This window comes from Cyprinus carpio, chromosome B3 (assembly GCF_018340385.1).
Source record: "Cyprinus carpio isolate SPL01 chromosome B3, ASM1834038v1, whole genome shotgun sequence".
NCBI lineage: Eukaryota > Metazoa > Chordata > Actinopteri > Cypriniformes > Cyprinidae > Cyprinus > Cyprinus carpio.
In genome coordinates this window covers 39,740,422-39,812,510 of record NC_056599.1, presented here as the reverse complement: position 1 = coordinate 39,812,510, position 72,089 = coordinate 39,740,422, and the positions used below count along the sequence as shown (strand labels likewise).

Below are 72,089 nucleotides of genomic sequence, written 5' to 3'. Positions count from 1 at the left end.
TGGAGAGAAGTTTGTTTTACCATTACCTGGCAGGGCTGAACGAGCAGGCGAACTCGTGAAATGAAGTTCACAACGCAGGTTCGGGAGGAGCCTAATCAACCAGTCCTGCCAATCATCGTTTTCAACTGTATATAAGCAGCAGTTATTGTTCCATCCAAGCGACTATTCTTCGGTATCCCTCCACCACCCCTTCTCCTCCTTTAAATCTCTTTTATCCACACTGTATCATAATGGGGGGTTTCTTACTCAGAGCTCAAGCTGAGCCTCGGGTTTCGAGCCTCCTTCACAGACAGCAAGCCAAGTTCGTTTTACCATTACCTGGCAGGGCTGAATGAGCAGGCAAACTCGTGAACGCTAAATAAAGTGATCGGGTTGATGTGCCCGTTTATATGTCACAAGCTTCAAATCAGATTAGATTTTTTTTTGACATGCGCACACTGCACAAATAGTTAAAGTGAAAGTGACGTAGATAATAAAGATTTTCTCACTGTTTGCACATACAGGGACATCTCAATAAATTAGAAAGTCGTGGAAAAGTTAATTTATTTTAGTAATTCAACTCAAATTGTGAAACTTGTGTATTAAATAAATTCAATGCACACAGACTGAAGTAGTTTAAGCCTTTGGATCTTATAATTGTGATGATTTGGGCTGACAATTAACAAAAACCCACCAATTCACTATCTCAGCAAATTAGAATATGGTGACATGCCAATCAGCTAATCAACTCAAAACCACTGCAAAAGGTTTCCTAAGCCTTCAAAATGGTCTCTCAGTTTGGTTCACTAGGCTACACAATCATGGGGAAGGCCGCTGATCTGACAGTTGTCCAGAAGACAATCATTGACACCCTTCACAAGGAGGGTAAGCCGCAAACATTCATTGCCAAAGAAGCTGGCTGTTCACAGAGTGCTGTATCCAAGCATGTTAACAGAAAGTTGAGTGGAAGGAAAAAGTGTGGAAGAAAAAGATGCACAACCACAGATCCGCAGCCTTATGAGGATTGTCAAGCAAAATCGATTCAAGAATTTGAGTGAACTTCACAAGGAATGGACTGAGGCTGGGGTCAAGGCATCAAGAGCCACCACACACAGACGTGTCAAGGAATTTGGCTACAGTTGTCGTATTCCTCTTGTTAAGCCACTCCTGAACCACAGGCAAAGTTGTAGTATTCTTATTTTTGATAAGGAGAAGAAGAACTGGACTGTTGCCCAGTGGCCCAAAGTCCTCTTTTCAGATGAGAGCAAGTTTTGTATTTCATTTGGAAACCAAGGTCCTAGAGTCTGGAGGAAGGGAGGAGAAGCTCACAGTCCAAGTTGCTTGAAGTCCAGTGTTAAGTTTCCACAGTCTGATGATTTGGGGTGCAATGTCATCTGCTGGTGTTGGTCCACTGTGTTTTTTTTGAAAACAAAAGTCACTGCACCCGTTTAACTAGGAATTTTAGAGCACTTCATGCTTCCTTCTCCTGACCAGCTTTTTGAAGATGCTGATTTCATTTTCCATAGTATCAGAAAAATGCTTGCAGGAATCTCATTTTTCATGTTATCTTCTTCAGATTTGAAATAGAAACTCATGAGACATGTGACTTTCAACCCATTACTTTTCTAGGTTGCTCCAGGACTGATTTAATGTATTTTTATGTCAAATAAAAAAAAATTAAGTGTGGTACAATTTTATTCAAGCCACTTCAGTGTCTATAACTTTTAATCTTTTTGAGCATTATCAACTCTGGATGATGAAAAGTAAAGCCCAAAGGGTCTTTTTTTCTAAAGACACCAAAATAATGTGTGTAACCCCTGGATGTCCTACTGCTTCAGCCCAGATTCTAAAGTGTTCATGGATGGAAAATTTTAAATTCCAGGAGATGGCATCATCGAACGTGATGGGGAACAGCATCATGGGTGTTTTTAAATGTTAGCAGATGGAGAGTTTTCACATGAAAATGATTTCAAATGAAATCGCTACAGGAGTCCTTGATTCACCCCCCGGAGCCATGTGACAGTTGTTAGTTAAAGGTGATTTCGAATGAGTCCTCTATGTTATTTCATGTTACTTGAGGATTTGTTTTTTGAGTGGTCTGAGTATATAAGGGAAGTGACAAAACACTACTTGGCGATTCTGTGGTCAGATCAGCCCGTAGTGTGGAGTGTATTTACTATGCTATGTATCTTCCTGAAGTCGGGTATACTATTATTTATTCAAAAATGTAATTGTGTTAAACGCATTGTGCCCACAGAACACACTGTATAGTTGTTTGTGCTACTACATGTGCACATAGGCTATAAGTTTATTTTCTAAAACACGACTGCTTTACTGTAAGTGTTCTTTGAGGTACTTAGGTAAAAGGTTGTTGATGCTATGCATTTTAGACTGTGTGTCTTGTGCTAAATTAGGATAACTGTTACATGTTTGACTGTTAAATTAGTTTGTTTCCTGTGTGGATCGCTTGGCCGTTCCCCATATGGCCACAGTGTATATTGACAGGAGTAGGTTGCCACGCGGCTACAATGTGATTCACAATTGCATTATCTTTTCTAAACTGGCTTCTAATTGTTTCATTATGTAATTGGCATGACTTTTACCTGACTAATAATACAATGTTAGATTAGTTTTTTTTCTGATCTCTCCTGAAATCATTGTGACTAGTAAATTGTGAGGAGGCTTTTGTTACCGCAGATTTACGGCCAGGACAGTTCAAACTGAAGGCTTGTGGATGATAGGAGCAGTAAGCATGTCATCGGAGACCTTCTGATATCTGTCTATCGCTGATGTTAGCAAGTTGTACGGTAAAAGACTAAATAAACCACACTTTTGCCATAAGCAAGCAGTAGGCGGCAGGCAAAACATGTATTAGTATACCTACACCCTCTGACTAGCATCTAGACTGGTGAGTTTGTGATCGTTAGATCCACGTAAGGCCAATGTGAAATTTAAAAGCGACATTAGGATCCCAGTGAATGGATAATTGAAAGTATACTGAGTCCGGAATAATCAAATATCTAAATTGATACATAATCTACCTTTGTGATCCATTTTTAAATTTAGAAACATTGTCTACGTTTAATAATCACATGAAATTGGAGTCAGATTGAACACAGAGATAGACTAAAGTTTAAACTAAATCCTAATAAATTCAGAAGCGCAAGTAAAAGACTGAATACACATTAAACCTTCGACCAGGCCGCTGGATTCCGCTTTTTGGGCCGGCGGGTGGACCCTTACAAGCATAATGACGTATGACACATGGAAAGAGCTGTTCTTCCTGGTGAATAAAGTGTCATAAATGAGTGTTTAATCATCATAAAACTCCCCTTTCACTCTGCGTCTGTGAAGTGGAGAAGTGAAGCGTCCCACCAGTCATTGTTTTTTACTTTACTTGAACTTGTTTATGGTTGTCTTTTGGGTGGAGGAATGGTTTTGGGTGCAGGAAAGGGGTACTTTTACTGTTTTATAAAGTAAGCAGTATTGTCGTAACATTTTTTGTTCTTGAAGTAGATGAATATCACGTGTGCTTTTTAAAACAGTATGCGACAACAGCGGGAAACTGCATATTCATGCAGTGTCCGCATGTCAAAAGATTAAATCCGATCAGAAGCTTGTAACATATAAACGCGCATATCAACCTGATCCCTTTGTTCAGCGTTCATGTAAACACTACGTTCGGATTCGTCAATCTGAATTAATTCATTCCGATGGAAGCAGAAAGTGTCCATGTAAACATACCTATTGTTTCCACAAAAATATTAAGCAGCGAAACACTTTCAATTGTTTGTGTTAAATACTTGTTTTTTTTTTATTTATTTTTTGCTTATTTGCTCAAAGACGATTCGCTCAATTATATATTTTTCCAAACCCCTCCTTTGTGTGATGCTAATCAGCGGTGATTGGTCTGATTGGCCAATTTCATTTTCATTTCATCATGCCTGTAATGCCTGATAAAGTAGCATTTGTGAGCAGTGCTGCTTTGTGTACAGTGTTACCTGGGAAACCGCTATTTTTACAGCTTCAAAAGTGGCACCTAGTTGCAAAGAATGAATTAGCATTTTCATTCAGACCAATGCTAAAATCATGTTTTCCCAGGTTTGCGGGTGCAACAAGTGGGCGGATAATATGCTAACATTTCATGTTTATGTCATGATTATGATTCTTTGTTACACACTGCATGAAAGGTAATTTTAAAAAATCCACAATAGGGGCACATTAAGCAGCAAATCAGTATATTACAATGACTTCTGAAGGATTATGTGACACTAAAACAACTGAAATTAAATTTTTTGTATTTTTTTTTATCAATATTTATCTGCTGATACACTGCATTAAGATGATTTCTTACGAAATGATGTCATAAATATTATCATCGTCATTATCAGGATACTTGCAGTAATTTGTCTTGATTTAGCCCAATCATTACAGGACCTGGTTATCTACATACAATTGCTTTCTTCAATTAGATCATATTTGCTTAGATTAGTTCATATATGTTGTGATATGCTGGCAAACGAGTGGCCTGTTTCATAAAAATAGTTTAGCTAGTCTGATTTATTCTGAATCAAATCAACTGACAATAAGGCAGACTAACTGAAATAAACCTGGCTTATTTGGTAAACTGTAAAAGTAATGTGAACTTGAACGTGAAAATAAGTGTATTTAACTTACAATGTTTTGTTAAACCAATTACAAGTCCAGTTCTTTTAACTTAAAATGTTTTGTAAAATCAATTAATTTGCAGTTATTACACATACTATATTTAAGTTCAATGTACATAAATTTCCAAGTTAAATCTATATCAGTTATTTTATTTTTCCAATTTATTAAGATAGGAAATTTAAGAAAAAAGCAAACACAAAAGAAAATTCATGCAATTTTCTGTTTTATTTTAAATCGCTTCCAAATGTTAATTTGATAACACAACAAAACATAAATTTTTCATAACCTAAACACTTTTCCCTATAAAACATGAAAAAAGAAATTGTTTAACAAATTAACTGTAATTCTCAGAATCACAACAAACAGCATCAAAACAAATTTTCCGGGGGGTTTTTTTTCACACTCTGAGTTCACATCAGGGACATGCACAGACATTTTGAGGGGCAGGGGCTCAAGTGGAAAAAAGGGCACTTCTCATATTTATTAAAAAAAAATTCTAAACAGACCGTTAAATATATTAGGGGTGTGCAATGTTTTATTTATTATATATATTATATATATATATATATATATATATATATATATATATATATATATATATATATATATACAGGTGCTTTTTCAATAAATTAGAATGTTGTGTAAAAGTTAATTTATTTCAGTAATTCAACTCAAATTGTGAAACTCATGTATTAAATAAATTCAGTGCACACAGACTGAAGTAGTTTTATTTTGTTTTTTTTTTATTAAATTTAACAAAAATTCACTATTTCAATATATTAGAATATTATGATATGATGATATGCTAATCAACTCAAAACCCCTGCAAAGGTTTCCTGAGCCTTCAAAATGGTCTCTGACAATCATTGACACCCTTCACAAGGAGCGTAAGTCACAAAAATGTATTGCCAATAAGCTGACTGTTCACAGAGTGCTGTATCCAAACATGTTAACAGAAAGTTGAGTGGAACGAAAAAGTGTGGAAGAAAAAGATGCACAATCAACCGAGAGAACTGCAGCAAACTGTCAAGCAAACTGGATTCAAGAATTTTAATGAACTTCACAAGGGCTGGACTGAGGCTGGTGTCAAGATATCAAGAGCCACCACACACAGACATGTCAAGGAATTTGTTGAACCACAGACAACGTCAGAGGCATCTTACCTGGGCTAAGGAGAAGAAGAACTGGACTTTTACCATTGATCCAAAGTCTTCTTTTCAGATGAGAGCAAGTTTTGTATTTCATTTGGAAACCAAGGTTCTAGAGTCTGGAGGAAGGGTGGAGAAGCTCATAGCCCAAGTTGCTTTAAGTCCAGTGTTAAGTTTCCACAGTATGATGATTTGGGGTGCAATGTCATCTGCTGGTGTTGGTCCATTGTGTTTTTTGAAAAGTCACTGCACCCGTTTACCAAGAAATCTTGGAGCACTTCATGCTTCCTTCTGCTGACCAGCTTTTTGAAGATGCTGATTTCATTTTCCAGCTGGATTGGCACCTGCCCACACTGCTAAAAGCACCAAAAGTTGGTTAAGTGACCATGGTGTTGGTGTGCTTGACTGGCCAGCAAACTCACCAGACCTGAACCCCAGAGAGAATCTATGGGGTATTGTCAAGAGGAAAATGAGAAACAAGAGACCCAAAAAAAGCAGATGAGCTGAAGGCCACTGTCAGAGAAACCTGGGCTTCCATACCACCTCAGCAGTGCCCCAAACTGATCACCTCCATGCCACGCTGAATTGAGGCATTAATTAAAGCAAAAGGAGCCCCTACCAAGTATTGAGTACATGTACAGTAAATGAGCATACTTTCCAGAAGGCCAACAATTCACTAAATGTTTTTTTTTTGTATTGGTTTTATGAAGTATTCTAATTTGTTGAGGTTTTTATTAAATGTGAGCCAAAATCATCACAATTAAAAGAACAAAAGACTTAAACTACTTCAGTCTGTGTGCACTGAATTTATTTAATACACGAGTTTCACAATTTGAGTTGAATTACTGAAATAAATGAACTTTTCCTCGACATTCTAATTTATTGAGAAGCACCTGTGTGTGTGTGTGTGTGTTTGTGTGTGTGTGTATATATATATATATATATATATATATATATAGATTTATTTTTTTTGTGTGTGTGTGTGTGTGTGTAATGATAATTAGACAATATTTTGTTGCATGTGTTATTGTGCTGTTATCTTAAGGACTACCGTGGACAGCTGACTCCTGAAGTTTTTGATATTCTGCATATTCAGTGTGGTGATCAGTTCACAGTAGTTATTAATCTTTTCCAATAAGTTTAAATTGATTTTTACCTTTTATGAGCATTTTTACCTTTATAAAGACCTTTTTTTTTCTAAACGTGTGCATCATATTTTCAGTCAAATTCTTAAATTGAATCAGTCAATTAGAATAATAAGTTATTTGGACTGTTAACAAGCAAATGAAATCAGTATTGACAAAATTAATCTGCAATGCAGAGAAAACACAGAAGCTGCATTAGAAGGAGCATTTAGATGCAGTACATGAATGTATTTAACTTGCAGTTACAAATGCATTAATACTGCTTTGATATTTAAAACATAAAACGTTAAATACTGATATTTGATATTATTTTCAAAAATGAAAAGATACTTTAAATGTGAAATTAAAACTGCCAGTAGGTGGCAGCAAGTCACTGTTAATAAGTGAGTCATTGTGACTGAACCGAATCATTTAAATGGTTGATTCATTCAGGAACAAAACAGTGGTGATTATATAAATATTATATAAATATATACGTTTCTGCCCCCATATCTTGAATTTTGTGATCATTGTAAGTGCATTTTAATAAACTGAATCATGCAGTGAAATAACGTGCACTGGTATAATCTACTAGACTTCCTATTGCCTTAGCTAAACTTTAACTAACTTACATGGTAGCTCTCATGAGTCATGGATAGGATAATTAGCTGTAAATTGGAGGCACAGGTGGTCTGTTGTTGTGTCACAACTCACCTCCACACCAAGACAAACACAACTGGAAAAGGAGGGAGGGCTTCACTTCTGTGGCTCTCTGCATGTCTGTGACATGATGTGCAGCTGATCAGTGTGTGCTACACTGCTGTGCTGTGGAGACTCAGAGGGAGAAAGGCATGGAGTCTCAGCATTTCCTGACCCGACCTGACATTTAGATTTTTTATTTATTTGACAGGGATAGCTGTGTGCAAACAGAAACACACACATGCACACATATATACATATATTCATTTATTTAAAAAAAATCCTCAGAAAAAAGGACACTTTCTCTCGAGGAAGAAAAAGGGCAGGTGCTCAGGCCCCCTTTGATGTCTATGTGTGCACATGCCTGAATAGGACATAATTTAAGGAGGAAATCCTTGATTGCACTTTTACATGAAATTAAAAATAAGGTACACTATAAAAAAATATTAGCTGGATGCCAGTAAGTTACTGTAATTTTTTACAGTATTATTACAGCATTAAAGTAATGTCTTTTCTGTATTTAATTTACAGTAATATTACCATATTTTAATTTACAATATCAGTAATGTAGTTTATTTCCATTTAGTTCAAACATTTTTTACCTGTAAAAAACAATCCAATTGTGGTACTGCACTGTAAACCATGGTTTGGTCATTGCACGATCATTGATCCAAAATACAGCAAAAGCAGTAATATTGTGATATACTTTTACTATTTAAAATAACTGCTATTTGAATATGTAATTTATTCCTGTGATCAAAGCTACATTTCCAGTACCACCACTCCAGGCTTTAGTGTCACATGATCCTTCGGAAATCATTCTAATATGCAGATAAACATTTTTCAGGATTCTTTGATGAACAGAAAGATCCAAAGATCAGCATTTATCTGAAATAAAAAGCTTTTGTTACATTATACACTATACCATTTTAAAGTTACACACACACACACGCACGCACACACACACACACACACACACACACACACACACACACACATATATATATATATATATATATATATTGCAAGCTCTCATACTTGATCTCGTGTTTTCTCATGGTTTATTGTTGAGCTGTTGAATTGTTCTGTTAAAATAATCAGTTCCAAGGCTTTGACACTTTTTTTTAGCTTTAAGTGACAATTTACAGATGATCTGAAGACATCAGCATAATAAATGAGGTGAAAACAGGAACTATTGACATGAAATAAAGAGTCTTTTCAGCAGCTCTGTTAATATTGATGAGTCTCAGACCATCAACACTCATTCAACAAGACATTCAGATCCTCAGCAGATCATCTCTCTTTATTCTCAGTGTTTGCTGATAGAAACGAATTGTTTAAGTCGAGATGTGTGATAAAAGCCAATTTCTCACAATATTTCTAAAACATAAATAATACAAAAACAAACACTAAAGTAAATAACTGCCGCAAAGCACCATTATATGAATATGTAATATAAATAGGTTAATTTTCTAATAGCTATTCATTGCAATTAAGTAATTAGATCATTAACATGTTAAATTGTTGTACAGAAACAAACAATGACCATAAAACATCTTCAAAAAAGAACAGTACAAAGCAATGTTTAAATGATTTCAGTGTGACATTTGATTAATATTTATCTATATTAACATTTATGTATGGATCTCTCACGTGGCTCATTATAGACTCAATATAATCTTAGCAGTCTCTGTTTCAGTATATTTAAAAAAAAAAAAAAAATTAAATAAAAAAATAACGGATTTGATTTGCCAAAGATGTCAAAAGTGTAGAAATAAAATGGCAGCAGCAATTCAGCAACAGTTCTCACTACAAACATAGAAACAATCACACGAATTTATAAAAGCCCACAAAATCGTCTGAATTAATTCTTCATATTTTCCTCACAGACTGCTGCTGCACTAAATGTTAATTTCAGTAGAAAGACGCCAGAAAAGACGCAAGTTGCGATTAACCCGATTAGAACAGAAATTAGCATATAAGATTTCGCTTAAACAAACTGTAGAAAGTGTGTTTGATAGTTGTGTAAATATGTGAAAGGAGATGCACTTTTTTCCAGGGGTTTCAGAACAGCGTAATAGAAACTGTGTCATCGGGTGGGCGTGGCCTATTTGAGACTCTGCATAGGTCACCGATCATGCGCAGTTGGGGAAAAGCCATTTACTTCAAATACTGATCACAGGGGTTTCAGGGTGTTCAAAGGCTCAAAGCGTCTCCAATCATTTACAAGTATTCAGAGCAGATTTTACTGAAGATTACAGAGAGAACACGAGTGATCCAGAACCATTCAGAGTGAAGCATGGAGATACCGAGAAAGAGGTTGGTGTTAATTCTTCATTATTTACCTGTAGTTAATAAGGATGGGTGTTGTCAAATTTCTGTTAATGCTTTATTTATTATTTTTTAATTCTTCTGCTGTCTATATTTGGATGCATTTAGAATATATGCTTTCATATTAATTAATATAGACAGGGTGCGATTTGTGAAAAAAACAGAGGGGTAGATGCTTTTGAAAATTTTTATGAAATGTTTTTAATACGACGGAAATTGTATTTAGTGTGATCTCAGTTTAATAAAAACATTGTAAGCCTACGTTAGGCCTATTAATTGTAATGATTTAATGTCCACGGATATTCAAACAACAAATTACATAGAGAAAGCGAGCAAAGATCACAACGGAGCTTTTTGAAACTCCGAGTCAGTTAAACCATTGCGTCGCAAAATGATTCACTGTTTCGAAGCGCTCCAATCGGATCGCGTATCGCGAATCATTTGATTCAGATCGGGACTTCAAAGCGTGTATCGCGAATCATTTTTATATAGATATCTTATTGTATGAACGGGGGCAAAAAAGGATAAAAATGTGAACAATAGAAAGACAGACAGAACAGAAATGCATCGAATGCGTGAATTGCATTGTGAATGAACATTTTAAAATGATGTGCTCTTTGTGTTGACGCTGTTACTCTTAATAGTAATGTTTACAAAGAGACTGTATATTTAAAAAGCTATAGTCTCTTAAAGTATAGAATTAGGAGGACATCTGCTACACAAATACTTAAAATGCACATTATTTTAGTAATTCCTGCAGGTTCTGCGCGTTATTTTAGCGTGAGCGCGAATCTCTCCACTCGCAGGAGACGTGCATGCTCAGATACACGCCGCTTGCACCCAGTAAAACATGTCTCTCCTCTCGCTCAAACTGTGTCCTTTCGCGCTACACTGCGCTACAATAATGCACTCTCGACATTTATCATTAAAATAACGCCACACACAGTCAGTTTTGGAATGTTAAATAGTTGAGAAAGAGAAGAAAATGTTGTGTAACAGTATATGGGTCCATGGTTAAACTCTTAAAGGGACCGCAGTCCAATATTCCTGCTGCTGTCTGTCATGCTGATCAAAGAACAAAAGACAAAGAAAATCACTTTCTGTTCTTGACTGAATGCGTTTTGGGTCATTCCTGGTATGTGGTAACATTTTGGCTTCATAAGGTACATGTTTTTTGTTTTTTGCATTCTACCAAAATATTGACACGTTTAACTATTAGGAATACATATTGGTCAAGCTCGGGGACTCAAAAAATAATAATTATGGGTAGATTGTTCAGATACTGGCCATGAAAATAGTCCACCCTGTTAGGGACATATAATTAGGTATCACAACATCTTAATAATGTAAATGTTAAACAATAATGAGCTTTTTTGGATAGTATATGCCATCTTATTTTAATTAATGATGAATAGAATATGTCTTAATTATTAAGAACCGGTACTTTTTGTAAATTTTTGCCAATAGGGTGGTAAATAATACAAAGATTTTGCTCAAAAACACATATATGCTGTTAGTGCTCCTCACCTCACAAAATAAGCCAAAAGTATGCCATTTAACGTTGCTGTCAAATTATTATTTAAAATGACTTTTCTAACAGGGTGGAAAGGAGCATAACAGGGTGGAACGGAGTATAACAGGGTGGAATACCAGTTATAACAGGTTCTAATGGTGGACAAGCTTTCCGTCATTGTCCTGCATGGTTTCCCGTCTGTAATGTGTGGAACTGCACCCATGTAATATTGTTTCAAAACAATACCAAAAAAATAAATAATAATAACAGAATCCAGATTTCCTTTGGGGGAGGGACACAAAAAATAGCTATGTGGCTCCTTACCACAATCAATCATGATGTCAAAACAATTATCTGTTCAGATGGCGAGAGAAATAATTAAAAATTAGAGAGAACAGACGTAATACATTATTTTTATTTATTTATATTTGATTAAAAATAAAGATGTTATAATTAATTTGGATTAACTAGATTAACAAACAAAAACTATCACAAGAAGGAACAGTAATGGACAGTGATGGCATTTTTTGTGTTTTTTATTATGATGATAATTATGATGGAAAAAATGGATGCTGCGTTAATTGTATTAAATATTTTTATATTTCCACGCTCAGCCAAGTGGGTGGTCCTTTTTTGTTTTTTTTACCTCCAAGCTATATTTTCTCATGATTTATATGTATGATTAGAGGCATTTAAGCCTAGTCTATAACATAATTAAAACATATTTTGAGTTTTTTATCCTTTCATAGTTTATATTTCTTGTTGAAGTTGATTACTTTGCATTGAGGACATAATAAAATTGAATGCATATATAAGTGATAAAAAATATAAATGTACATTTTAGAGAATATACAATTTACATTTTAGAGAAAAATTTAGAGTAAATAAATCAAGACATAAGTCACTGTAAAACAGGAATGACCCTTTTATAACTTTAATGGTAAGCATTAATTTGTATTTAATTTTTACAATGAAGACTACAGAAATTAAATTTGATACAAATTAACATTTGATTACTTTAATTTCTGTAGTATTTCTTACCTGAATAAAAACTTATTTAACCTGCAAAACTTAGTTTCATAGCTCTCTTTGTTCTATTGCATTTATTTGTGCAATAGCTTTTTTTATGTTTTTATTTAATTGACTTTTTACTTGTGTTTTTTATGAAATAATAAAACTTTGCATTGAAGAAAAGTAAATTTTTGTTTGTATATGCTGTCAATTATAGTTCTTAGAAAAAAAAATTGGAATCAGCAAAAATTGGTATGGCAGAACAAAAAAATCAGAAATGGCCAAGAAAATTGCAATCGGTGCATCTCTACTTATTAGTAGAATTTGTATCATTATTATTTTATCAGTCCAGTTAAAATGTTCAGTTAACTTGTAAGTTGACTAATATGCATTCAACACATGGTTATCAAGTTTTAATTCTAATTGCTAAAGGTCTTTCATTAAATAATATTTGATTATCATATTATAATGCTTGACAGATTGTTGTTAAAAGTATACTTTCAGTTAATTAAAAGACTGTGCCATTTTACAAACATTTATTGTATATATATATATATACACACACACATATATATGTGATGCGATCTGGGAAAACCCGTCAGATGTCGCGCTGGGACGTTTTAAACAAAAACAGTTAACCTATCAAAATAAATCAGGTAACAATAAACATTTCCCGCCAGTCCGAACTACGGCATGCAAAGTTTTTATTTATTTATTTTAATATCGATAGATGGCAGAGCGCAAGAAAACAATGAATCTGCTCACTTAGATGATCATGCACGTCTCAGTCTGTTCAATCGTGATGGTGTCAGTGCACTTAAAGATGTTATAATGGACTATTTAACATTCAGAGATGAAGGATCGGATGATGATGTTACTAAAAAGGAGGAGTCTGATGACAGTCTGTTATATGCACAGGTGTTATGCAAACATACAAGTGGTGATCAAAAGTTCAGAGACTATGCCCACCGTGATAAACAATGGACAACTGTACAGTTCAGGGTAAAATTATTCTGCTTGTGTAATGATGCAGTATATCGCTCCTGACAGACAGCGATTGTTAAGTAGAAGTGAACGTGAAACCCATCTCACTTTAAACCCGTTTTTCTCAAAATTCCATTCAGGAAAATCATAGCAATCAGCCTACTTCAGATATGGACAAATTTTTTTGGAAAGGGCTTGAACTTAGCTTTCATATGAACCTAAAAAAGGTGTTACGTTCAAGCTATGGACAATGGTCAGCTTTCACATAGTATAAAAACATATTTATTGTTATGTTAGAGTTATGTAAAATGTTTACTAGCCAATGGCGATTCAATTGCCAAGGTGTCCATAGAGGGTTGATGCAAGCAAACAGTGCATTTCTATATTTGTTTACCTATTTGCACATTATGTTATATTTTATTGCTCTCTTTTATTTGTAGCGTATGAGCAGTTCATTCATTCATTGGTTCTGAATTAATGAATCATGGCTCGTTGAATCTAAAACAATGCACATTCCTTGGCTAAAACCCAAAGCTTTTAGCCCCTGAACTCATGCAGGTAAATCAAACTCTCTGCAAGCTGAATGGCCGGCCTGGTGCCAGCATGGCTGGGTTTAAATTCCTGACCAGGTCGTAAAACTTTATTACCCAACTGGGAGAAACAGAAAAAGCCCAGCTCGCTAGGAATTCTTGTGAGGAACAAGGAAAGTAAATGTATTCTAAATGTATTGACTGTATTTCCTTGTGCTTAGATGTCTTCCATATCAAATGGGAGTATCTGCAGTTTTATCGTGTGTTAATCAAACTTTAAATGTGTGTAATTCTGCATATGAATGTAACTTTGTTTCTCCTACCTTTACCTGTCATTCTTGGTATCTGTTTAACCGTCTTGCTTTGACCGAACCACTCATACATAGGAAATTACAGTAAAATGTATTATTCTGGAATTACCATCTTGCTGGAATTTAACTGCTGAATTGTGACAACACCATATCTCACTCGAGTGGGTGTCTCCCCAGAGACAAAGGAACTTTTTCCCGCTTCAGATCGGTGACGTTCATTGGTTGTTCGCACTAACAGAGGCGTGAACCCAGTCGCTCCATTAGAGACTGACACAGAGAATTCTCGTTGCACTTTGTTTCGTCGCACTTCGTCGGAGAGAATGTCTGTCGCGATGGCTCCTTAGGGAGCTTTCATCTCCGTTTTTCTTTTCTTTACTAAGTTTTATTCTCATATTCGCCTCTCCCTACACGAGGGAGACGAACTCTGAATCATTCCTTTGGTAACTCCACGTTCGTTAAACCTTTGAAACTTTGCGCGAATCAGCTCGCCCCGGAAGACATGAGAGAACACGCCCAGCTCCAAAAAAACGATACACGCACGCTCGTCTTTAGCTGGCACAAAGAGACCCACATGCAAGTATTATTTTCTATAGAGATTTAAACACTGCTTAAGGTTGTCTATTCCCTTTTTCAAGGTGATCTGATTCCTTGTTGTCTTTCAAAAGGTTACTGTATGTGATTTTGCCATACTGGGCGACAGTGGCGTAGCGCAAACTGCGTTGGCCCACCCGCAAGAGTGGAGGCGGGGCCCCTCACTGCATAATTAGATGGGGGATTCACCTTTTCATTCAAAATCGTGAATTAGTACTGTGGAATTTAATAGTATGTAATTATTTCGTATTTATTTATTAAGAACTTTTCACAAAAAAAAAATAGAATAAAAGAAACACCAACAATAAAACAGCAATTACATTAACTTGTTAAAATGCAAGGGAGCACATGACGTCAAAATATTTTTTCTATCTGCAGTATACAACAAAGATTCATGACGTTTAACATTCAATAAAGGTAATATATATTACCTTTAAAATCCTCCAAAACACCCCTTTCTCCTAGCATTTTTTTGCGCAAAGTCCTTGACAATGTCTGTTATGTCCATCTGACGCGCGTGCTGGCTTTCAATGCTGAGTATCGCAAGTTCAGAAAGTCTGTCCTGGCTCATTGTGCTTCTCATGCAGGTTTTTATTAGTTTTAGTTTAGAAAAAGATCTCTCGCCACTTGCCACTGTGACGGGGATGGTTAAAAAAAGCTTCAGAGCTGTAGCCACATCCGTGACACTTGGTAGAATATGGTCATAATCGCCAAACACGGTAGGCTGCAATTACTACCAAAATAAAAGTCCTATACGTTCACGTTATAAAAACGCTTTAATTATTTATTCGAGTCAATAAATAGCAGTGGCGGGCCCGTCCGCTACGCCACTGCTGGGCGATCACTCTGATCTCACCTATTTCTCTCTCACCTTCTCTCGCTCCCCTTTTCTCTCTCTCTCTCTCTCTCTCTCTCTCTCATCTGTTATCAGTTTTTGTCTTGTATTTGTTTTTACTGTTTGTATTGTTATACGCGCATTTACTCTGTGTGAATTGTAGTTTGATGTATTATTAGTTCAATTATTAAAAGCCAATATATATTCATGATTGCTTCTGTCTAAAATGCTCACATTACGAAGTCAATGAAATGTTTGGATTTTAGCTACAAAGCTTATTTGTTACTTTTCAGTAACCTAAATTTTATAAGGACGGGAGAATGGTTTCATGGCCAGAAACTATTTTTCCTGGAATTATAAGAAGTGATAACTTTATTGAAAGTTGATAAGTTAATCTTACGGCCGTTTGCTGGACAAACCACTGTTCGATTTGCATTAATTCCCAGTAAAAGATATCACGTTAATTGATATGAAGAATAGAATATTGACATATTAATGAGTAAATTACAGTGCCTTGTAATGAGTTATTGATATATACAATTGACCTATTTTTCATCTTTAATAATTTTAATGTAACTGTCTGTTGTGATGTATATATATATATATATATTTAATGTAACTGATATATATATATATATATATATATATATATTCTATATATATATATATATGTATATATATATATTAATCATATTTCTGATTAATTATTAAAATTCCCTATATATCATTTGAGCTAACGTTAATGTACTACCCAGTGCGGTTACATATTCCATGATTGAGTGCACATTCCATCGCGTCTGCCACAACATCGCTCACTGTTTACACTGAGCAGCAGATACACTTTTTGAACACAAAATATGGCACTATATTTTGCCTGTGAGAAACACATACTCAGCTGAATGTTATTGAAGCAGGCGATATAATTAAAATCATGGCACATTTCAGTATTTTGTTTACGTACCCCCTCCATCACTTCTCGAATCCGTTTGAAAACCCCTGATTTAGATGAAGCCACAAATAGATAATTAGATAATTGTGTAGTTGATCAAATGTATTAGTTCTCCCTATAGAAACATGAGATTTGTGCCTATAATATTTTAACATTAATAATTTGAATAGCAGTGTTACTCATTCATTGAAAGTGTCAAAGGCTCATAGTTTATGAAAATACATCAGTTACCAAAATTTTGTATCACACCTTTCTACTTGACATCAGGTCTCACTTCATTTCTCTTTTTACGAGTTACAAAAAAAATTAAAATTTTTACTTTTATTTCAGTTGACTGAAGAAAAGCAGGAGAATGAAGAATGAAGTGAAGTTGTGGAGAAAAATTACTTCTAAACTGGAGAAAAACCTTTGAGTTGCCCTCAAACAAACAGAAAGATTTAAAGAAAAAAAGAGCTAAGAAATCCTTCACCTGTACTCAGTGTGGAAAGAATTTCGCACACAAAAATGGTCTTGATGTTCACATGAGTGTTTATACACTGTGATGAGACTCAATCGGCCAGGAATCCTGAAAACGCATAATACACTCTGGAGAGATACCATTCATTTGCTATCAATGTGGTAAAATTAAAAAAAAAAAATTGTGCTCTAGTCCTTCAGAAGCACCAGAAAGTTCATACAAAGGAGAAGCCACATTCATGTGATCTGTGTGGAAAGAGTTTTGCACGTCAAAAAAAAAAAAAAAAATTCAGAAAATGCATTCTGGTGTAAGAGAGTACATGTGCTTTAAATGTGAAAAGACTTTTACTCCAGCAAACTGTTTAAAACAGCATGAGAGGATTCACTCTGAAGAAAAACCTTACATGTGTTTACACTGTGACAAGAGATTCAGTGATTCAGGAGACCTGAAAACACATGAGAGGATCTACACTGGAGAGAAACCATACTCATGTGATCAGTGCGGGAAGAGATTCACAATAAAAGAAAACCTTACAGTACATATGAGAGTTCATACTGGAGAGAAACCGTTCACTTGTGATCAATGTGGGAAGCATTTTACACAATCAGCAAACCTTAAGGATCACATGAACATACACACTGGAGAGAAACCGTATGCATGTGATCAATGCGGTAAAACATTTATGTGGGCTTCAATACTGAACAGACACTTGAAAGTTCATACAAAGGAGAAGCCACATTCATGTCATTTGTGTGGAAAGAGTTTTTCACGTCTACAATATTTGAAAGAACATCAAAAAATACATACTAGTGTGAGACGGTACGTGTGCTTTAAATGTGAAAAGCCTTTTACTTCAGCGACCTGTTTAAAACAGCATGAGAGGATACACTCTGAAGAAAAACCTTACATGTGTTCACACTGTGACGAGATTCAGTGATTCAGGAGACGTGAAAACACATGAGAAGATCTACACTGGAGAGAAACCATACTCATGTGATCAGTGCGGGAAGAGATTCACAATAAAAGGAAACCTTACAGTACACATGAGAGTTCATACTGGAGAGAAACCGTTCACTTGTGATCAATGTGGGAAGAGTTTCAAACAATCAGTAAACCTTAAGGATCATATGAACATCCACACTGGAGAGAAACCGTATCCATGTGATGAATGCGGTAAAACATTTATGTGGGCTTCAATACTGAACAGACACTTGAAAGTTCATACAAAGGAGAAGCCACATTCATGTCATTTGTGTGGAAAGAGTTTTTTACGTCTACAACATTTGAAAGAACATCAGAAAATACATACTGGTGTGAGAGAGTACATGTGCTTTGAGTGTGAAAAGACTTTTACTTCAGCAAACAGTTTAAAACAGCATGAGAGGATACACTCTGGAGAAAAACCTTACATGTGTTCACACTGTGACAAGAGATTCAGTGATTCAGGAGACCTGAAAAAACATGAGAGGATTCACACTGGAGAGAAACCTTATAAGTGTTCACACTGTGACAAGAGATTCAGTCTGTCATCAAGTCTGAAAACACACGAAAGGATTCACACTGGAGAGAAACCGTATCACTGCACTGCATGTGGGAAGTGTTTCAAACATTCATCTGCTCTACACAGACATAAAAAAAAACATTCACAGTAAGCAGATTATCAGATCCAGCACTTTCAGATCTGAAGTTTCGTCATTAAATGCGACACAATAATGCATCAAGCAATAAAATATAATCTGGATGAATCTGTCATTAGAAGTGACATGACAAAGAAACATTATCTAAAGTTTACTGAGTGAATAAAGTTCATCTTCATCTTCAAAACCAGCAGATTCAACTGTGAGATTCAGATCAACTCAAAGACCGAGTTCCTTCCCAAAGAACAATGTCAAAATGTTTTATATCATTGTGTTTTCTTATGAGTTTTATATTACGTTCAATTGTCTTATTATGCATGTGTCACTTTTAGTTTGCTGTTTCTTTTATGAAGAAAAGTAGAAGCTTTTTACAAACTGTTCTTGTTCAGGCAGCTGAAGAGGCTGTATCACTTTTAAGAGAGCATAGATTTTTTTTCCTTACCTTTTCTTCACTGTTGTTTTTAAAATTACTAGTTATTCTTCCACGCAGATGCAAGATATTTTAACATCTAGCTTTGCAACTGATCCTTATTTGCTTCTCTTGTAAGAAGGGAAGGGACCTGGTATTAAACAAGCCCTGGGGCTAAAATCTGATGTGTCTTGAGGACTTTATGGCTGCTGCGTGCATGTGTCTGTTATGTCCACATTACTGTAGTAATTCATTATTAGAAGTTTATACCACTGATCTATAAATGAAAACTGATTTGCTGACAACATCATAAAAGTGTAGCGTTTAGACCAATCAGACACAATTTTTTTTAGTTATATTTAACAAATACTCTGTAACCCCCCTCAATCAACAAACCAACTATGAGAGTCTATGGACCCTTCCCCCGAAATGCATCTAACGCCTCAGAAAGGCAGAACAGGCCTCTGGTTCCATGGCAACCAATGCTGATATTAGGGCTGTGCAATTAATTAAAAAAAAAACGGTTCGATTTCGATTTTGGCCTCCAACAATTATGAAAATACAATAATCGAGATGAAACGATTATTTCATCCCATTCCACCCCCTTTTGCAGCGCTGTGCTTTCGTTCCTCCATAAAAGCCAAATTTCCCATCCAAATCAGTAAAATCATGTAACATGACATTTGCAAAATGGGACGTGCTTGAATCATCGAAGTATATTTGTTCATGTTTTTAAAAGCGTGAAAGAGAACTTGCGCTGCTTCTCAGCAAGAGATATGCGCTCAGAGACGGAACAGAACACGGACATGTAAAGTCATCTTTTAGCTCAAGGTGCACACCTAATCGGTCAAATAGACACAAAAATGCGGCGCTTAGTGATTATTTATGTATACTTTCTTCGGTCATGTAATAAATGAACGTAAAGAGTTGAGAATGAAAATACATGTGTAGCAGTAAATTGGATCCGTGCGGCTCTTAAAGTGACAGCGGGCTATATTTTCCTGCTGAAACTGTGTGCTTATTAATCAAACTACAAAAGACAAATTCATAATCACACACTGTTCTTGAGTGAAGGACTTTTGTAGCTTTAAGAATAAAAAAAGTTTAGTTCTTACAGTGAAGACTGCTGTTTTATTTTACATTTGATTATTCATTTCTGTAGTAGGCTGTAAACTGCTTGAGACTTGCATAAGAAAAATGTAAAGCACAGTTTGTTTCATTTGTAACTTCTATTGTATTTGTCCTTTGCTTTTTTTATTGCTGACAGTTTAATTATTTTCAATAATTTTCAATAAATTTGAGGACTTTTTGTTTATTTGAAATTCCGCTGGTCTTTACAATGTAGATGTCATAGCAAACTTATTTACAGAAAATACATATTCAATATGTATCACTTTCTTTAAATAAATCACTTTTTTGGCAAATCACAATTCATTTGTGATTATGATTTTTGCAATATTCAAGTTGAAATGGATTCTTCTCTAATTAATTCATAGAAAAACCTTTCTGGGAATGAACACGCATCTCCTCCAGACATTGTATACACTATTACCGTTCTTGTATATTGTCTTCTGAATTGTATACTGTTTTGTGTGTGTGTTATGAAAGAACATTAGTTAATATAACCCCACCGATACCATGTTTGGTCTCTTTGAAAATTGGTTTGGTCTCTTTGAAAATAACAGTGTAAAATATATGTTGCTATGGTTCGGTGTCAGTGTTAGTGTTGTCACTTTCTGTTGCCAGCAGATGGCGCTATGTCTATAATCGAATACGGGCATGTAGGTGTGTTCAGGACAGGACTCTTATCAAATTTGTTAAATTTAGGGTCAGATTGGACACTGCATGCCAGCAGGTGGCACTGTGACTATAACTGAATTTGGTCATGGGTGTTTGTTCAGAACAGAACAACTATCACGTGTGAAGTTTGGGGCGGATCGTCATTGCTTGCCTGAGTTACAGCATCTTCCTGCTTCATGGCTAAACATTTAAATTTGTCAGGCCACCGGGACATGCCCCTTGATGAAAACTCAAGATCTTCGCAATTTAACGTCACAAAGGTCTTATGATGACCCTCACCAAATTTGAAGATGATCCAATCCGCTACTTGCACTACTACTTCCGCGTTCTTCTCAATAGGGCTCAGTGAGTTCCGGTTTAGCAATGGCTACGTTCTACACCCGCTGTCTCCAGGATCTCCCTAAGATTAACGTTACCGATGTGCATCGTATTTGCAAAAAATCAACCACAGCTCCATCCAGCAAGCTGGAGAAAGGCTTTAAATTATACGCAGCCTCGTGTATACACGGTTACGAAGGTAAGCAACATTTAATGTTAATTAGCTTTCAGTGATAACTGTTAGCTAACTATAAACAAACAAATGTTTTAATTGTTTTCATCGTATGTTTGTGTTATTGTTATCAGTATCAAATAAAGACAGGCTGTCAGGGGAAGTCAGCGTTAGAGCCTTGTGTTACAGGTCAATGAGGAAGAATGAGGCACCACACAATTTGATAGTATGCTAGAGGCATAGGGTTCACCGTTCTCCAAACCCAGTTCAGGTGTTCAAGTGTGTTCAAATATTCATGTGTTCATTTTCTTGAAGTATTACAAATAGGGTGACCATACGTGCCATTTTTCCTGGACGCGTCCTTGCCAGGATTTCTGTATTGCTTTGATTCAAAGTACCTCGAGAGCGTTTTGAAAACATAAGGAACCGATGTCATACACCGATCGGTCTGCACGCAAACAAAGCCAAAATCTAGATATTTTAGGCAATATAGAAATCCTGGCCAGGACACGTCCGGGAAAAATGTTTCTTATGGTCACCCTAATTACAAATAACAAGGAGGTTTTGCAGAAGAATCATAATGTTGTCAGTCTGAATTTAAAAATCTGTATTAAGATACCTGTATGGTTGCAGCATTAAGTATTACATAAACCCAGAGTAGCCATAGAGTAATCTGCTCCTGCAAAGCCACCTTGGTTATTGTTCTACTAAAATTAACATGCTACTAACTTGGACTTTATTGGTAAGAAATACAAGTTAATAATTATATATGTATTTTTTAGGTTGGACTCAGGGATGCTTCACCTGTGGTGCTCACACAAAGCAAGTGTTCATGTGTGGCAGGCACTGCTTTGTGCAATCACACGATTGCCTTACTCTTTCAAAGTGCTCATTTTTCTCAGCTTAATTTATCTGTTGTACCCCCTGTGCTTAGCTGCACTGAAAGAGAACAATCCTGGCATAAACCACGAACAATGGTAATTAAAATCAGAATTTTAGCCTTATTTATAAAACCGTATAATCAAAATATGTGACATTGTGAAATTTAGACTAAAATCTCAATGTAATTCTGAGATCAGGAGCATCAAATTTCAATTTCATCCATTTAATTCACCATGATTTCAATATTTGACATGATCTTATTCAGTTCATATTAAAGATGTCAAGGTTATATTTTAACAGAATGTGCTTTACATTATGTAGGATAATTTTATGTAGAAACTGTTTTTTTTTAAAGTGCATTCTATGTTTATAGTTTCAGCTTTGTTATTTCTCCTAATATTAATTTGTCTGTCAGGGTGTGAAACCAGGCCCCATCAATGCCATGGTCATCACAAAACCTGTATCAAATCGTACTGCACAAGGTGGAGTGAGGTAAGTTCAGCAAACCAATTTTTTTTTTATTTGTTAAGAGGATGCTGGGGATAAAGTTAGTTTTGTTGAAGGCATGATGTGTTGAAATGTAATTTGTTTAAGTGTTTTTATTCTTTTAAAAAATACAGAGTATAAAAAGTATAGAAATAGTAATTAGAGCTATGTAACAAATGTAACGTTAGCAACAACAATTTCCAAGCTAAACATTCCCATACAGAGTTTGGATATACAGATTGGTGGTGTGTATTTTATGTGATGTTTGCATGTTTAGTTTTGAGGAGGCATATGCAGAATTCAACCTTGAGGACAAGCCACTTGTTACCACCATGAACATGTCACCTGACAAGCCACTTGTAGAAAGTGCATTCGGGTTGGTCCAGGAAGGAAGCGTGTTGTCCTACCAGCAGCCTGTCTTAACATCACGGTACATCACACTACACGATGCCCCATCAACTCCACCTTTGCCTCTTGAAGGACATTATCTTGCTCCATCTAAATGTATATTTGTTTGCACTGAGGAGGAGCTTTTGCACCTTCAAAGTTTAAACACCTTAGATATGGCTCAGAAAATTGAAGAGGCAACACACAAACAAAGCTCTTGCTCTGACTGGTATCAACTTCGCAAACCGAGAGTAACAGCCTCCGGGTTTCGGGAGGTGTGCCATCTCAGAGGCCTGAGCTCTGCTGCGACCCTCGCAGAGCGCATCATCAGGGGAAGCCGACAAACAGCAGAAATGAGAAGAGGTGCTGAAATGGAGTCAGAGGTAACAGTGGAATACAGCAAATTGAAAAATGTTAACTACTCACCCTGTGGTTTAATCATCCATCCAAATGCTCCCTGGCTTGGTGCATCCCCTGATGGTGTAGTCTTTGATCCCACTGACAGTCCTCAATTTGGACTTGTTGAAATTAAATGTCCTAATGTCAAAAACATTTTTGACTGCAAATATATGCAAATGGACAATGGGTTTCTCACCCTAAAAAAGGGCCATGCATACTATTATCAAGTGCAGGGACATGTACTGTTTTGGGGAGTGCAGTAACGTGTGATTTTATGGTGTGTGCAGTGGTGTGTTTTTTTGTCCAGCGTATCTACAGTGACACTTCAGTGCACAAAGTTATTAGAGAGAAGGTGGATTAATTTTACTTTTACACATACATGCCTAAATACTTGTCAATGAAACAGTAACTGAAATTTTAAAGTCGTCAGAGAAATTACATAAATTTGTAAAACAGCACTCAAACATATGTTAATAAATGTTTATTTGTACAATGTCTGTTTCTTATGTTCAATTACATTTTCTTATTTGTACAATGTCAGTTTCATTTACAGTAAATTTCATTTATCTTGCTTGTTTTTTTTAAATAAACCGATTCAGAGTTAACATTAAAAATGACAATGAAACAGTAACAGTTAAAGCAGTGATCCTCAAATCTGGCTCGCGAGATCCACTTTCCTGCAGAGTTTTGCGGTAAACCTAATCAAACACACCTGCCTGTAATTTTCTAATGATCCTGAAAACATTGATTAGCAAGCTCAGGTTTGCGCTAAACTCTGCAGGAAAGTGGATCTAGCGAGCCAGATTTGAGGATCACTGAGTTAAAGTAAGCCATAAATGTGAAATAGCATACCAGTACTCAAAGTAAAAAGTCATATAAGAGTTGATCTCATTTGAGCCAAGTCTTCACTAATGCCTTGTTTTGATAATTTGACAACAGGCATGCAACTGTAAAAAGTTGATTAATGTTAACACTGTGGGAAAGTGTGATGACACCATCAAAAAGTTTTTGTTTGATCCTCCTGATGACTCGTTCCACGTTCACACGCAGTCTCGCTATTGCCTGTGTTTCTTTCACCTGATGTGCTGGCGTCTGCTTTAACCTGGAGAGAAATGGTGGGCAGTACACTTTGCAACTGACATAGTCACTAATCAGAAAGCCTTTATCAGCCATAACTGCCATGTCTTCTGTCAGTCTTTTTGTTATCCCACACTGTTTAAAGATCTCCCTGTCACTCATTGACCCAGCATAAAGCTGAGAGACAAATGTCACTGGTCCATGAGGAGCTATTCCAATGAGGCCTTTCATTGTGCAGTGAGATTTGTAATTTGAGTACATTTCACTTTGGAGTAGTGGTGAGGATGGTGTTTGACATTTGATCTCAGTGCAGTCAATGATGACCTGCGTGTCTGGGAAATCCGTGAACTCTTCAGGGAGGTTAGATTTCACATCAGCTGCTGAAAGCCACACACACACACTTCCCAGCAGTGTATAGAGGTAGTTTGTCCACGTCGAAATTATTCTGCTCACTGTGGAAGGATGCATATGAAATCGGTGTGCCAGGTCTCTCTCCTTTAAACCAACTGACAGGTAGATAAGGAAAAGAAAAAACTCATCGATTGGCTGCAGCAGCTGTCTCTGGAAAAGTAAAACATGCATGAAAGGTAAGTTTGTATAAAAACACATAGATAACACATTGTAAATACTGCCCTGTACTGTGTTCTGTAAATGTACAGCCACAGTTATCGTGTGCATGCAAGTATATAACCTACCTCTGATGGTGGCAGTGATATCTTCATGCTTTCTAGCAGCAGATTTCGATCTGGACACACGAATGATTTTGTGTACGGATGGCTCGATTAGCCACCAGAATGACATCAGGTGACGGTAGCTGGGAAACCTGTAAGCAGAAATCTTATACTGAATACATTTACAAATTGTTTACATGTTACATGCATCTAAATCTGAGTATATGTAATCACATCTATATGTTAGATTCTACCAATGTTTAGACTTACCTTGTGTAAAATCTGATGTCCTCATCTGAGCCGGTAAACCGCTCCAATCCGAAATCACGCTGAACGTGTAGCTCATGTAGCTGTTTTTTCAGCTCCTCCACTTCATTAGAGAGTTCTTCTACTTTAGCACATGCCAGGTCTAATGAAGAAGGCTCAGGAATGCTACAGTAATCATGATCCATCGTTACATCCATGGGTACGGGTTCAGCGGATACCACTTCGGCAGGCCTCTCTCTCCTCTCCCACACACTGGGCCACAATGCTTTAACTGTGTAATCATTCCAGGCAAAGAGCACTGGCACAGCGCCAGTTACTAACTTTCTCCGTGCCTCTGGTGTTTGCGGTTCACTAATCTGATCAATGCTAAAATGTTTACTGCAAACCTTAGAATTGCTGGTAGGACAAAAATCGTCTCGGCGTATGTTCACAAGCCACCGTTTTCTAAGGTCGACATCTGCAGGAAAACTGTGAAAACTTAAAGTTCCGTTGAACTTTGCTGAAGATGTACACAGCGGAACACAACAGTGTACGCTGTATACCTTCTGCTGTCTCTGAAATCTATAAACACACTTTTTTCTGAACATTTTTTCCAAACTCCAAAACAATGGCCGACAACCGGAACTCAGCGAGCCCTATTACTTCAAAGCGGAAGTACGTCACGAGTCTACGTGCAAGTAGTCCATTAAAAGTGTAGGAGGAGTTCCTGAAAGTATGAAGCATGGAAATGGCAAAAACTGCACAAACCAAACCAAGAGACTTTTTTGTATGCAATGGTGTGTTGCAAGTGTGTACTATTTTTCATGGATGTTTCATGAAATTTTACAGGTGGTGCTTTTGAGCCATTTTGCAACAGCCACTTCTGAAACCTATATCAGATGTACATATTCGGCAGTTCTGATGTGTGCGCAAAGTTTTTTGTGAGTTTTGGAGCATGTTTAGGCCCTCAAAATGTGATTCACTTTGGAGAAGAAGAACAATAAGAAACGGAGCAATTCCAAGAGGGTTCTTGCACCACGGTACTCGGGCCCAAATTACTATGATCTCAGACAAAGGGTCATAAAATCCCCACTGTTTCCAACCTCCCAATTAGAATTTTATCCTTTCTCATTGGACAAGCCCACCCTGAGAGGTGTGAATCTTCTCAGACCTTAAAGGCATCACATCAGTGACCCACCTTCAGTATGTGGTTCTGTTAGATTCTGAGAAGATGAGGATGCTGAGCTAGACTCCTAAGTTCCTGCCAGCCCTTAGGGATGTAACAATTACCAGTTTGACAATAAATTATGTTAAAATTTCACACGGATAGTATTACCATTTCATCTTTTAATTAAGGCCCGAGCACCGCAGTGTGAAGACCCTCATAGAATTGCTCCGTTTCTCCTTTTTCTTCTTCTTCTTCTTCTTCTTACTCTAGCTGCTGCATTTTGGACTAGCTGGAGTTTGTTTATTAAGTGTGCAGTTCAACCACTCAATAAAGCATTACAATAATCTAACCTTGAGGTCATGAATGCATTAACTAACATTATACTACGGGGCCGCTGAATGCTTGAATCTGATTGGTTGACGTACGTTCTGAAGTGTGCAATTATTTTATGGGAAACGCACAGCGAACATATAGTTCCAGGCAGCTCTCTTCACCGCATTACAGTTCCATATCACTTCGCATAGTAAAAATATAATAACGGTCACTCAGTTTGCACAAAAAGGTGTTGTCAGCGCTGCCATGATGATTTTAACAGTTAGCCTATACAGTGTAGCAACTTAAAGGCTACACATGACATTTCCCACTAGCGAGGAGACAGCACTGTTTAGAGATGCTGCAGGACAAGAGTGTTGAGGGACACACAGAGGTACGTTAGCCTAATTCACACAAGCGCGCTCTCTCTCTTTCTTTCTTTCTCTCTCTCTCTGTGTCTCTGTCGCTCTCGCTCTCTTTCTAATAACTTTAACATTAATAACTGCATTAGAATGCTATCAACGGCTCAAGCCTCCATTACCGGCTTTAAAATTATGTTTTGGAACTAGCAAAAGAGGCATTGGATGAGATGCGGAAGAAATAATTCTGCTCACAATAGCAATTTAAGTACAAAAACCGGACGAATCCCTTAATCTGATATATCCGATTATATCATCTGATCGATGTCTTGAGGTGTGGTAACTGTAGTATAAGCGGAATAATTGACTCTGGGCCGTTGAATTATTAGAAAAATAATGCACACCCAAGGTTTTTCTTATTTTTCCAATAATTCAACGGCCCGTTGTCAATTATTCCTTACTTTCTGCATTTGACATTGAGAGCATAGGTCATAATTTAGATATATTTTTGAGATGGAAAAATGCAGTTTTACAAATGCTAAAAATGTGGCTTTCAAAGGAAAGATTGCTATCAATAGCACACCTAGGTTCCTAACTGATGACGAAGAATTGACAGAGCAGCCATCAAGTCTTAGGAAAGCGTTCTAGGTTTTAAGTTATAACGTTAAGAGTTTTTACATCTTATAATTAACACTTCTGTTTTTCCAGAATTTAGCAGTAAGAAATTACAGGTGCATCTCAATAATTTAGAATGTCATGGAAAAGTTAATTTATTTCAGTAATTCAACTCAAATTGTGAAACTCGTGTATTAAATTTAATGCACACAACCTGAAGTAGTTTAAGTCTTTGGTTCTTTTAATTGTGATGGTTTTGGCTCACATTTAACAAAAACCCAACAATTCACTATCTCAACAAATTAGAAAAATTAGACAAAATTTAGTTTTGTTATGTGCTTGTGTTATGTATGTTATTTTAATTTACTTTTAATGTATTCTTTGTTTGGTATGGTTTTGTTTTGATTTATTTATTGATTCAGTTTGTCGTGGTGTTGATGTGTTTAGTTCACTGCTGAGGTGGTATGGAAGCCCAGGTTTCTTTTGCAGCTCATCTGCATTTTTTGGTCTCGTTTCTCATTTTCCTATTGACAATACCCCATAGATTCTCTCTGGGGTTCAGGTCTGGTGAGTTTGCTGGCCAGTCAAGCACAACAACACCATGGTCACTTAACCAACTTTTGGTGCTTTTGGCAGTGTGGGCAGGTGCCAAATCCTGCTGGAAAATGAAATCAGCATCTTCAAAAAGCTGGTCAGCAGGAGGAAGCATGAAGTGTTCCAAAATTTCTTGGTAAACAGGTGCAGTGACCAAATTTTTGTAAAAATTGAATGCACCATCTTCAGAAGGTTGGTTTGCACCCAAAATCATCACAGACTGTGGAAACTTAACACTGGACTTCAATCAACTTGGACTGTGAGCTTCTCCACCCTTCCTCCAGACTCTAGGACCTTGGTTTCCAAATGAAATACAAAACTTGCTCTCATCTGAAAAGAGGACATTGGACCACTGGGCAACAGTCCAGTTCTTCTTCTCCTTAGCCCAGGTAAGACGCCTCTGACACTTTCGGTGGTTTAGCAAATTTCTTGACACGTCTGTGTATGGTGTCTCTTGATGCCTTGACCCCAGCCTCAGTCCATTCCTTGTGAAGTTCATTCAAATTCTTGAATCGATTTTGCTTGACAGTCCTCATAAGGCTGCGGTTCTCTCGGTTGGTTGTGAACAGCCAGCTTCTTTGGCAATGAATGTTTGCGGCTTACCCTCTTTGTGAAGGGTGTCAATGATTGTCTTCTGGACAACTGTCAGATCAGCAGTCTTCCCCATGATTGTGTAGCCTATTGAACCAAACTGAGAGACCATTTTGAAGGCTCGGTAAACCTTTGCAGGTGTTTTGAGTTGATTAGCTGATTGTCATGTTACCATATTCTAATTTGTTGAGATTGTTGAGAGTGAATTGATAGGTTTTTGTTAAATGTGAGCCAAAATCATCACAAAAGAACCAAAGACTTAAACTATTTCATTCTGTGTGCATTGAATTTAATAAACAAGTGTTTTCTTTCAAAAATTTGAGTTGAACTTTTCCACAACATTCTGATTTATTGAGATGCATCTGTATTTCTGTGATGCTAAGCTGAATTTTCAGCAACATTACGCCTGCTCCAGTCTCCAGCATGATCCTTCAGAAATCATTATAATATGCTGATTTATTATCAGTTATAAAGAGTTGTGCTACTTAATTTTTTTTTTTTTTTTTTTTTTTTTTTTTAAACCTGTGATTGTCACATATTCATAAGTCACAACAGCCACCTACACCTGTTCAAAATCACCTTACTAATATGAACACTTGATGTCACTTACCAGAGCACTGTATCTGTTCACTCACTTCAGTATCTCACTTACTGGTCTCAAGATTACATACCTAGCAGCCATATCACCCTGCAGCCCAAGACCCATATCTAGCAGCCATATCGCCCTGCAGCCCAAAACGTTCAGAAAAACTTTGAGAGAAAAAAAGAAAAGTCCAACGCTAATTACTTTTTTCAAAAGATTTCAATTCTGCTGCTGCAGCGGAGGACAGTTAGTGGCACAGAGGAAAGAAGAAAACAGAAAATACAGCTAGCACCAGTCATTTTTACACTATTTCCACCAGTTAGCGCCTGTTTTATTTATTTATTTATTTATTTTTGACAGTAGCCTAAATTTTATTAAACAGTTGAAAGCTTAGAATAGAACCACAGGCCAGTATATTTTAAAATGTCATTGCATTGTGATAATTGGTTAATTTAAGTGTTAACGAGCCTGTTACTGAATTGCATTATTGAAATATAAACAGATAAAGTGGGATTTAGGGTAAAAACTGATGTAGGCTACTTGCAATATAGTCTAACACATCAAAAACCTATAGCAATAGCCATAGTACTGTAGACATGTGTAGTGAACTTTACTTTGAACATGTAGATAGTCATATATTAAAATAAAACATTGAGCACGCATACAGTACACAAGTTTACAATATGCAGTTAATCCTTAGTTACTGTAGGTTGGACTGCAGAGTCAAGTGTCATGGAGGTAGGAAGACACAATGACAGAGACACACCCTGAAACAGATGCTGCCAGTTTCTTAATAACTTGGCTCTAATTAACTATTAATTAACTCTTAGGATAGGAGGAACCTGTGCCTGTGTCACACACACACACACACACAATTTACATCACACATAAATGCATATGCAGTACATTCTAGCAACACTTTAGCATACTTTAAATCACAAATAATTGTATATCAAAAAGGATTTACTGCTGCTACTAATAGTTTTTGCTATATATTCTATTCCATTTTTGCTATTATTACTTGTTTGTATTCATGTGTATTCCAATGTTGAGAGCAGTCAGCAGAGACAGGGAGGAGTGTGGTAGAGGTAGGAAAAACCCAACAGACAGATAGTGACAACAAAGAACAACATACTTTAGGGAATGACAGTAACAGCAGACAAATGGCATGATGTGTATACAGAATATAAAAAATACTCTGATTCTTTTTCTTTTTCTATTTCTTTTGTTTTTACAGTATGTATAAATTTGGTATAAATGTGTGCTCTTTAAAAAGCAGTAAGCATTGTTTGCCAGACACATACATTAAATGTGTATACATATTTTACATAAATGGCACTGCTTGTATTATTTCAACATCTGTACATAAATGCAAGTAGTCAGTTCTTGGGTGGCCGGTGTGTCATCAGTGCAATTACAGTTCATTATGATTAATTACCATTATTTATATGAGCTGCCAGTAGTAACTGTAGCAGAATTAAATTGCCATCAATTTATCTGTTCATCCAGCAAATGTTTAGTGTGATTTCATATAAACTCTAAGAAAGGATATTTTCGTGGCCAGAGAAAACAACCTTCTTATAGTAGCCTAATAATGCATTAGAGCATGTAGGAAGGATCAAATCGTAAAGGGACAATTAATTTGCCAGGCTGAATCAGAAATCCATGTAATTTGTAGAGATTAAAGATTATTTGTTAAATATAACAAATAGTTGTGTGTCTGATTGGTCCAAATGTTACATTATGTTTCAGTTTTAAAGCTTTCTGTTTAAAGCCCTACTTCAGTTTGTGAAAATAAAGAAGCTCTGAATCGTTCTTCCTGTGTATGCCTCTTTATCCACGTTACAGAAGACCAGTCCAACAAAACAGAAGAAAATTTATAGATTGAAGTCTGTTATGAAGGCACAGAGACCACTCACCCCAGATCCCTTCAATGAACTGGTTCAAGCACTCCGCAAATCTCTACAGCCTCCTCCTGTCATACCATCGCCTTCCGCATGTCCCATGCCCAAACCCAGCCTCCTGCAGCATTTTTTTTGCTTTAGTGTTCTATATGTTTAGTTTTAAAACCTGGTAACTACTTCTGTGTGGCTGTAGGTGATGGTGGGTTTTGGCTTATTAATTTATTTGTAAAATTTCAAACCTTTGAGTTATGATTGATGATCAGCTGACTTTCTCAGACCACATTGCTAAAACTGTCCAGTCCTGCAGATTTGCTTGATTCAACATTAAAAAGATCCAGCCCTTTCTTTCAGAACATGCTGCACAACTCCTTGTTCAAGCTCTTGTTCTGTCCAGGCTGGACTATTGCAATGCTATCTTGGCAGGTCTTTATAGCCAGTTCTATGAAACCTTTACAAATAATCCAGAACGCGGCAGCAAGATTAATTTTTAATGAGCCAAAAGGAATACACGTCACACCTCTGTTTATCAATTTGCACTGGCTACCAATAGCTGCTCGAATAAAATTCAAGGCATTGATGTTTGCATACAAAACCACCACTGGCTCTGCACCCCTTTACCTAAATTCATTACTTCAGAAAGAATAGAGCAAGCTAGTGTTAGAGTTATTTTCTTTTTTTTATAATTGTATAATAAATAAAAAGAAAATAGATAGAATACAAAAAGATTAGAAAGGTAGTTAGATTAGAATAGAATTAGAATAGTGAGTGCCAAATTGTGAGTGCCGATTCTTGAAGATGGCTAAGGATTCAGCTGCTCGGATCGAGTTGGGCAGGTCATTCCAGCAGGAGGGAACATTTAATTTAAAAGTCCATAAAAGTGACTTTGTGCTTCTTTGTGATGGCACAATCAAGCGACGTTTACTTGTAGAACGCAAGCTTCTAGAGGGCACATAACTGAGGGGTGTGGGGGGGGGTTCGCGTTCCAGGGAAGTCGCCCTCGGTAATTAAACAAATCTTTGACGTGGCCTAACTCAGTCAATATTAAAGATAGCAATGTAAAATTTTAACAGAATGTTCTTTACATTATATATTGGATGATTTTATGTACAAAACTGTGAATCACAAAAAAAGAAAAGAAAAAAGACTTTAGCTGTTTTTTTTTACAGAGGGGCTCACAATTTAGCAAGAAATATGTGAACTGAGGATGTTTTAGTGCTGTCTCCTCTCTCACTGTACAGTTGTGTAGTATTTTGTATTTTAATATGTGTAATGTGGATTTTTTAGTGATGTGTTAGCATATGTAGTCTTTAGCACTGCATATAAAAGAAGTTCTCTTCTTCTCCAAACACACCTTATGAGACTCCATGGCCTCTCTCAGCTCCTGAAGATCTCTGCTGGATTTTTTGAGGGATTTCTCACTGTTCCTCTTCCATATTGCTCCGCAGAAAATGTATGGCAATCCCAGCGCTCCAAATAGCAATTAAACCTCTAAAATTATTTATTTGTATGTTTTCTGAGAGGAGTACATTTTCTCTGTTCGTGCCAACCATACGCACAGCATGCTAACTTTACTGCACAGATTGAAGAATGTGGGCACAGGGGATGCTTCCCTCAGGCGGCACAGGGATGCTGAGGGAAAATGTTAGAAGGAGGTCTTGAGAGCATTGTGTCACACGTTGACCAGTTGACATTCATTTTTAGATTTGTCAGTGAGGAATGGAAAGTGGTGGAGAGATTTATTGGTTTCAAGCCTATTCACAGCCACACTGGAGAAAGTCTTGCTGAAAGCATAATTAAAATGTTCATGATCTGGGGTTAGACTTGTCAAATTGCCAGGGACAACGTTATGGGTATACTGTGCTGAATAGGTTCAAAGCCACAAGTGACACCTTGCAGAAGCATGGCAAAAACTTATCCAGAAGACCTGCACAAAGACTTTAGAGATGAAGAGAAAAATTGCTAATATGCTAATCATTTCTTATCAATATATTCAGTACTGCACTTTCAAACACTTTAATTATACTCTTAAAAATAAAGGTGCTTCAAAAGGTTCATTAAGCGATGCCATAGAAGAACCATTTTTGGTTCCACAAAGAACCCTTCAGTCAAAGGTTCTTTAAAAAAAAAAACATTTTTTTTTTTTATTTTTTACCTTTTTGTAATCTAAAGAAGCTTGTTTCACCACAAAGAACCTTTTGTGAAACAGAAAGGTTCTTCAGATGTTAAAAGTTCTTTATGGAGCCATTTAGACAAAAAGGTTCTTCAATGGCATCGTTTTTTGTTTTTTGTAATATTAAGACTAAGACTAAATCCGAATTTGCTGTCAAAATTAACACTGGTGAAGCACCTTTATTTTTAAGAGTGTGATTATTTTTTATTTATTTTGTGGAAAATATTAAATCAATTCTCATCTCACTCTCAAATTTATAATTAAAAAAAGAAGCTTTTATTCTTTGCAAAGAAGGTCAGACAGTCATACAGAAACACAAGTCGCTGCAGAGTGTGACAAGGAAGGGAGGGCAGTCCTCCTCCAGAACTACCTTTTATATCTCTTTTACCCCCGTCAAGGTTACAAAAACTCTTAGCAGCTGTACTTTTCCATAGAAAACAAAGAAGTAATTAAACGCACTCTTCTAAAGGTTGGTTCCCCCCATTTAGGGCTTGGATGACCCCCCCAGGTCATCCTCAGGCATATGCTTCCCCCATTTCTATGTCCCAAATGGCCTCTCAGGCCATCCTGACATCTGTTTTCCCCCCAGGTGTCTCCCTTTTGCTCCCACACGGCTCCGTGAATCACCTGTTGCCCATTACTCTTAGGCCCTAAACCCATCTCACGGTCTCCACGCAGCAATTCTAACAAAACATATGCATATATGGTTATACAGAAATCATGCAGATGAATTTTTCCACCACAACTATCATGAGATCCAGTACGGAGCAGTACATGTCATCTCTTGCCTTACTGCTGCAGTTGATAGTGTGTCATGTTGTTTGTGTTCATTCACCAAACACAGCATACAGATACACTGCTCATCAGTCCAGCAGTAAATTTCCAGCATTTTATCATGTCGAGGGCAGATCATCTCCTGCAGTCATCCAGTAGTGTCCATCAGATTGTGTGTTTTACTTCTGAAAAGACTCTCATGCTGTTCAAGATGATTTTGACAGTAAGAGCTGCAACACTCTAGACACGACTTCACTGCTTTCTGTTTGATTCCAGTGCAGGAGTCACACTGAACATCTCCAGGTCTAGTGTGAGGATGACGACGATGACATACTTCTGCAATTTCACTTTATATGAACACAGAAAGAGAGATTTAATATAAGAAGTGAAGATTGGGAGTTTCTTTGTTTATTTGATGGTTGATATTTTGATACTTTGGGGTTTACACTTTGGAGTTATATACATTCAAGGGGGAGGGATACATACAGTAGAGGTGGAGACAATCTACATAATAAAATGCAAATGCAGTACAGGAATGAGCCCGACACTGGCATTTTCCCAGCCTTGATCTCATCAGCATAACAGTGTCATTTAAATGCATAGGTTCTAATCCAATCAGTCTGACAGTATCGCCATACTTTCTAATTATCACAGAGACAAATGTACAGCTGTGCCTTTTTACTGTGCAGTATCAGAATGAACAACTTTGTGAATTTGTGTTTCTTCCTTCTTTTTATTAAGAATTAACTGGCCAACCAAAATCTAACCCTGGTTTTACTCAAGTTAATCTAGAGTGGCAAGCAGTGCTTATTCCTGAGTTTACTCTGAGTGCATTCTACTCAATACACTACACCCCCCCCCAGATAAAAAAATCTTAACAAACAATAGTTCTCATTTAACAATTTTTTTTTTCAAAAGGAACAAACTTATACTACTGTATGACTATAATGTCCACTCCATGTTCCTTTTTATAAATCCAGATGGGTTGGTGGTTTCCAGACACGGGTAGGGTAACGTTTCTCTTCACAAGTTGGAGTTAGTGCTTGTGGCACATCACTGGAAGATACAGTGCCATCTTGAAGTGTTGTTGTATCACTTCCACTGGAAACAGTATCAGTAGTGGTGAAGGGAACACTCGAGGGAACACTTTCCAGAGGAACATTTGATCTTCTCAAGTGATCAATGTGTTGTCTCCAGATAGTATCTGGTGCAATCTCAACTGTATAAGAGAGAAAGGTCCTGTTCTTTCTTTGACCTTTGCAGGTGTCCATTTGTGATCTCCTCTGTAGTTCCTAGCATGCACACACTCTCCTATTTCCAACTCTCTCGTTTTTTTCCTCCTTGTGATTGCTTTATCTGTCTGTCGTGTACGGTCCTCCTCAGATTAGGTTTCAACAAATCCAGCCTTGAACGTAAGGGTCTACCAATGAACAACATGGCAGGTGTTCGATTTGTGGTGACATGAGTTGCATTTCGATATGCAAACAAGAAATTGTGTAGCTTCTGGTTCAGTGTGATCTTTTCACATGTCATGGCCCGTAGTGCATTCTTCAAGCTTTGCACAAATCTCTCAGCTAAGCCATTTGTAGCTGGGTGGTAGGGCGCTGAGGTCACATGTTTGATTCCATTGTTCTTTAAGAAGATCTGGAAGTCCTCAGATATAAACTGGGGACCATTGTCACTCACCAGCTGTTCTGGTACACCAGTCCTTGCAAAAAGTTCTTTCAGAACAGTCACAGTTTGGCCCGTGGTTGTGGAGGTCATACTGAACACTTCTGGCCACTTTGAACACACATCGACCACAACCAAGAATGTGGTGCCCATGAAAGGACCCGCAAAGTCAACATGGATCCTTTGCCACGGTAACGCAGGCCACTCCCAAGGATGTAGCGGTGCAGTCTTTGGCATTTTTTGCACATGTTGACATCCTGGACAATGCATGGCGAGCTGCTCAATCTGCTGGTCTATTCCAGGCCACCATACGAAACTTCTAGCAAGTGACTTCATCTTTACCACTCCTAGATGCCCAACATGAAGCTCCTCCAACACTCAAGTTCGCAACTTAGGAGGTACAACAACTCTTAATCCCCACATGATGCAACCACCATCCAGAGTTAGTTCATAACGGCGCTGATAGAAGTGTGTGAAACAAATCTTCTGCTCTGCATTCCAGCCAGACTGTATAGCTAAATATACCTGAGACAATGCAGGATCTCTCCTGGTTTCTCTCCAAATAATTTCGTCAGTAACAGGAGAACTCTCAAGCTGAGCAATTGTAAAAACGTCCAAAGGTGTGCTTACGTTCTCTGTCTTTGAATCACACCCATCCAATGGTAGACGTGATAATCAATCAGCATTAGCATGTCTGTGTGTTCTTTTGAATTCAATCTGGTATCTTTGTCCTCCAAGAAACAATGCCCACCTTTGCATCTGTGCTGCTGCTGTCAGTGGAACTCCTTTCTGAGGACTGAAGATGGAAACCAAAGGCTGATGGTCTGTAACCAAGGTAAAGTTGTTTCCATACAGATACTGATTGAATCGTTTTACGCCCCATACCAGGCTCAAAGCTTCCCTATCAATCTGCGCATAGTTCTTCTCTGCCGCACTGAGGGAGTGTGGCGCGAAAGCTATGGGGCGCTCCGTTCCATCACCCATCACATGCGACAGCACCGCCCCAATGCCGTATGGTGAGGCGTCGCATGCCAACTTTAGTGGCTTGCATGGGTCATAGTGAGTCAGAACTGTATCTGACATCACTAGTTCCTTTGCTTCCTGAAAAGCTTGACTGCATTGCTTTGTCCACATCCATTTCTTTCCTGCTTGTAACAGGGCATTTAGAGGATGGAGAATAGTAGCCAGATTTGGCAAAAACCTGTTGTAGTAATTGACAAATCCAAGGAAGGACCTCAATTGCGAGACATCTTTTGGTTCTGGAGCCTCTGCAACAGCTCTTAGCTTGTCGTGACACTTGTGCAGACCATTCACATCAATTTTGTGTCCACAATACGTGATGGTATTTTTGAAAAACTCACACTTGTCCCATCTTGCACGCAGTTCTCCAAGTGACTACGGTCACTATCACCTGTGACAATGATGTCATCGAGGTAGCACTGGGTACCAGGACAACCCTGAAGTACCTGATCCATAGCTCTTTGCCACAAGGCCGGTGCTGAGGCTACACCGAAAACAAGCCTGTTATAGAGATACAAGCCCTTGAGAGTATTTATAGTCAAGAATACTTTTGAGTCCTCCTCCATTTCCATCTGTAAATATGCTTCCACCAAGTCTATTTTACTGAAGAGCTGTCCACCTGCAAGTGTAGCAAAAATATCCTCTATTCTTGGTAGTGGATATTGTTCTACCTGCAGTTCAGGGTTGACTGAGACTTTAAAATCCCCGCAAAGTTTAACAGTTCCATCTTTCTTGGCAACAGGAACAACTGGAGTTGCCCAGGGACTCCAGTCAACCTTTGAAAGTATTCCTTCAGCTTCCAACCGATCCAGCTCATTTTCCACTTTCTGGCGAATAGCATAGGGAACAGGCCGCGCCTTGTGAAACTTGGGTACTGCATTCTCATTCAGGGTTATCTTTCCTTTTATATGCTTCAGAGTTCCTATTCCCGACTGAAACACAGCTACAGCCCCAACTAGCACTTATTCCAGTTTCAATTGAGTGCACGTCGATGTAGGAACTGTGACTTGCAGACTTTTTATGGATTTCCAGTCCAGCTGCAACTTCCTCAACCAGTCACGTCCCCAAAGTGCTGGTCCCTCTGTTCGTACTATGTACAGATCTAATTCACTCTGTTGATCATTGTACTTTACAGTCACGGGCATCACCCCTAGAGGGATTATGGGCTCACCAGCATATGTTTTCAGTTTAACAGGCGATGGCTTTAATTTAGTCGTTTTGAAATATTTTTCAAACTCGTACTGTGACATCACTGATACAGCAGAGCCTGATACAGAGATTTCTAAATTGGAGATTTCTAAATTGGCCAACCCTGTGTCACTTTCTTCATATTTTTTTTGCAACTCTGTTGCATTTTCTGCACATTTCGGTTTTGAATCTGCATTGATTTGCTTTGTGTCCACCCCTGTCACAACGGTAACACAGTTCAACTTTTTGCATTGTTCTTTTAGGTTTACCTGCAGTGGTCACCTTGTTTACAGACATTTTCAGTCCTGATCTCAGGTCTACGGCGTCTCTGGCAGCCGTTTCCATGGCGACAGCAATTTCAACTGCACAGTTAAATGTTAGATCTGCCTCCGTGAGAGGCAATTTCTTTAATTCAGCTACATAAACTGCGATTGACTCTCCGTCATTCTGATTCCGCAGTGAGCAGCGGTTTTGGTGCTAGATGCTCTTGCAATGTCTTCACAATGATGTCAAAACTAAGATCAGCAGGCTTTATGGGAGCAGTGAGGCTTCTCAGCAAAGCATAAGCTTTCCCTCCTATCGCACTCAACAACACTGACACCCGTTTACCATCATCAATGTCATTAGCTTTGAAATACTGCTCGATTCGTTCACAGTACAAAGTCCAACCATCCGTGGAACTTTCAAATGCATCAATCTTTCCGATATATCCTGCCATCTTTCTTAATTCACTTACTATTTTCCGCTGAATCTCCCCTCATCGCCGTGAGGCTGAGTTATTTTTTATTTATTTTTTGTCCTCGTCGCAAACTGTTGTGTTTGTCTAACACAAATTAGAGTCGAGACAACAATGGCAATATTTATTTTCTTTTTACTGTGCAGTATCAGAATGAACAACTTTGTGAACAAGTGTTTCTTCCTGCTTTTTATGAACAATTAACTGGCCAACCAAAATCTAACCCTGAGTTAATTTAGAGTGGCAAGCAGTGCTTATTCCTGAGTTTACTCTGAATGCATTCTACTCAATACACTACAATAGTGTTGTCACAGTACCAAAATTTCAGTATTCGGTACCGATACCAGTGAAAATCCACGGTTCTCGGTACCAATTTCGGTACCAAAGCAAAACACAAAAATATGCTAAATAAAAAAAAAAAAAACTTTTTATCACTAAAAATATTTGTACTTTTTTATTATTTGTACTTATTTTTTTTTTTTATTAATGTAATTTTGTTATGAAGTAAACAAGTTTCATCCAAATTTAATTTGTCTTTTAATTAATGAAATTTAAACACATTTTATTTTTTGTTAAATAAAGGGGATTTATTTCTTTAAAAAATAAAGTTTTATAAATTTTTTCAACAGTAGTAGCAGTATCACATACATTCTACTAAATAATAGTAATATTTCTAGCACAATGCCTTTATGTAAAAATGAATTTTTATTTTGATGGGTTGCAGTTTTTCCCACAGCCTTACACTCCCCCATATATACTTATATATGCAAATTCATTTTCTGCCAGCAGGAGGAGCTTTAAGAGCGGGAGAGATACAGGATTATCCGGTAACGGCTGCAAAGCAGCGCTGAGCTCACAAACGCTGCCTTATCAAGCATTACATGCAAAATTAAATGAAAATGAAATCGACAATTTTCTAGATACAGTCGGTTTCCTTCTGAAATACAGCGATATAAAAACACCCGCATCGGTTTTTGGTTTTGAAATGTGCAGTGCTCATGTTTATTCAATGAAGTCAAAGCCTTTTGGAAAATCTATTGGTGGTGGTCAGTTTTGATATTGTAATAAATCAATGTGTGGAAAACCCTGGGTTGCCATGAATACCTTTAAATTGACACTGGTTTTACTCAAATGAAACGGTAAAATGCTTGTGAAGTGACTCAGAACAGTTCTGGTGATGTTGTTTTTGTATTTATGTCCTCATTGAGACGCAGATGCTGAAATTACTGCAAGCGTCACGCGCTTCAGTCTATGTAGTAAACAAACCTGCACATCTCTGCGATTCATTCATTCACACAGAGACGCGCAGAACATTTAACGTTAGGGTTCCTATTTCAACCAACTTTTGCTGCTTAACATTTACAGATACTGGTCCATATGGAGATTTGATTCGATTAATTTATGCAAACTTTGACAAATTCCGTGACTGTCCATATTAAAATGTAAGCTTCATTTTCATGACTTGATTTTGAGATTCCGTCTGCGTTTTCTGCTTCGCGGAAATCATAGCGCTGTATGCGTCAAGAACCGGGTTGACTGGGTACTTGGTACCACCGGTACTTAAAGAAACCTGGTACCGTGACATTTTCATTTCTTTAGTACCGATTTGGTACCGAAGTACCGGGTCTTTTGACAACACTACACTACAACCCCACCCCTAAACTGAATATTAAAGTGGATTATTCTTTTCTGTTTATAATGAGGACAATTTTATATTTACAGTACTATTCAAAGGTTTGGGTAATTACAAAATTGATACTCTAATTAAAGGATCTCATAAACTGAACAAAAAAGACAGTATAAAGCTGGAATGTATATATAGATAGATAGATAGATAGATAGATAGATAGATTGTGCAATGCAATCAATAAGCAAATTTCCATTACCGCTGAACTTTAAAAAAGAAAGTTGCTTTTAAGACAGTTCATAGTTCTAACCTGCTCATATAGGCACCTACAGTATATATGGTCAGAATGTGAGAAATCCAGTATGTACAGTTAACAGTCTTCATACTTCTACACAACAGTCAATCATCTTTAAGTATTCTTGTGCTAACAGGTTATTGGGCCCGGGGCTGTGCAAAGCCATCAAAATATTGAGAAAATTAGAAGAATGATATAAGAATTAGGAAGCTAATGATTGCTGACTGTCACACGACAGGTAAAAACAGACCACTTTAACAGCAGTAAGTCACATTGTTTCTAGCTAAACTATTTGTTATATTAATTAGGGAGAGAATGATTTTAAATTATTAAAAAATAAAATAATAACAATAATAAAATAAAAAACTAAAAAAAAAAAAAAGAAGAGTATAAAATTATTTTTAGGAGAAATAAGTGTTATATTAATATATATATTTAGATAATATTACAATAATTGGTTATATGGTTGAGTGGGCTCTTACTCCCATGGGACATTGTAGGCCCAAGGAAGAGTATGCTACTGCGATAGCATCAATTATCCATTTGGAAATTCTCTGCTTCCTGACTGAAGACCCCTTGGTGCGGCCACCGAAGCATACAAAGAGCTGTTCCGACTGCCTGAAGGGGGCAGAACGCTCAATATAAGGGAACAAATGACTGAAGCGGCTCAAAAGGAGAGCTCTTCAGAGCCCTCAGAACCGAGGGCAGATCCCATGCAGGGACGATGATGTGGCGAGGCAGGTTTGAGCCTCCTAGACCCCTTCAAAAAACGAACAACTAGGTTTTTCCTGCCCACTGAGTGGCTAGCTATAAGAATAATCAGCCTATGTTATGGTCTAAAGTTTAAGATATTAATATTATTAAGGTGAGCCTGAGAGTTATTAAGATATTAAGTAAATTAAATTTAGTAATTTTAGTCATTATAAATGAGAACAATAAAGGCAATCAAAATCAACAAAAGAGCAATAATAAAGTGCTATGACAAGTCTCGGTTACTCGATTAGAGAAACTTTATAAGTGTTTACACTGTGACAAGAGATTCAGTCAGTATTCAAATCTGAAAACACATGAGAGGATCCACACTGGAGAGAAACCTAAGTGTATGAAGGTTTATAAAGCTGTAAATATGACTTCTTTTATACTGGATGGGTGCTTTTTTTTTTACTTCTAAATTTTGGGCATCCACTCCCATTAAAAAGCATGGATTAGCCAGGACAATTTTTTAATATAACTCTGATTGGATTCATCTGAAAGAAGAAAGTTATATACACCTAGGATGGTTTGAGGGTGAGTAAATAACAAGCTAATTTTCATTTTTGGGTGAACTTACCCTTTAAGTAAGATTAATAAATATTGTAGAAGTGTTGCTCATTCTTAGTTCATGTTAACTAGAGTAGTTAACTCTTTCACTGCCAGCATTTTTGAAAAAAGTTGCCAGCCACCGCCAGCCAATCATTTTGATGATTTGCACTAAAATTTAAAGGCCTCCAGTATATTTTACTGTATGAATATTTGAAAAGGTGAGAAAATCACATTTTTATGAAAAACTACATCTGGATAATGTTCAGTACTATTATCAAAGCATAAATCCAGTAAATCACTTCCATCAACACCTCCAAAACTTGCACAGACATATACCACTTCCTGGATCAACCCCATTCATTTTACTCTGGAACATTATGCAGTTTTCATTTATATGCTGTCTATTGCTGATGATCACATTATTTTTAATATGCATCTGTTTACACTCATTTCGCCATCCTGTTCACGTGTGTTTTTGTTCGGGGAGTTTTTTACTCATTCAGAAGATGTGTAATAGTGCTCCCGAGTGTATAACAGTGAAAACACGAAAAGCCATAAAAACTAGTCTTTGGCGGGGAAGCGGTGTCTTATGAAAAAAAAGAGACAACTCGTCAATGGCGGAAAAAGAGTTAACTAATGTGAACTAATGAACCTTATTGTAAAGTGTCACCAATGTTCTTTTTTTAAATACACATTTATGTAAAATTATTTCTACATTCAGTCCCCCCCAACTCAGTATAAATTTTAAAATCATTTGAAATTGGAATCTGATTTAAGCATGGGGTTGGAGTCAATTTGTACTTGAAATTCTCATAAATTAAATGAAGTAAGCACATGCAAAATATTTACATGCCGTTTGGATTCCATCATTTGGCAAATGGGTGGTTCTTACATCCCCATCAGCTGAGACACAGTTATACAGTGATTTATTCAGGTGATGTGCCACTGTTTACCTGGAATAAGTTCTAGTGGCCCTCTCTGGTCAATACTGTTGTGTTCTTTGTGAAAGTGGTGAAGTTTGCAGCCTGACCAGTTCCCTCTTCCTCATGTTTTGCTACTTGTTCCTCATTTCCAGTGCCGTGTGATCTGTCTCTGAAAAAGGAATAGGAATTCATAGAGCCACAGTATTCTTGTGGCAGTCAGTCCTCTAACAGATCACACAGCTCTGGTGATCATAATGCAGGAAGTTGTATGGAATGTATGTCACATCAAGTCCAACCAGTTTCTGAGTTTTTACTGTATAATGAGGTCACGCCTTTTCATTTAGCTCACAACACAGTTTCTTACTACCTGAAGTAGTTTACTGAGGGTGAAGATGGATGACTTGAGCCGATCAGCCGGACAACCTGGTGAGTCTATCAATACAGAATCTGTTCATAAGCTTTCACATAATAAGTACAAAAATATGGACTGTGGATTCATTAATTAAAATAGTATTGTACCAAGAGGAAAATAATGTGCCGTATTATACTTACTTTACCCACTCTTCGCTCTTATTTCTTGTTGTTTTTCTTCATAGATGATGATCGGGAGTCTTCAGCAGGACTCCACAAAAGAGGAAGCAAACGTCAGCCTCTGAACAGTGAGTTATAGGTGACTTAAAGATAGTATAAAAAATTATGTTTCCCATTTAAAACGAAGTCATGTTTGAACAATAAGATTAAATCAATAAGAATTATCACTGCTTTGATTCAAATAGGCAAATACTTAAAGACTCTATGATTGGATCATTACAGTGATTATTATGTTTCTAGAATGTTATATATTTGGCAATAGGTCTTTTAACCATAACTGATGTAGTTTGTAACTTTTCATTTCTTAAATGACCATGTAGGAAGACGTATCTTCGCCTGATTCCAGGATGACAATGCCAAGATTTATCAGGGTTAAAATTGTGAAAGAGTAGATCAGAGATCATGAAGAACGAGTAGTAACATGACATTCACTGCAATAATTATTCAATCACAGAATCTGAAGTATTTGCCTATTTAAATTCAAACAGCAATCTTTAACTAGGCAATGTATAATGATTACTTGATTATTTATTACTTTCAGAATTGAATAAAACTCCATATGAACATGACTTGTGTCTCCAAAAATATGGAATTTCTGATTATGGTTATTTGTTTGGCATATTGCATTTATAGTTTTACTTTCATTTGAGGCCAACAGCAGGAAGCATCCATAGCAGATACAGAAAGGGGTATTACATACTTGTGGTAGACCAATCACATGACCAGGCAGAGCAGATTGTGCTTTTTCTTTTTTTTTTGAGAAATCAAAACTAAAACAGACAATTGTTGTAGACTCAATGGAACATCCACTGCAGACCAGCAGAAGACCACAGCATCATCTACAGAGGAAAGAAGATCAGCCACTGCTGGAATGCAATGAGAGGAAAGAGGAAGACAGAAACTCTAACCTGGAGACACCTGAAGAATTAAGGCCTGTTTGCCAAACAACAAACAATCCACCTCTGGGTAAACATTGACTTCCCGTTAAGAACAATTATACCTAATTAATACAGTGAGAAGTGGCTTATGTAATTGTGTGATAGTGTGTGATAACATACATTTTTCCCCTCAGAAGGTCTACGTTCCAGTTTTCGTAGATGGACTCGTAGGATAAAACCAACACAAAGTGAGTATAAAAGGAATAATTTCAGTGATGCAATTTTTTTGTTGTTTTAGCGAATAAGCTCAAAGGGGAAATATGAATAATCAATCATAACTAGTTATGATTAACTATAAATATTTAGATCCACTGTAAGTATTTACTTGACATCTCAGTGTCAACTGTCTGTCAGTTCTAAGAATGTTAATTTCCTGTTTAAGGAAAACAACTTTCTTACTGTACAAAACTACTCAGAGCATGTAGCAAAAATCTACATGATTAGGGACTCCAGTTATGAACAAACAATGAACAACTTCAAGTATGATACAAATAAGACTTTATTAACTACATAAACACTTTAAACTAGTCTAACATACACACACACATACATTTGGCATAGGAAAAGGGTTAAAGATTAAGCAGTAAAGAGAAGAGAAATAAAGACATGAAGCTACAGTACAATTTGATATTCAGCAGATCTACAGCCTGAAGGAAACATCAGTTTCTTAGTTCAAACACATATGATACTTTATGTATCAATTAATAAGACTAAGTTTGATACTTGCACGTCTCGCCTGTTTGAAAAAGAGTCCTGATGTACTTTGGGGCTCCAGTTGGTCTCTGCTGAAGTGAGTTGATGAGAAAGACCAGTTTGAATCAGAGGATACTGATGAATAGAAAGTAAAGGCCGAAGGCCTGGTGCAAGCTTAGGTTGGCCTTTAAGGCTATTGGATCTTGATGTTTTGATGGAATTGGTTTATATAATGGAACAGGCCTGATCTTTTGATCAGTGTTTTTTATTGTGTGACGATGTCACACACTCTGGTTTTGTGTTAGGTGATGTGGAATGGTACCTTTTGGACGGAAGTTTTACAACCTTTTGTCCTCAGGCACATGTTTCACATATGGTCTTTGATTGGATGTTGATGAAGAAACTATTAAAGATTCTTGTAACACAAATACCTTCCATAGGTACCAACATATAATATAAATGAACATTTAGACCATTAAAAGGCGAAAGATACCAAACATGACATACCTGTGACCTCTGTTAACAATAGTATGCAATTCTAAAATGTTAATTTAAAAAGAGTTTGTATCAATACATAAATAATGAAATGGGGAAAAATAATGAAATGGGGAAATTGGGTACATGTTCCTACATTTCTCAAGTGATTATATCTAGAGGGAGATAGAATTAGGATGGACTGTATAGTACACTGTTTCAAAGTGAATTTAGAGTGAAAACTCTACATTCCTTCGAGTTGTAAAACAATCTTATCTTGATGTGTGTCTTTGTTACCATGATAACCAGAGGCCTGTTCTGCCTTTTTTGAGGTCATAGTTGCATTTCGGGGAAGGGTCCATAGACCCTTGATGAGGGCGACGGGGTTAGATATTACTTGTTTAATATAACAAATAGTTGAGTGTCTGATTGGTCCAAATGCTACATTGTTGTTGTTGGTTGTTTTGTTTTTTCATTTTGTTTATGTGCTGATTTTTGATTGACAACATTCCTTACAAATACTACTCAAAATCACAGAGAACCATAAAGATCATTGTCCAAACCATCACAGAAACATCTATTATGTTATTATTTTACTTTACAAACTCTATATTCAATCCCCTAAGCCTAACTTCACCAACATCACTTTTGGTTTATAAGCTTGGTATTGTCATCTTTGGGGAGTTTTTGTTCCTATAACGCAGAGATTACCAGGACCAAACACTCACACACATATTACAAGTATATGTATATGTTGTTTGAAAGTGATTGTTAACTACAGTAGTCAACATTTGAAGTGGCTCAAAAAAGTTGTCCTAAGACATGAACAGGTATTTTTTTTTTTTTTAGGACAACTTTAATGAAAGGTTTTGATCCACTTCAAATGCTGACTACTTTAAATCTTAAACTGTGTCTTATGTCTCTAAATATGTTTTTCAGTGTCACTGAATTTCTTTGGAAAACAGAAGCTGAATCTCGTGCTGTGTGGATATGATGGCACACTCAAGGTCTCTGTGTCCAAACTTTTACGTGGGAAAAAGGTAAAACCTTCACACCAAAGAGCGATCAGTGAAGAGTGTGTGAAGAGAGAGGAGAGGATACATGGACGTCTGATCAGTTTGCTGGAGCTTCCAGCTCTTACTCGGCTCTCAGAGGAGGAAGTGATGCGTCAGACTCTCAACTGTGTATCTCTCTGTGATCCTGGAGTTCATGTTTTCCTCCTCATTGTTCCTGCTGGTACACTTAATAATGATGAGAGAGCAGAAATAGAGAAGATCCGGAAGATATTTGACTCCAGAGACAATTTCATGGTGCTTTTCACAACAGAGCTCATTATTATTAAAAAAGTGACTAATTTTGTTGAATCCAGCCCAGAATTTCAGAGGTTAATCAGTCGTTGTGGAGGTCAGTACAAAGTGATGGGGTTAAATGAACCTGAAAACTCGAGACAGATCCCAGAACTACTGGATTATATAGAGAACATGAAGACTGAACCCTTTTCACATCAAATGTATGTGAAAGCACAAGAGAACAGAGTCAGACATGAACTGGAGGAACAACATAAGAAAGAAATGGAAAATAAACTCAAAGAGCTACAAGGCAAGGTTCAGTCAGAAAGTGAGTGTTTTTATTTTTGTGTTGTGTATGACATCTTGTGTGTATAAATCAGTCCCTTCAGGATTTTGCGATCACTTAATTTTTTTTGCAAAATCAAGCAAACTGCAATTTTCGCAAAAGCTTGCAAATTTTTGTAATACTGCAGATTTTTCGGAGATTTTGGCCTTAGATGTGTCCCATGACATCATCGCAATGCACATTCAGTCAAGTCAAGTCAAGTCACCTTTATTTATGTAGCGCTTTAAACAAAAAAGATTGCGTCAAAGCAGCTGAACAACATTAATTAGGAAAACAGTGTGTCAATAATGCAAAATGACAGTTAAAGGCAGTTTATCATTGAACTGAGCTGCATGATGACATCACTGAATTCAGTTTAAATAGTATCTTTGCAATAGTGCAAAAGTGTCCCCAACTAAGCAAGCCAGAGGCGACAGCGGCAAGGAACCAAAACTCCATCGGTGACAGAATGGAGAAAAAACCTTGGGAGAAACCAGGCTCAGTCAGGGGGCCAGTTCTCCTCTGACCAGACGAAACCAGCAGTTCAATTCCAGGCTGCAGCCAAAGTCAGATTGTGCAGAAGAATCATCTGTTTCTTATGGTCTTGTCCCGGTGGTCGTCTGAGACAAGGTCTTTACAGGGGATCTGTCTCTGGGGCTCTAGTTGTCTCCGCTGTCTTTCAGGGCTGTAGAGGTCCTTTCTAGGTGCTGATCCACCATCTGATCTGGATACAGACTGGATCTGGTGGCTACGGTGACCTGAAACAGACTAATATGAGCGTAGATGCCATTCTTCTAACGATGTAAACAAGTACATCGGGTGTTATGGGAAGTGTTCCCGGTTCCGGTTTACCTAATTAATGCAGCCTAAAAATCATTTTTAACGGATTTGGATATTAGAAGTGTATTAGTATGTTATGTGTAAGCCAGGTTAAAGAGATGGGTCTTTAATCTAGATTTAAACTGCAAGAGTGTGTCTGCCTCCCGAACAATGTTAGGTAGGTTATTCCAGAGTTTGAGCACTAAATAGGAGAAGGACCTGCCACCCGCAGTTGACTTTGATATTCTAGGTATTATCAAATTGCCAGAGTTTTGAGAACACAGCGGACATGGAGGACTATAATGTAACAAGAGCTCGTTCAAATACTGAGGTGCTAAACCATTCAGGGCTTTATAAGTAGTTAGCAAGATTTTAAAATCTATACGATGTTTGATAGGGAGCCAGTGCAGTGTTGACAGGACCGGGCTAATATGATCATACTTCCTGGTTCTAGTAAGAACTCTAGCTGCTGCATTTTGGACTAGCTGGAGTTTGTTTACTAAGCGTGCAGAACAACCACCCAATAGAGCATTACAATAATCTAACCTTGAGGTCATAAACACATGGATTAACATTTCTGCATTTGACATTGAAAGCATAGGCCGTAATTTAGATATATTTTTGAGATGGAAAAATGCAGTTTTACAAATGCTAGAAACGTGGCTTTCTAAGGAAAGGTTGCTATCAAATAGCCCACCTAGGTTCCTAGCTGATGACGAAGAATTGACAGAGCAGCCATCAAGTCTTAGACAGCGTTCTAGGTCATTACATGCAGAGCTTTTAGGTCCTATAATTAACACTTCTGTTTTTTCAGAATTTAGCAGTAAGAAATTACTCGTCATCCAGTTTTTTATATCGACTATGCATTCTGTTTTTTCAAATTGGTATGTTTCGCCGGGCCGTGAAGAAATATAGAGCTGAATATCATCAGCATAACAGTGAAAGCTAACACCGTGTTTCCTGATGATATTTCCCAAGGGTAACATGTAAAGCGTGAACAGTAACGGCCCTAGTACTGAGCCTTGAGGTACTCCATACTGCACTTGTGAACGATATGATACCTCTTCATTCACTGCTACGAATTGATGGCGGTCATATAAGTACGATTTAAACCATGCTAATGCACTTCCATTAATGCCAACAAAGTGTTCTAGTCTATGAAAAAGAATAGTGTGGTCAATAGTGTTGAACGCAGCACTAAGATCCAATAGAACTAATAGAGAGATACAACCACGATCTGATGATAAGAGCAGGTCATTTGTAACTCTAAGGAGAGCAGTCTCAGTACTATGATACCGTCTTAATCCTGACTGTCAAAGAAAGGTTGTTTTTCAGCTCCAAAAATGGAATTAACAGCCTTGGGTTCTAATCATGACCGATTTACAAGAGCTACATTGGATAAACAAACGGAAAGCGGAATGAATCTGCAATACTCATTTGGGCTAACAGCGCAGACTGTTTATTTGCTCAAGCCGGGCTGATCTCGCGCCACAGTTATACACAGCGCTGGGAGATACAGTGAAGAAAGCAGTCGAATTTGCCGCAGAATCAGTAACATATCTGTGAAATCTTGTGAGAAGCATTCATTTTCGGTGCAGAATTCTGTTAAAGATGATATCAGAACAAATCCCACTGATATGGAGACCAGGAAAAAACATTGTTCACTGAACACAAATCACCACCATTCACCATGGATTTAACATAGTAAAACTACAGGAACAACTTGTGGCAGAAATGGTCTAATGTTTTCGAGTGATTTTAAATTCTTCACACAACTTTTCCCACTTCAAAGCTTTAAGTCTTACCGAATTTGAAAGTTATTTTTAATGTGACAATATTTGTTCATCCTTCATAGGTTGCCCCATGTATAAAACTAAAAGTTTCATAATGTAGGAAAGCAAAAACTTATTTAAAAATAAATTAAAAAAAGACATTAAAATTATCACTAATGGATGGCTGCAGATTAAGTACTTATAGGCCATTTCCACTTCCTTATATATATATATATATATATATATATATATATATATATATATATATATATTCACTAAATTATATTTAGACATTATGAATGACAGTAATAAAAGTTAATTTATCTGCATCTCAACTACCTAGACAGCACAAGTACATCTGTAAGACGTCTGTTAAAGATCTGGGAAACATCTGCTGTGTACTCTGATAAACCTCTCAAAAGCAGTTCTACATGCATCTGACAGGAAACATTTTAGAGACATATTGCAGATGAGCAAGCACTCTTAAAAATACATCTTGTATATGTAAATGCAGACATCAGATAGACATCTCTGAGATGTAGATGTGCGATTAGGGTGAGTAAGGTTTATGTGAGGTGATGGTGTAGACTTCTGTAGAACTTAATGGCACTGGTGCTGGTGTCCTCAAACGTTAGTCTGGAGCCCTACAATGTTTCTCGAAGTCAGAAAAGTCCTAACAGTGTTAGAGGAATGTTGTCTGTGGTATATTTTCACTGCAAAAAAAAAAAAGAAATGCCGCAAATATCACCGCAAATTTTGAGAAAAGTCGCAGCAAAATCAGTCATTTTAGAACACAAAAAAATCTGTAAAATGGTAAATGGACTGCATTTATGTAGTGCTTTCAACAGACCCATGGCCATCCAAAGCACTTTACAAGTTCCCTCACATTCACCCATTCACTCACACATTCATACACCGACGGCGGTTTTGTCAGCCATGCAAGGCGCCATCCAGCTCGTCGGGAGCAGCTGGGGTTAGGTGTCTTGCTCAAGAACACCTCGACACTTGGTCAAGTGGAGCTGGGGATTGAAATGTGTGGGAAACCCTGAAACATGTTTCAGATCACTCAAACCATATATGGAAATGGGGATGGCCATGTATGGTTACTAATGTGGTTCGATGGTCATCTAGTGGAAAGTTTGGTACACCCAAACAAAATCTTATTGAAAGCTTGTTTTTTGAGATATCAACCTCAAATTTGGAACACAACTTGTTCAGATTTTTGTTTTTCATTTCCTGCCGGTTTAAGAGTTCAGCATGTTTTGTAAAATAAATGTTTTGTCTAAAATTTGAATATTTTAAAGGGTATTTTATTTTATTTTAAATGGTGTTGCTAAAAAGAACAGTATTTTGTGTATTTGGTGTAATGAAATGTGTTCATGCAGACTAAGGTTAAAAAACACATTATTTTCCACATACCATACATTATTGTTTCTCCTCTATGTCCTACCTTTCTGAAGGCGTCGTTTTTTAGAAAGCTCATCGATCTTAAAAGCGAGGTGTGCTCTGATTGGCCAGCTATCCAGTGCTTTGTGATTGGCCAAATGCCTCAAGCATGTGACAGAAATGTTACAGCATTGTTACGATTCAAAAACATTAAAACTCATTATAAACGAGGCATTTGTTGCGTCCAGTGGGGACATAATTATGGATTATAATGACTTGTACTGTCTTTTTACGTGTTCCGTTGCACATCGCATCGCACCATGAAGTCTACTATCCCAGGATCAGGAAACAGTCCTCTATAAAATGCACTGCACACATCTGAATATTTGGGTTGAACTGTTCAGGAACAGTGCTGTAAATACAACTTAATCACTGATTTCTAGGTGTGTCCTCTTTTGGAAAACCAAACAAAGTAGTTTCGCTTTCACAAGAAAACACACAGCGTTACTCCACAACATGGCACCGGCAGCAACAACAATAAAGTTACGCCTTCTTTCTTTGCGTGAACATTTGGGCGGTGTTATGCAAATCTTCCCTTTTTTTGTAATATAATTTTTATTACATTTTTCAATAATCTGTGAAGTGTCTTCTTTGAAAAGGGATCAACCTTAAATCTGTGGTCAAAAGCATTCAAAAATTATAGCGATCTAAGTTGGAAATGTCATTTTCAGGTCTGTGATCAAAAAAGTGTAACTGACAGTTAACAGGTTAAGCTCCTTCTTCTTTCTGCCTGTAATGTGAACATTTTTCAGATCACATTCCCTTCAGAAAGTGCAAGCTGTCATTCCAGCTCAGAAGGGAGTAATTTCTTCAAATGTAGTGACATCTGCCTTTGCTAACTCTTTGTAACTTTATTTTCAGGTGCTAAAGTTGAAAAAGAGAGACAGAAACATGAGAAGGAAATAAAAGACATGATGAAGAAGCATCAAGATGAAGCCAGAAAACAAGCAGAGGAATTTCACAAGTCGACAGAAAGAAAACTGCAGCATGTTCTGGAGCTCACAGAGATGATTAAAGAGCATCAAAAATAGACAAAAGAAGAGAGAGGAAATAAAATATATTGGATATATTGTCTAGTGTTAAAATACATTTCGCACATCAGTATTTTTGTATATTAATTAACCCATAACTGCATTTAAACACTTTATAAAACAGATTTTTGGATTCTGTGGCACCTTTAAATAATTATTATGTGTAGGCTACACCCGTGATTGTTTAGAGGTGTGTTAGTTAACTGAAAACAAATAAATAAAAATAAATAGAATGAAGAAAATATTATATCTGTATAATAAAAAAGGTATACCTGAAAGAAAATTATTGGGTTTTTTAGGCTCATAGTTTTTTTTTGGTTGATTGTTGTGGTTGGGTTTTTTATTATAATGTTGTTGTTGTAAAAACATATATTGAATTGTCTGAATTTCAACATTATAATGGAATCATAAACTAATTGTCATAAAAAGAATTAGGGGACTTGACCAATTAGAATGAAACGAATCCAAACTGGATAAATGGGCCTCAATATTTTGCCCCTTACAAGGTATAATGTCATAAAAGGGAGAAAAGGATAATCTACATCAATTAATACCCTGCGGTAGCTCTTTATCTTTCCATTCGTTCTTTTGTGACTGACGGAGGTTAGTAAACTGCTGCTGTCACTTGAAAACCGGAAAAAATTTAATTGAGAAACAGTTAAGTGGCAGTAACTTAAGATCAGCCTGGCAAGGCATAAAGGAAATGGAGGGGTGTAATCTAACAATATTCTCATCTAACAACATTATACAACTTTTCTTGGTTGAAAAAATATTCACTCTGTACACTCGCTAAGTATTTCTCTCATATAATTTCCCTCCTCTCAATGCTTCACACTCCAATCCAGCGGGTGGCACTAAACACACTTGTTTGTTTGCCAAAAACCATTAAACCCCTGAGGAAGAAGTTTAGTTTCACAGCACTCTCTGTTTTTTTCATGCTGTTTTAATACAAACGGTTAGAATATACTTCCTATAAATAGAAAAATACAGTTTTTGAAGCAGGTTATTAAATACCTGTAATATTTGGATTCTCAGTCGTGTCTAAGTTTTGAATCAAGCGGGAATATCTGGAGGAGTATCAACTGAACTGAGATCTGCTGCTGTGAAGATGGTGTTTGTTAAAGAGGAGAGTAAGAAAAACATGAGTGAATAAAACACGAGGAATCTAAAATAATCCTAAATCCTAAGATAAAACATAGATCCAAAAAAATAATCAAATCAGGGACAAAAAAGGAGACAAATTCAGTTCTCCATTTAATGCCTCCAGCAGCCACAGCAGGAAAACAGTAATGGCGGACTGCTGCTTCTCACTCAGGGTTGTGTTTATGCTAATAGGGCAGAGAGCATCACAAATGGGCGGGACTTTTCCACTGTGGTGATGTGTACATAGGGAGAATCTGAAACCACTCATTTGGAGAGACTGCTCATGATTTATTGGTATATATATATATATATATATATTATATATATATATATATATATATAGTATATAAAATGAAGTGGGTGGATTTTTACCATTAAAGGCTGGTTGTTTTCACACACTGCGGCCACACAACCGTGTTGAACACCTTATAAAAGTGATTTTTGCATAATAAGTTAGAATCCACTCACCGCTCAAAATTCTGCATTTTTCCCAAGTACTGAGTTCTGCAAGCTCGGGAATCATCTCATTATAACAAAGTGTAGATATGATGTAAATAAGACATTCATTGTGCTGTGAGCTTATAAAGAGCTTATTAACGGAAGGACATGAGATCGCAATGAACTGAAGTGAGTGACTGTATTATATGTTCTAGAGTCATTAAAAACTGAGATATTCACCTCTGTAAAGAAAGTATTGTGCTTCAAGTCCCAGTTTTATTTATCTTTATGTTTCAAAATGACTCTCGTGTGCTGTTCTTTCCGCACACTCGCATAAAGGCACAAATGCAATGACTGGAGATTTTCATTTAATAATAGATTACATTTTCAAATTATTTCTCGACAAACCCTACCGCATACCTTCAGAACACTTAAAATATGGAACGAGTTGCATGGGATAATTTTATGTTTGTAAAAAGATTGAAAAAGTTTACAGTTTATTAAATGGACAAGCTTTTTTTTTCTTTTTTGATAATGTCTTCTGTGATCCGAAAAAAAAGAAGGTAGCCTAATATGTCTTTAAAACAGCATCAAGTTGACTAATTATTTACTGGTTGTGAAGGGATAAATAAACTATAATCTATGAGAGCAACCAAGGAAAGTAAGTTGAGTTAGGGCCCTGTAGCTCGAATTTGCTTACAGCCCCCAAATCACTAGTCCACCCCTGAAGATGATTTATACTGTGTTCAGTCACCTAATGTAACGATTAGTCCACTGAAGGCGAGCGTAGATGAACCCAAGTGCAGTTTATTTACAAAGGTGCAATCCAAAACATCCAAACATAATCCCAACAAGAAACGAAGACTTGACCAGACTTGACTTGAACAGACGTGACATGAACAAACTAGACGTGACATGAACAGACTAGACTCACCGACAGCAGGTTGCAACATTACGTTAATACACGACAAGGCTAATGGCAAAAACATGACTACTTATAGTAAACAATGATGGACACATGACATGAACAAACCAATGGGGAATAGACACATGAATAAGACAACCAATGAGTAAACAACTGATAAATCACATGACAAGACAAACCAATCAGAACATGACACAATGAACAAGAGGAACCAATAGCAAGACGACAAGAGGGTAAGGGAAGCATGACACAAACAGCATAAATCAAACTACAAAATAAAAGACATGAAAACAAGAACATGAAACAAAACCCCAAAACAGACATTACATACCCCCCCCCCCCTCTTAGCCGCCACGCCATATGGCATTCAGGAGGGTGGTCGAGTGGAGGTGGAATAGGGGGAGGGATGGAGGGCCAGGCTCATGAAACAGAGGCAGGTCTAGATTGTGGAGCAGAGACAGACAATGGAGCAGAGGGGGACCTGGGCCGTGAAGCAGTGACAGACAATGGAGCAGAGGGGGACCTGGGCCGTGAAGTAGTGACAGACAATGGAGCAGAGGGGGACCTTGGCCGTGACAGGACAGGCAGAGAGTTCAAAGGTGGCCTCCTTGGCTGTAACATGGCAGACAGAGAGTTCAAATGTGGGAGCCACCACCTTGGGAGGTTCTAAATTGGAAGCCACCACCTCTGGGGGTTCTGTAGTGGACCCCACCTCCTCTGGAGGTTTTGCAGCGGAAGCTGCCACCTCTGGAGGCACTGGAGTGGATTCACGATCAGGAGAAGCCTCAGGAACAGACTCGTGGATAGGAAAAGTCTCTAGAGCGCAGTGAGTGGCCCACACGCTCAAAATGGCGACTGCCATTACTGGAAGTACTGAGGCCACGGGAACAGTCTCAGTGACTGCCAAGACTTGGCGAGACTCTGCCGTGGCGGCCATCTTGGCCGGGGGCGCTGGCGTGGCGGCCATGTCGTGATGAGACCCTGGGAGTTCAGCTGAGGCGTGACGAGACTCTAGAACGGCAGCCATTTTCCGAAGAGACTCTTGTGTAGCGGGGTGTAGTTCTTGAATGGCTGCCATATTACGAAGAACCTCTTGTGAGACCGGTATGATGTCAGTAGGCTCTAGCTTGGCAGACGCAAACGTGAAGACTTGGCATAGCAGGTTTGACGTGAACAGGTGCTGACTTGGTAGGCATGACGTGAACAAACCCTGGGGTAGCAGACATGATGTTAGCGGACTCTGGCTTGGCAGACATGATGTGATCAGGCTGTGACTTGGTAGATATGATATGAGTAAACTGTGACTTAACTGGCATGTGGTGAGCAGGTCCTGGAGTAGCAGGCATGAAGTTAGCAGGCTTTGGCTTGGCAGACATGTGAGCAGGTTCCGTAGACTCTGACATGACATGAATAATTCCAGACATGACAGTTGGGACATGAAAGTGCTCTGGTGCAGATGGTAGTGCAAAATTACAGGGTTCATCATGAGCCATCCCAACTGTAAGAGGTGAACCAGCTAGAAACAAAGCATAGTCAATATATTTCTCCAGTGACCAACAAATCTTTCCCCCAGGCAACTGAGAATGAATGGGTTAATTTAAAGTGCAACGTCATTAAAAGCCACAAGATGACACAAACCACAAAAGTCCTCCACATAGTCCTCAATGGCCTGATTACCTTGAAGGCAGAGGAGGCGTGAAACTGCTGGGTTCATGGTTGCGGTCGTGTATTCTGTAACGATTAGTCCACTGAAGGCGAGCGTAGATGAACCCAAGTGCAGTTTATTTACAAAGGTGCAGTCCAAAACATCAAAACATAATCCCAACAAGAAACAAAGACTTGACTTGATTTGAACAGACTTGACTTGAACAGACTAGACAGAAACAGACTTGATGTGGCATGAACATCAGCTTCAGCTGAAAAAATCCTCAGTACTCATTTTGCTGGACCTGTCTGCTGCTTTTGACACCGTTAATCACCAGATTCTCCTATCCACCCTCAGAAAGATGGGCATCTCTGGAACTGCACTCCAGTGGCTTAACTCCTACCTTTCTGATAGATCCTTCATGGTGTCTTGGAGGGGTGAAGTCACAACAACTTGCTACTGGGGTTCCTCAAGGCTCAGTACTTGGACCACTTCTCTTCTCCATCTACATGACGTCATTAGGATCTGTCATTCAGAAGCATGGCTTTTCCTATCACTGCTACGCTGACGACACTCAACTCTACTTCTCATTCCAACCTGATGACCCGACGGTAGTTGCTCGCATTTCAGCCTGTCTGAGTGACATTTCTAGCTGGATGAATGGCCATCACCTTCAGCTTAACCTTACTAAGACTGAACTGCTGGTGGTTCCAGCTAACCCATCGTTTCATCACAACTTCTCTGTACAGCTGGGTTCGTCAACCATAAACTCCTTCCAGGACAGCCAGAAACCTAGGAGTTGTGATGGATAATCAGTTAAGCTTCACCGACCATATTGCTACAACGACCCGGTCCTGCAGATTTGCCTTATACAACATTAGGAAGATTAGACCATTCCTGTCAGAGCAAGCCACCCAACTTCTTGTCCAAGCTCTTGTTCTCTCCAGACTGGACTATTGTAATGCTCTCCTGGCGGGCCTTCCTGCATGTACTATCAAGCCTCTGCAACTGATTCAGAATGCAGCAGCGAGGGTTGTCTTCAATGAGCCAAAAACAGCTCATGTTACTCCTCTCCTCATCAGGTTACACTGGCTACCAGTAGCCGCTCGCATTAAATTCGAGGTACTGATGCTTGCCTACAAGACGACCACTGGCACGGCGCCAACATACCTAAGCTCATTAGTTCAATCTTATGCACCCTCCAGAAGTTTGCGCTCTGCAAGTGAACGACGCCTTGTGGTGCCATCCCAAAAAGGTTCAAAATCACTCTCACGGACTTTTTCCTGGACTGCGCCCAGCTGGTGGAATGACCTCCCGATCTCAATTCGAACAGCTGAGTCTTTACTCATTTTCAAAAACATCTAAAGACTCATCTTTTTCGCCTGCACTTAACCAACTTATACTAGTACTTACCTTTTCTTTTCTTGTCTATCATATTCTTTAAAAAAAAAAAAAAACCTGGCTACGTGTTCTGTACTAGACTAACTGAGACTTGTCATAGCACTTGTATACCGTTGTTGTTCTCTTGTTGATCTGATTGTTTCTACTGTTCTCATTTGTAAGTCGCTTTGGATAAAAGCGTCTGCTAAATGATTAAATGTAAATGTAAATGTAAATGTAATGAACAGACTAGACTCACCGACAGCAGGTTGCAAAATTACGTTAATACATGACAAGAGACAATGCCAAAAACATGACTACTTATAGTAAACAATGATGGACACATGACATGAACAAACCAATGGGGAACAGACACATGGCTAAGACAGCCAATGAGTAAACATAACTGATAAATCACATTACAAGACAAACCAATCAGAACATGACACAATGAACAAGAGGAACCAATAGCAAGATGACAAGAGGGTAAGGGAAGCATAAATCAAACTACAAAATAAAAGACATGAAAACAAGAAAATGAAACAAAACCCCAAAACAGACATTACACCTAAAGCAGCTTGTTTGAGTCTCAGATGAGAATGTGCTGCTGCTCTGCGCCACTAGAGGGAGTGCAAGTGTCCTTCATATGAGCGCACTTAAAACGAAATTTAAATGTTTATGTTTAAAAGTATTAACTGACCAATACTTCAGAAAATGCATTAAAAAGAGAATTCTAGCTGCTTGCATCTGCTGTTCAGTCAAAGACTATAGAATACCCAAGACATGTCACTCATATAGTTTTGAATGGGGAAAAATGCATCACTCAATATGGCCGCTCAATCGCAGGAAGCCCCGCCTTCTGAATGAAAGAGCCAATTACTAATTGGTAAAGTCATCACGTCACTGCAGCTGCCGTTAGAAGTCCCGGTTGCTATAGAAACAGTCAGCATTCTGATACGTGCTCTTAGGACTGCGCATGCACACTGGCTGATCTATAACGCTATTTGAGCAAAAAGTAACAACATTTATGACACAGTTGTTGTCAGATTTCTTTGGTGATTCCGAATATAAAATTTAATTGTAAGCTTAGTGAATAGTTTTGGAGAATTTGATGTTTCCCCATTCAAAGAGATAGGAGTTGCACTTGCATGCCCCAGAGGTGTTTCAAAGATGGGCGCTGAGTGACACCAGTTGTCTTAAAAGGATTTTGATTCAGTTTAGTTTGAATAGTTGTTGAAGTAACTTCAGTAATATGATCTGCAGCGGTGCTGTTTTGAGATAAAATTATCTTGCAGTGAACTTTAGTTGTAATACCCTGAAAGTACAGCCATTCACTATATTGTGCACTATATTATTGGGAATGTAATTAAACTGCACTCATCTTAAACTGTGCTGCAGTTATTCTACCACAAATTGTGTGCTTACTATATATGAGCGTATTTAATGTATACATGTACTGCAGTGTGCTACTCAAAGGCAAATTTCACCTCAAAATGAAAATTCATCATTTACTCACCCTTATGACTGAAAAGGGGACAAGACGAGCAGAAACACAAGAACTATAAGTGACTTCCAGCCACAGCCTTAGATTAAATCAACTGAAATAAAAGAAGACATTAAATCTCAACAAAGGACAATATAACAACTCTACAAACAGCATCACCAGCTTCACACATTACTTTATTTCTGTCAGATGTCTACAGAAACTCTTATTGAGAATTATAGAGGTTTAGTTGATTTATGTCACAATTTTAACATACAAATAATTTCAACTTTTTATCTCATAATTATAATTTCAGAATTTTGTGTCAGTGAATTTTTAATCCCAATATCAACCTTCCATCTCAATTCCAATCTTACTCTCACAATTAATCTCTCTTAATTGTGATTTTTATGTCATAATTATGATTTCTTCCTCACATAAATGTGTTAAAGACTGTATAAAAGACTAAACTGAAAACTCATCTGAAACACTGACTGATGATGAAGATGCTCAAGGTTACAGTCTGATTGATTCAACAGTCAATATCTGATGGATCATTATCACAAACACCGGCAAATTTGGAAACATTTACAAAAGAAAAACCTACATGATGAGAGCTAGAGACCCTTGCTGGTCACACTTCATGCATTACAGTGATAGACTTTCCACCGATGAAATAAATGTCTGATCAATTCATTTTCAGTTCTCATACTATTAACACTACTCCTTCCATTTCTTTTCCATGATAGTTTACGTGTTTGTTTAGTAACATGAATGTGAACCAGGTTTATTTGATCTTTCGCCTCTATGTTAATAAACTGCCCCTGTAGTTTTTCATGAAACAATAACTACAATTACAGACACATGTACTGATTGTGCAGCCATATGGTACACTATAAATCATAAGCACATTACTCAAGTTAAAAACTGGAGGCACACCAGATCTGAAAGCACTTTCCTCTTGCTGTAGAAATAAACATATTCAGTGGGGTTTTTGTCTTTCATAAAGAGATCAACCGTCTGAGTAAGAAGAGACTGAACAGTTAATCACTGAGACAGAGAAGAAGGGGTGAATTCAGTAAAAAAAAAAAAAAAATGAAAACCCTTCTGTGCATCTTATGTTATCTTATGTAAAAATGATGATGTAATATCATGTAAATTGTCATTTATTTTCTCCTTGTCACTAAAATGTCTGAAATAAACATTTTAAAACTTAACATTTATGTATGGCTTGAATTACAATGAATGTGATGTTCGTTGTTTGAAGTTTTAGTTAGCGAATAGCACATGGGCAAAACATGGGCACACACTTAAGAGCGAAAATAATCTCCTGATATTGTAAATGTGGCCAATTACATCTGCATTAAGCACCCAGTTTGTGCATGTCTATAATTTAAATTAATATCTTACCTTTACAAATTAAGCCTGCAATAGCAGAAATTAGCCTTTTTAATGAAAGTCCATATTTATTCAATCTGTCAATGAAATGAAAATGTTAAATCAAAGTAGAAGAATATTTAAGAGATTATTGTTCAATTTAGTTTTATACATTATTATATCTATATATTTTGTTCTAATATCACAAATAATCTCTTCAGGGTTCACTGAATTTTACATGATTCTTTGATTCTTTTGTAGTGTGGGTTTGATGAAGTTTACTAAAAAACAAACATTTTCTACCTGTGTCCTCCAAACTGACCCTCAACCTAGTCACAATAATCATAAAAAATTAATTCATTCAGAAACTCTACTAGAGATGCAAACTACTGCTTCTACCACTGAAGCCTGATGGTTTTAGAAGACAGTTATTCCTAGTCGACAAAACTTGATGTTAAAAATAAATAAAAACAGAGGTGGGTAGAGTAGCCAAAAATTGTACTCAAGTAAAAGTACTGTTACTTCAGTATAATATGACTCAAGTAAAAGTAAAAAGTAGTCATCCAAATAATTACTTGAGTAAGAGTAAAAAAGTGCTTGGTGAAAAAACTACTCAAGTACTGAGTAACTGTTGAGTAACGTCTGATTTATTTTTTAACAAGCATTCAATCAGACAGACAATACAAAATAATCATGTTTAAGCAAATTATAGTTCATCAAATCAATAAAATAAATTAAAATAAATTAATTAATTACAAAATAGCTTAAATTAAAATAATCCCGGTAAATTCAAGTACTTAAAAAATAAAATAAATAAAATAATAAAAGATATATAATAAGAAGTAGTTAATATTTTTTAAAATTTTTTATTTTTTACCAGGCTTTGCAGACAGAACTAGAACAAGGCAGCCCATAACTCTCATAAACTGTGTGTGTGAGAGAGTGTGAGAGAGTGTGTGTGTGTGTGTGTGTGTGTGTGTGTGTGTGTGTGTGTGTGTGTGTGTGAGAGAGAGAGAGAGAGAGAGAGTGTGTGTGTGTGTGTGTGTGTGAGAGAGAGTTGTGTGTAGAGAGAGTGTTTGTGTGTGTGTGTGTGGGTGTGTGAGAGTGTGTGTGTGTGTGTGTGTGTGTGTGTGTGTGAGAGAGAGAGAGAGAGTGTGTGTGAGAGAGAGAGAGAGAGTGTGTGTGTGTGTGAGAGAGAGAGAGAGAGTGTGTGTGAGAGTGTGAGAGAGAGAGTGATTGTGTGTGAGAGAGTGAGTGTGTGTGTGTGTGTGTGTGTGTGTGTGTGTGTGTGTGTGTGTGTGAGAGAGTGTGTGTGTGTGTGTGTGTGTGTGTGTGTGAGAGAGTGTGTGTGTGTGTGTGTGTGTGTGTGTGTGTGTGACAAAACATGCAGAAACAAACAACTTCACAAAAGAATTACTCAGTGATGTCACTATTAAGCTTCAACAGTAGTTGGCTCTCAAGGTCTCTCACAGGCTGCAGATGCAGGAAGACCTGTGTTGACTTTGAGTGACAGCTTCTTGATGTGAGGAAAGGAGTGGAGGAGATCCATACCTGCAGGGGACAGACATGAAAGGTACCTCTCCAGCTCTCCTACTTGTGATTTTCCCAACTCCATGGATGCAAAGAAGTCATCTTCATCAGAGAGGCTGCTGTTTGTGCTGGTGATATCATCCAAGTCGGTGTCGAGGTGATTTCTGATGTAGTCAAGGCCTGTGGCAAGAGAAATCGTTTTTCAAGATAATTAGGTCTGCACATTATTCTTACCCTTCTACTGTATAGGCTGTCAAGCTGCTGGTGTTTGACATTAAAAGCTACCTGAGTTTCTAACTATATTGCCACCCTGTGGTTTGTCACTGACACACTATAATCCTAAATGACAGTAACATTATACAGATTTATATAGGTCAATGTCTACTAGTTCATATTTGAATTGATAAACAAGTATATTTACCAGCATTTAAGATGTTCTCCTCTGTGGTCCAGGATGTTCTGAATCTTGGTAGGAGTATTGCTGCTGCAATCAGCTCAGGCTCTTTCATGACGTCTCCAAAACGTTTCTGGATCCCTTGCTGCAGGGTGTGAACAAGAGATGTACACATTTTACAAGATGACTTCAACCTCTTCAGCTTGTCCCGCAACTGGTAAAGTGTTGGCAGCAGGAGGCCCATATGCACAGATGATTCCCCTTGGAGGATATTAAGGGCCATGGCAACAGGCTTCATCACAGCAGCATACTCGACCAAAAACCCCATTTCAGCTGGATTGAACCTATAAAAGATGTAACAATAAAAAAATTACTTATAGCTATTTCTGGTACAATGTCCTTATTATGCATTGTACATGTTAAATACACAAATAAATAAAAATAAAATAAATTACATTATTTCATTCAAGTCATCCACAATTGTCACACCACCATGCAAAGAAAACTTAGTTGCTTGGATTCACCCATTAATCAGCAAGACTTTTTTTTATTATTATTATTCTTTAAAAACAAAATATAAAGCTTGTCAACTTACATCTTTATCTTTAATGCTGTGCAGACATTGCGAATTGCTTGTTCTCCTTGCTCTCGGTGAATGCGCACAATCCTTTCTACAGTGAGGAACAGGGAGCTCCAGCGTGTCTGATTGGGTCGGAGAAACTGCAGCTTGCATTCACGTTCCACTCTTTCATGAGCCATGGTTGACCTGCTGGTTTTATTCCAGAGCATGACATTTTGCAAAAGCAGACCGAGACAGCCTCTTTTAGGTTTTGTTTGCAGCTCCTCCTGCAGCAGTGGCATCAACTGTGGATATAGGATTGAGGAGATGGCATGCACACTTTTGGTGCCTTGGAAGTTGGTATTCAAGGCCTGTGTTGTCATCCAGAATAGCAGACACATCTTAATACTCCACCTCTGACTCACTCTGATCTTCTGTTGCATCATCAAGGGTGGAGTCACTTTCCTCTTGTTCATTGGTGGCTTCCTCCTCTATCTCCTCACCATATAATCGAAAGGCCTTCAGGAAATTTGAGCCGCTGTCTGTTGTCATCCTGGTCACTTTTTCCCTGATGTGGTACTCAGAATGTATTTCCTCTAATGCAGCAGCAAGGACATCAAACGTGTGCGAGCCTTTGAGCCTTATACAAGCTAATGCAGCGGAGTTTCTCTCCAGTGAGGTGTTGTCTATCCAGTGACAGGTGACACCTAAGTAGCTACGTTGTCTGGCAGATCAGCAGTCTGTTGTGGTAGCAACATAGTTCACAGCACTCAGTTTTTAATGAGTATGCTCTTCTTGTGTTTTGCAGCTTCTTGTATTCTTGTGCATAACGTTTTCCTTGTCATTACTGTATGAGGTTGCAAGGTTTCTATCAAAGTCTTGAAGGATGGCGTCTCAACCACAGGAAATGGTTGGTTGGCCTCACATACAAAATTTAGCACCATCTTGTCAAGGGTTGCTTGTGTTACCCGCCCTGGGGCAGAGAAGGCTGTGATTTTTGCATTTTTCACAGAAGTATCACTGGAAGAGGAGGACTTGCGCTTTCTGTGGTTCTCTATAAAGTCGGTGTATTTAGACAGTTTGTTTGGGTGAACCCTATGTGCATAAAAAAAAAATCTGTGAGGCTACATGGAGATCAAGACATTAAACGTGACTTATCACATCAAATTTGATTATATATATGTGTATATATATATATATATATTAGGGGTGGAATATATTACATATATATATTAGGGGTGGAACGGTACATAGGTCTCTGTTTGGTAAGTGTACCTGAATGAATTGAAAATTAAAATTAATTTGAAAATTAATTTGCTACATTTCAGATTAATATATTTGTTTTCCTTAAAATTTTAATTAACAGTAACTTAAACACTTTGCAGTTTGAATGATGTCCTGCATAAACAAAATGACGGAGTATGTTTTTATGTTTCCACTGTTCGATCGCGCCCGCGCCTCACACACACACGCACAAATATAAGTAAACACTTTGTGACTTTTCGATCGCGCCCGCGCCTCTCTCTCTCACACACACAACATACTACAGAATTGCAATCTTTACATCGCAGCCTACTTCAGAGCTAAGGTGGGGCTACAGATAAGTTGTCCCTAAAGAACCCACGTATCTAACAGTAGTTCTGCATTACATTATTTAATTTGCACTCAAGTTTTATTTATTTTTATACCGTGTAAGTTATTTTCCGTGTAAATGTATGCACCGAACCGTGACGCCCATACCATTTCGGTTCAATACAAATACATGTACCGTTCCACCCATAATATATATATATATATAGGAAATGTTTAAAACATATGTAACCTAAAAGACAAACATTCGCCTATCCACAGCAAAAAATAAAATAAATAAAAAAAGAATTTAGAAAACTTACCGCTACCGCTCAAGTTAGATGTTGAGTTTTTGAATGCTGAAATGGTCCGTTTGTTTTTGTTGCATAATTTACTCTGCTGTTTCGCGCAACTTTTACTAAGGTAAACATGCTTTCAATATGAGGCCAGGGGTGTTCCTCCTTGCCTGTGTCTGCATTGCCGATGGTTGATTTTGACATTTTTGTTTTGCTACAACTGTAAAGCTAACCCGTCCCGCCGGACGCCGCTGAGATTGAGTATGGTCACGTGACGAGACTGCACAACTACGTTTGATTGGTGAAGCAGTCACGTGGTAGAGCCTTTAGCGGAAGTCTCACTCTCTGTCAAAATAAAACAATGACGCGTAGTATATCAAAGAGGTAAAAGGAAAGGTAACGAGCTCATTGTAGCCTAATGTAGCAGAGTAATAGTACAGTTTCTTCTTCTTCACAAAATCTACTCAAGTAAAAGTAAAAAGTATAGTGATTTAAAACTACTCCTAGAAGTATAATTTTTTCAAAAACTTACGCAAGTAAATGTAACGGAGTATATGTAACTCGTTACTACCCACCTCTGTATAAAGTTTGATTTTTTCAAAAACTTACGCAAGTAAATGTAATATTCATATAGCGCTTTTAACAATACAGATTGTGACAAAGCAACTGAACAGTATTAATTAGGATAATAATTATATAATAATAATAATGCAAAAGAACACTCATTTTTCAGTTAAAGGCAGTTCATCATTGAATTCAGTGATGTCATCATCCAGCACAGTTCATTTTTTAAATAGTATCTGTGCAATCATGTTGACGATATTGCTGTAACATGAAGTGTCCCCAACTAAGCAAGCCAGAGGCGACAACGGCAAGGAACCAAAACTCCATCGGTGATAGAATGGAGAAAAAACCTTGGGAGAAAACAGTTTTCCTCTGGCCAAGATGAAAACCATCAGTTCAATTCCAAGCTGCAGCAAAATCAGATTGTGCAGAAAAATCATCTGTTTCCTGTGGTCTTGTTCCGGTGGCCGTCTAAGAGACAAGGTCTTGACTGTGGATCTGTCTCTAGGGCTCGTCTAGTTGTACTGGTCTCCTCTAAAATTCAGGGCTTGTAGAGGTCCCTCTCTAGGTGCTGATCCACCATCTGGGCTGAACACGTACTGGATCCGGGTGACTGCAGTGACCATCTGATCTGGATATAGACTGGATCTGGTGGCTACAGTTGACCTCAATAAGAATAGAGAAACAGACTAGAAAATTAGTGTAAATGCGATTCTTCTAACAATGTAGCAAGTACCATTGTGTGTTATAGGAAGTGTTTTTTCCCGGTTCCAATTTTCCTAATAAATTTATCCTAAAAATCCTTTAATAGATTTGAATATTAGAAATGTGTTAGTGGTTTATGTGAAGCCAAGTTAAAGAGGTGGTGTCTTTAATCTAGATTTTAAACTGACAGAGTTGTGTCTGCCTACTGAACCATGTCAGGTAGTTTATTTCCAGAGTTTTGGTGCTAAATAGGAAAAGGATCTCCCGCCCGCTATTGATTTTGAAATTCTAAGTATTATCAAATTGCCAGAGTTTTTAGGGCTTTATAAGTCTATACGATGTTTGAAAGGGAGCCAGTGCAGTTTTGACAGAACCGGGCTAATATGGTTATACTTCCTGGTTCTAGTAAGAACTCTAGCTGCTGCATTTTCAACTAGCTGGAGTTTGTTTATTAAGCTTGCAGAACAACCACCCAATAAAGCATTACAATAATCTAACCTTGAGGTCATGAACGCATTAATTAACGTTCTCTGCAAGGAGACTCTAAGGAGAGCAGTCCTCAGTACTATGATTCGGTCTAAATTCTGACTGGAAATCCTAACCAGATACCATTTTTCTCTAAGACGAGAATAATTATGAAGAAAATCTGAGACTTGATAGTATTAGGCACAGGGTTGGTAACCTGATCTGCAGCATTTGAGGGGGGTTTTTTTTTATGGGGTAGGTAATTAGAACTGCTGTGAATGAATTGTACTGGGGTTTAGATTAGAGAGAAGGGTTGGAAGGAAGATAAGGGGGGCCGTAACCTTTGCGGAGACAGCCTTATGCATAGATTAGCCTCTGGTGCTTAGGGAAGCATGTAGAGAAGAGGTAGAAGGAAATGATGGAGGGAGGCCAGTAAGCTTGCGTTGCGACTGATGATGCGCTGCTTGGATGTCTGCAGCGGGTGCTGTTGGCCATTGATAGGGAAAAGGAGTAGAGGAAGGGTTGGAGTAAGGTTGCTGAGCTTGAGTGGCTAGCGGAGGCAGCCTCACACTAACGTCTGCCTCCGGAGGTAGAAAGAAGGGAGCCATAGCGTGCAGCGTTGTAGCTGAAAACGCCACAGTAATTGGGTGAGAAGAGCAGTAAGCCAATGCAGTGTGAGGATCAAGCCGACTCTGGGCCATGGCCCAAACTTGCTGACAGCGTGCTGCTGTCTTGAAAGCTCAAGGGGAGCCGGAACTTCATCTTGGAAAGACAAAGTATTTTAAATGAAAAAGGAAGCTATGAGGAAGGGGAGCATGGGCTGCATTGTCAGCAGAGGCAGCCTGGACATTTAAAATCGGCCTCTGGACTAATGTCTGCTATGGGAGCTGGAGGCCACTGAAAAAAAAAGTGGGTAATTACAAATGGGAGGAAAAGCCCGAGATGTGTGGGCCTGAGTTGCAAGCGGAGTCAGCCTCATGCTTCCCGCAGCTGCTGTAGGCCATGGGAGGGAGTGGGGTTTGTGACATCCTGAAGAGCCTGTGCAGCCTGCACAGATAGCAGAGGAAGCCTCTTGCTAGCATCTGCTATGGGAGCTGGAAGTCACTGAAAAGGAAAAGGTATTAAAAATAACAGGAGGAAAAGACTGAGATGTGAGGGCATGTGTTGCGAGAGGGAAGTATAAGCAGCTTTGCGCTTGTTTCAGCTGCTGTAGTCCCATGGGGGCTTGTGATATTTGGGGGAAGATGCTGAAGAGCCTGGTAGCAGGCACTGCACAGCTAGCAAAGCAGCCTCACTCTAGCGTGTGTTACGGGAGCTGGAGACCACTGAAAAGAAAGAGAGGTTAGAAGTAGCATGGGGAAATATGAGACTTTGACAACATTTTTAAAAAAGTGATAAAATGACGATAAAGACATGCTTTTCCTCTTAACCATGCAAAAGTAGTAACAGGGGTTCCCACACCTTGAGGTTAACTTAAAACTTCTAAAAGGAACTTTCAAGGACCTGTATCTATGTATGCTTATTTTCAAAAACTTTCCAGGGCCTTGAAAAAATTTTCAGATTCCACAAACTTTCAAGGATTTCAAGGGACCCGTGGGAACCCTGTAGTAAGTACTGAAACAGCTAGCCAGGCCAAGCAGCACATCAGCTGGTAGACTTGGAAAGAGTGCCTAGCAGTTATGCACAACACATGCAAATTAGCTGCTAGTTGCACTTGTTCAATAATAATTTTAATGTTTTTTTATGATACATCTTTGTTAGTTTGCACCTTGAGGCGAGAGGGGCGGGGCCAAGAGCCATGGGAGAGGAGCAAGATGGTGGAGTTAATGAGAATGTGCGACACCTGCGTCAACTCACCGGTCTCGAGTTCCCACAGGAGGAGCTCAGGAAGGATAAAGGGAGGAGCGACGAATGTGTAAGACGAGAGAGGACCAGGCTTGGATTTTATTTTGTGTTTTGTTTCTGTTTGTGCCCGGCAGTCGTCCATGAGGGGCTGTCACACTATTTTCAGTTTTGTGTTTATTTTATTATTAAAGTTTTATTTAAATGTTCACTGGGTTCCTAGCCCTCCTGCCTCCCGACTTACGAACGTTGTTCCACCTATAATTGTAAATTTAGGTACACTATTGCAGTTATTTTCTCAAAAATCAATTTCCATCTTATCTGTTTATCCGAGTACAATGTGTGATTTAAAATACAGGTAAAAAATGCTAGTGAAAATGAATACAGAAAATGTGAATAATTTCATTGCGAGTTCTACGCAGTTTTTGTGTCATGGTTACAAATGACATCAACATCCATAATGTTATCATGTTTTATTTAAACTTTTAGCAACAAAAACAACCTACCTTTAGCGTCTTCACCTAAAAACATTATTTGCACCATGGCCTGCGCCGTTAGTGGAAAAATGCAGCCTCGCGCGCTGGCGACTGCTACAAGCATAGACATAAGTAATAGTAGTATGTGATGAGGTGTGGGATAAAAAAGAGCGTGGGAGGTCAAACGGGAGAGGGGTTGGGGTAGACACCCACTCACGGTGTTCGCTCAATTTCCCAATCACTCCACCGGCCTCGCTCCATTCCCACGGCTCTCGGCCCCGCCTCACTCGTCACATAGTATTTATGTCTATGGCTACAAGAGCTGGAGGCCTGGCTACATGTGGTGCTGCGGCCTGAAGAGCCGCGATGAAGAGTTAAGCCGAAGCGGGAAGTAAATGAGGTTATGAACTAGGGGGACGGCCGAGGCTCATTTGAGGCCTGCCGCTGCGACCCAAAGCCCGAGGAGAGCCGGGTCTTGTGCGGGACGATGGTGGTGACGAGGGAGGCGAGTTCGGGGCTTTGCTCGAACTATTGGTGGCGGCTGTGATGAAGCCTGGTGCTCGGCAGCAGTGACTGGCCGAAAAAGGAGTTAGCCTGGCCTGTAGGTTGCGACGGAGAATACAAAAAATCCCCAATACAGGACTCGTCATTGTACGGAAAAAGTTGAATCTGTGATATTATGGCCAAAGGAGCAAAGCCGAATGCCAGAAAACTGTTACAGGACAGGGGTAGGTAGACTGCACATATATACACTCACCTAAAGGATTATTAGGAACACCATACTAATACTGTGTTTGACCCCCTTTCACCTTCATAACTGCCTTAATTCTATGTGGCATTGATTCAACAAGGTGCTGAAAGCATTCTTTAGAAATGTTGGCCCATATTGATAGGATAGCATCTTGCAGTTGATGGAGATTTGTGGGATGCACATCCAGGGCACGAAGCTCCCGTTTCCACCACATCCCAAAGATGCTCTATTTGGTTGAGATCTGGTGACTGTGGGGGCCATTTTAGTACAGTGAACGCAGTGTCCATGTTCAAGAAAACCAATTTGAAATGATTCCAGCTTTGTGACATGGTGCATTATCCTGCTGGAAGTAGCCATCAGAGGATGGGTACATGGTGGGTCATAAAAGGGATGAACATGGTCAGAAAACAATGCTCAGGTAAGGCCCATGGCATTTAAAACGATGCCCAATTGGCTCACTATGGGGCCTAAAGTGTGCACCAAGAAACCATCCCCCACCACCCATTACACCACCACAAACCCACCAGCACATGCACAGTGGTAACAAGGCATGATGGATCCATGTTCTCATTCTGTTTACGCCAAATTCTGACTCTACTCTAACTGAATGTCTCAACAGAAATCGAGACTCATCAGACCAGGCAACATTTTTCCAGTCTTCAACTGTCCAATTTTGGTGAGCTCGTGCAAATTGTAGCCTCTTTTTCCTATTTGTAGTGGAGATGAGTGGTACCCGGTGGGGTCTTCTGCTTGTTGTAGCCCATCCGCCTCAAGTGTTGTGCATGTTGTGGCTTCACAAATGCTTTGCTTCATACCTCAGTTTGTAACGAGTGGTTATTTCAATCAAAGTTGCTCTTTCTATCGCTTGATCAAGTCGGGCCCATTCTCCTCTGACCTCTAGCATCAACAAGGCATTTTTCGCCCACAGGACTGCCGCATACTGGATGTTTTTTCCCTTTTCACACCTTCTTTGTAAACCCTAGAAATGGTTTGTGCGTGAAAATCCTAGTAAACTGAGCAGATTGTGAAAATACTCAGACCGGCCCGTTCTGGCACCAACAACCATGCCACGCTCAAAATTGCTTAAATCTCCTTTCCTTTCCCATTCTGACATTCAGTTTGGAGTTCAGGAGATTGTCCTTGACCAGGACCACACCCCTAAATGCATTGAAGCACCTGCCATGTGATTGGTTGATTAGATAATTGCATTAATGAAAAATGAACAGGTGTTCCTAATAATCCTTTAGGTGATGTACGTACGTATTGTGCTAGTTAGGATGGTTAGCTAAACGAGTTGTTTGATTATCTGATCGAGCTCCTCCCAAACCTTGTTAATAAAACATAATTAAAAAATTGTGTCTGATTGGTCTAAATGTTACACTTCTATGATGTTTCATCAGCAATTCAGTTCTCTATTATAGGTCAGTGGTGTAAACTTATAATAATGAATTACTACAGTAAAGTGGACATAACAGACACATGCATGCAGCAGCCAGAAAGTCCTCAAGACACATCAGAATTTTAGCCCCAGGGCTTGTTTAAATGCCCAGGTTCAGATACCCATCCCTTCTTACAAGAGAAGAAAATAAGGAACAGTTTGCAAAGCTACATGTCATATATTTGCATCTGGGTTTTTCCGAATACATCATATGTGGAAGATAACTAGTAATTTTAAAAAAAACAACAGTGAAGAAAAGGGGGGGGTTTTTTAAAGGTAAAAAGA

General features: G+C 38.0%; 2 protein-coding genes across 2 annotated transcripts; one reads left to right on the top strand and one right to left on the bottom strand.

The window, feature by feature from the left end:
- Nucleotides 1–43,029: 43,029 nt before the first annotated feature.
- Nucleotides 43,030–53,056, top strand: LOC109087494 (GTPase IMAP family member 2-like). Its single transcript, XM_042720993.1, has 6 exons — nucleotides 43,030–43,872; nucleotides 44,043–44,105; nucleotides 44,830–45,003; nucleotides 45,110–45,163; nucleotides 47,082–47,759; nucleotides 52,655–53,056. The coding sequence occupies exons 1-6, from the start codon at nucleotides 43,839–43,841 to the stop codon at nucleotides 52,822–52,824; spliced, it is 1,173 nt and encodes a 390-aa protein (XP_042576927.1). The 5' UTR covers nucleotides 43,030–43,838; the 3' UTR covers nucleotides 52,825–53,056.
- Nucleotides 53,057–62,531: 9,475 nt separating this feature from the next.
- On the bottom strand, nucleotides 62,532–64,759 carry LOC109087493. The gene is made up of 3 exons (XM_019101682.2): nucleotides 63,735–64,759; nucleotides 63,167–63,483; nucleotides 62,532–62,925 (listed from the first exon to the last, which is right to left on the bottom strand). Exons 1-3 carry the CDS (start codon nucleotides 64,172–64,174, stop codon nucleotides 62,672–62,674), a joined length of 1,011 nt encoding a protein of 336 aa, XP_018957227.2. The 5' UTR covers nucleotides 64,175–64,759; the 3' UTR covers nucleotides 62,532–62,671.
- Nucleotides 64,760–72,089: the final 7,330 nt, after the last annotated feature.

Coding starts and splice junctions, on each gene's coding strand:
- LOC109087494 (XM_042720993.1), top strand. CDS start 43,839: ATGGATGACTTGAGCCGATCAGCCGGACAACCTG. Junction 43,873..44,042: donor CCGATCAGCCGGACAACCTG/GTGAGTCTATCA, acceptor TTTTCTTCATAG/ATGATGATCGGGAGTCTTCA. Junction 45,004..45,109: donor AACAAACAATCCACCTCTGG/GTAAACATTGAC, acceptor TTTTCCCCTCAG/AAGGTCTACGTTCCAGTTTT.
- LOC109087493 (XM_019101682.2), bottom strand. CDS start 64,174: ATGAACAAGAGGAAAGTGACTCCACCCTTGATGATGCAACAGAAGATC. Junction 63,484..63,734: donor ACAGCATTAAAGATAAAGAT/GTAAGTTGACAA, acceptor CATCTTTTATAG/GTTCAATCCAGCTGAAATGG. Junction 62,926..63,166: donor GGAGAACATCTTAAATGCTG/GTAAATATACTT, acceptor CTCTTGCCACAG/GCCTTGACTACATCAGAAAT.